General features: G+C 36.1%; 3 protein-coding genes and 2 non-coding genes across 5 annotated transcripts; 3 read left to right on the forward strand and 2 right to left on the reverse strand.

The window, feature by feature from the left end:
• The first annotated feature begins 4621 nt into the window (after positions 1-4621).
• LOC127901837 (probable methyltransferase PMT20) lies at positions 4622-5312 on the forward strand. The gene is made up of 2 exons (XM_052439851.1): positions 4622-5126; positions 5232-5312. Exons 1-2 carry the CDS (start codon positions 4854-4856, stop codon positions 5310-5312), a joined length of 354 nt encoding a protein of 117 aa, XP_052295811.1. The 5' UTR covers positions 4622-4853.
• A 137-nt stretch (positions 5313-5449) lies between these two features.
• LOC102614409 (probable methyltransferase PMT21) lies at positions 5450-6038 on the forward strand (the record flags this gene model as incomplete). The annotated part of the gene is made up of 2 exons (XM_052439852.1): positions 5450-5680; positions 5820-6038. Coding segments are annotated over 2 exons (450 nt in total), but the record flags the coding sequence as incomplete, so codon positions are not given.
• Positions 6039-13798: 7760 nt separating this feature from the next.
• On the reverse strand, positions 13799-13902 carry LOC127902001 (small nucleolar RNA R71). Its single transcript, XR_008054406.1, has one exon. It is a non-coding gene; the product is annotated as a small nucleolar RNA R71 (small nucleolar RNA).
• Positions 13903-20479: 6577 nt separating this feature from the next.
• On the reverse strand, positions 20480-20938 carry LOC107174323 (uncharacterized). The gene has a single exon (XM_015525107.1). The coding sequence runs from the start codon at positions 20936-20938 to the stop codon at positions 20480-20482; it is 459 nt and encodes a 152-aa protein (XP_015380593.1).
• A 1339-nt stretch (positions 20939-22277) lies between these two features.
• Positions 22278-22385, forward strand: LOC112496009 (small nucleolar RNA R71). Its single transcript, XR_003062427.1, has one exon. It is a non-coding gene; the product is annotated as a small nucleolar RNA R71 (small nucleolar RNA).
• Positions 22386-69584: the final 47199 nt, after the last annotated feature.

Below are 69584 nucleotides of genomic sequence, written 5' to 3' on the forward strand. Positions count from 1 at the left end.
CGTGTGCTTTTTGTTCTTGCTTGTTGGAGAGCTTCAAAATGAGTTGGATTTGAGTTCTTATAGCCTGAGCTCGAAAACTAGCCGTTACGCACATTCTGGGCTATCCGATTTTCCGTTTTATGGAATCCGGTAAGCCGGATTTATGTTACCGTTAAGGCAAAATTTTGAATTTTGCCTAACCGGCTTGCCGGATTCAGAATCCGGTAAGCTGTTTTCGTTCTGGGTGCTTGCTGCCCGAATTTGGTTTACTGTTTATCAGTATCCGGTAAGCCGCTTGCTACAGTAACCTGCTACAGTGAAATCTTTTTCATATTTCAGTTTGACCCCAAAACTTTATAAAAACTGTAGTATGGCCCAAAACGTTATGAAACTTTGCAAATAGGTCTAATTTCAGAATTTTTAAGTAATTCTTTGTTAATCCCAAAACTTTATGAAATTATGACTTTGCCAAACTTTGTGAAATTATATAATGACCCCAAAAACATTTAAATAATTTCAAATAAGTCCAAATCCGAAACTTTAAAAACATTATCAAAGCTTTTAAAATACATGTGGTTTGTTATCATCAAAATCAATATTTATAGCCATATAGGCTAACATCTATGTGTTTACAAATGAAAGCCTCAAGTGTGATTTGGTGAAAGAAAAAACAAATTTATACTCAAGCTGGTTAGCATACGCAAAAACAAGCTCAATAACGATTGTCAAATCACTTCAAACTGAATTTTATAGTCTTTTAATAGTTGGAGAAGAAAACTAGTTGTTGTAGACTTTCTAGAGGTTATCAGGTTGCCGTTAACATTAAATCAGATCGCCATTTTGAATTTGTGCAAGTTATTGTTATACAACAATTTAAATAATCGAATCACCTTCAATTGATCAATGTTTGATTATGTCGGTTAGTCGTTTTTGTCCAAAACCTCTGCAAGGAGTTATCGGCTAATTGTTTCCAATAGACAGTTCACCATTTTTAAACAAATTCTTTTTTGAAATTTATCATTTAGTCATTTCCAACAAACGGTTAACTATTTCTATCCAGAATCAAACATGTTAACCATATAAAATTGGTTTGCTATTTCAATGTTAGTAGTTATCCATTTTTATCCAGAATCTCAAACCTATTCCAAGTTATTAATTGGCTTAACAAATTTCTCCAATTTGAAAGATCCAACATTCTTAACCTATAATAATAATTTGTTTAGAAACTTTATTCTATGAAAAACCATTTTGTTAAGAAAAAATTTACCATTTAATCTTTTAACCACATGGTTTGTTATCATCAAAATCAAAATTATAAGAACATTTACGTTAATAGTTATCAGCCTTTAGTGTTATCTAGAGAAGAATTTGTACTGTAATCCTATTATTAATTATAGTGGAAGGTTACATTGGACTACAGTCCCGTCGTTTTTTTTCCGTTTTTGATTTTCCACGTAAACATCTGTGTCTCTTGTGGTTGATTTGTTACTTTAGCTTACGTTGGTTTATTTTCTATCTATTTATTTATGGTACACATCTCATTTCATTCACACAAAGAGCGAATGAGTATGCTACAGAAGAATTGAAACAAATCTAGAACAGTACAATTGTTGTAGCAATCATTACTGTAGCAATCTTAGAACAACGACAGAGAAAATTCCATGCGAGATACCCAGAAAATTACGAACTGTAGTTTCCTAATCTGGATGATGCGCGCCCTACACTTTCGTTTACCCTACGCAAAGGAAAAGGGAGAGTCGTCACCCAAGGAGAAAAACTACAAATAAACAAAAGAAAAACATGATTTAAGAGAGAAATCGAGGGCTGCACAAGAGGAGAATTTACAGAAATCAATCGGGAACTTAGTCCTTCATATTCTTCTCTTGTTTTTTTGTTTACTTTGTATGCACAAGGATGTGTTTAATGGCTGAAACTTTGTTCTTTATTTTTCTTTTGTAAACCATGAACTGAATTTATTTGTGGTTGAGTGATAAACAATCTTGATGGTTTACTAACTGAACTTATATGTTGTTGCATGTTTGCTATAGCATTTTGCTTTGATATAATTTAATGATACTAGCTAAGAAAGAGCCGCAAAAGAGCCTCTCTCAGTAGAACATATCATAACGATACTTGGTTTTAGATTGGGTTTCCTGGATTGAGTTCAACTTAATTCCCAAAAGGGCCATGCTCAATCTAAAATTAGTGATGAACTAGATATAAGGATCCACCTTGTAGGGTAATTAGAACTTAAGCGAGTAATGTTATATCTTATGTTGGCATAACAACTGATCATTGTTAGGTTGCATATAGATATAAGATATCCAATATACGACAGCTGAGGATATGTAAGGATTCTGCCCAGTGTTAGAGCAGATGCTGCAGCAACCGAGCCAAACATTAGAAATATAGTAAAAAAAATAATTAAGTGAGCTTAATCACTCAACTACCCATTTCTTATTGATTGCATCTTCGTGTTTGATTTAAGATTTCCTTTATTACATTTTTAATTTAGTTTATTTAATTATTTTATTTTAATTTAATCTAAATTGCACTGTCAGAATTGCTGTAGCAAATCCGATAACATCAATCCCTGTGGAGACGATCTTGGATACTCATCATTATATTATTTGTTGTGTACACTTGGACATTGACACTAATAGCATTTGAATTTATACCTAATAATGAGCAGGAATAAGAAGATCTGCCAAGAGATTTTGCAACCACTCAGTCTCAGAACAAGTTTTTCTAAAGTAATTAGCTTAGACCCCATGGTAGAACGAGCTATACCTATCTGTTTAGATGATTTCCAAGATACGGTACCTCTTTCAAGGGTGAAAACATAACCACTAGTGGATTTGATCTCATTTGATTCAAAGATCTAATTTGCATCACTATACCTTCAAGTACTGATAGAGATCTACCATATTTAAGCCTATAATCAATGGTGCTTCTCAAATACCTTGCTACTACAGTCCAGTAATCCTAGTTTGGATTCTGGGTATACTACTCAATCTACCTCCAGCATATGCGATATCAAGTCTTGTGCTATTCATCAAATACATTAGGCTACCAGGTAATTGGGCATATCTCACTTAATCACTATAATGTTCATCGTCTTCAGATAAGTAGTACCATCATATGGACTGAAAACTATCTTGTAGTTATAATATCCAAATCACTGCAATATCATTTTAATTTTGTGAGACTATGAGACCATCACTAGTTTTTGTGATTTTGATGCCCAAAATAGCAGTTGCCTCTCTGATGTCTTTAATAACGAAGTTAGAGACAAGCATTATCATACACTACTAGAAAAATAACCTTTACTGACACTTGTCTTGTGATACTTTATTAAAAAGTATTAGTAATTACGTGCATTTCGGACATTTTTCGTGTTTAACAAATAAATATCACAAATTTGTGATACTATAGTGTCTGTAAATTAAATATCAGAGATCTGTGACAATAAGGTGTTAGTAATTAGAAAAATAAAATTTTAATTTTGCGTCCATTAGGAATCGAACTAAAGACCTCTAAACTTTAACTTTTTAATTTTAAACATTAACCACTGGGCCATGAGTTGGATTTTGATTTTTAGCTTAATAAGTAAATAATATTAAAAATTAAATTAAATTACCTAGATACTATGTCGTTTTAATGGAAGGTGTACATGAAAACCTAAAATTTAAAATTTTTAAGAAGTGAAAAAACATTCTCCACGGCCACTTCTTGCTATGAACTGAAGCTCTCTTCCTTTCTTCTCTCTCTCTCTCTCTCTCTCTCTCTCTCTATAACAATGATCTACCTCAGCCGTCGCCGTCAACCTTCAAATCGCCATCCTTGACCTAAAATACCCTTGAACTAGAAAGTGTTGTGAAGAATTTGAGCAAAGCTAGGGTTTTTTCGAAAGTTCGAATCCAAAAATTAGGGCTTTTTTGTAGGGGGTATTTCATTGTTTTTAATGTTGAGTTCGAAGAGAATGATTTTGCCGCCGTTACCGCCTAAGCAGTATGGAGTGACGAAGCCAATATCAATTGCAGGATCGATGGAGGGTGATATGCAAAGAACCCATGAGAAAAGGTTTTGTTTTATCTTTATTTATAATTATTTTTTTATTTCTGTATAGAAAACCCTGAGGGTTGAAGTTTTGTGGTTGGAGCTGGGTTTTATGACAGCAAAGAAGAAGCAGCAAAGGGAGAAGAGGTTCTGTTTCGAATTAGACAGGCAAGAGTTTTTTTTAAAAAAAATTAATTATTGGTGATTTTGAAACCTGGGATGACCTTGTTGTAATATTTTTGTTATCAGTTGGTTCATTCTTCATTTTTTAATTGGGTTACGAATTGAGTTTGTTTGAATTGTATTGGTGATCTTAGAGGTTTTATTTTATTAGAGAATTTAGTGATGAACCAGAAATAACTTCATCGTCTGGCAAATTCGTCTTTTGCTTTATTATTGTGCTCATTCGTCAGGCAAATTCGTGTTCTTTAACTCCCATTTGATTTTTTTTTTTGGTTAGTCAAATTGATATTTACTCATTCATTTAAGTTCACACATTAATTCTCAACCGTCTTAGTTGGTTAATTGGATCCTATTAATAGTCTCAGGATAATTATAAGTGACTGGGTTGTGACATTGAGTTGTGACTCAAATATTGTACTGTCCGCTTCATTCTGCTTTATGATGCTTACTTTAATATCTTAGACAATGGAGGAATCGAAACTGGAGCATGGAATGTATTTATTTCCATAGTTGGGATCTTGGAGATGTTTCTTTACGTGTTTGTTCATTGAGCTAAAAATTTAATCTCACTTAGCTGTGACTAAATTTTTTTTTACTATTATCAATGCAGGTAATTAATTGTTTCTGACAAAATGAAGCATAAAGATGGGAAACCGATTTCTCCAAATGGTGATAAAAGTCCCAGGATTGTTCCTTTGACAGTATTGTTTGTTGCACTACGTGGGTTTTCGTTTTACCTTGGTGGAATCTTTTGTTCTGAGAAAAACAGGGTCGAGATTAGGGATGTCCAGAAAGCAGTCTCGTCTCCCAAGGATCCAGTGGTTGCTCCGCTTCAGATCAAATCTGTTAACTTCCCTGAATGCAGCAGCAACTATCAAGACTACACTCCATGCACAGATCCAAAGGTATACCTTAAATGCTTATTTGATAATAGTAACAGCTTCTAGGCAATGTTACAAAGCTATATGATATCAAGTGGCCATATTGATGGCAAACATTCATTGCTACAGAGGTGGAAAAAGTACGGTGCTCATCGGCTGACTTTCATGGAACGCGACTTTCATGGAACGCCACTGCCCTCCAGTTTTTGAGAGGAAGGAATGCTTAATACCCCCTCCTGATGGGTATAAGCCACCTATCAAGTGGCCAAAAAGTAGGGATGAATGTTAGTACATGTATTATGATCTATTAATGAACTGGTTTTATTGTCCACTGATGTTGGCCGTAAGTCAATTTTGTTCTATTATTTGGATCTGGTTTCAGGAATGTGCCTTATGATTGGATTAACAAGCAGAAGTCAAATCAGAATTGGCTGAGAAAACAAGGAGAGAAGTTCCTCTTTCCTGGTGGAGGTACAATGTTTCCCAAAGGAGTTGGTGCATATGTTGATTTGATGCGAGATCTGATTCCAGAAATAAAAGATGGGACAGTTCGAACTGCTATTGACATTGGATGTGGGGTGAGTTTTTTTTTTCCATTTGCCCACTTTTTCATCTAATCATATACTGGGCTAATCTATGTTGCATTGATGGTTTATTCTTATAGTGCCTCTTGGTCATCTTAGGATAAATTTAACTCACTTACATTTTTTTTTATAGGTTGCTAGCTGGGGAGGTGATTTATTAGATCGTGGAATTTTAACGGTTTCTCTTGCACCAAGAGATAATCATGAAGCTCAAGTTCAATTTGCATTGGAACGTGGAATTCCCGCAATTCTTGGCATCATTTCCACACAGCGCCTACCTTTCCCCTCAAATTCATTTGATATGGCTCATTGCTCAAGATGCCTTATCCTGTGGACAGAATTCGGTAATTAGTCATATACTATGAAGATATTTTCTAGAGAAGTATCATTATCAAATTGATTGGATAATAGCAGTTAAGATTATTCAATTATAAGAATAACTTGTCTTGTAATCAGACGTCTTTGTGTATTGAAGTATTTGGATTGTGTAATATATATTGATAATATTTAAATGTTATGAAAGGTTTTGATATATAAATTGATTTTTGTTCTTATTTTTCACAGCCTTTTAATTCTATCAACAAATCAATGGGCAACATGTCATTTTATATAATTATTTTTTTAAATAATAAATAAAGTAGTGATACTATAGTAACAGTAATCACAAATACTAATATAGTATTGTAATATTTTGATACCATGGTGTTATTATTTTAGTGATACTATAGTAATAGTAATCACTGACACCACTTACAAGTGTCACTATTTTTCTGACTCCCAGATTACTGACACAATTAATAAGTGTCAGTAAAAGTAATTTCTGACACTATTCTAAAGTCAGTAAAGACCATTTTTCTAGTAGTGATAGTCTCATCAATAGTTCCAGTATTAGAACTCGGAATAAGCTTGTCATCAACATAGAAATATATGATAACAAAAGTATTACTGTCAATAAATTTAGAATAGATATATTTATCTATGACAATTTGAGCCCCATGATAATAGTGCATCTCCCCAGCAGAGCATTGGGACTTTAAATCATTAGGTATCTACAAGTTTTCAATCGTTATCAGATGATGTAGGCACGACAGTAGTGGGCAAAACCCACTCTACCGATATTCTTACACAATCTGATGAAGGGATTAGTGGGGATGTGACAAGCATTTTAAATACCTTGTGAACTATAAGTCTCACAGTTATTAGATCGCAATTCATATGAGTACCCAATGGATGATGGTTCTTTCTTGTCTACACTAGAGGACACTGGAGACATGATCTAAGCCCCAACTTTAGTGTTACTAGGCAACAATCTAGGAAGGGGTCAAATTACTCACCAATCCCAATTATCGTAAACAACTTTTTAGCAGACCTCGCTAGTTATCTATTGCTTATTATATTTTAGATGTTAGGTTTCACCTTAGTTGATTTACTTACCTCTTGTATTGTTTCTTTGAAGTGGAGGTTTTGGTATATGCCCCCTTCCATATGTATTTTATCATTTATTGATATATGTGACAAGTAGGGGTCCACGCCTAACCTCCCACGTCACTAGTGGATTTAAATTAAAAAAAACATATATTTATCTAAATCATTAATCGTATATCCATTGGACAACAATACTTGATCAAAATTTTCATGCCACTGTTTCGGTGCTTGTTTTAAGCCATATAAAGACTTAACCAACTTGCTTTATATTTATCAATAGATCTATTAGCTTTTAATTTCCTTTTGTAAATCCACTTGCACCCAATGGGTTTTGTACCTAGAGGTAAATCAACTAACTCTTATACATGATTGCTTAGAGGGGATCTAGTTTATTGTTGACAGCTTCTTTCCACAATGGTGCATATTAAAAAATCATAGCTTCTGTGAAAGTCTGAGGATCATTCTTAGTAAGAAAGACATAGAAATAATTACCAAAATTAATGGCTTTTCTCATCCTTGTGCTTATTTTTTGTTCAATTTTTGAACTTTTAGAAACATCAATTGTTGACTTATTAGGATTGTTCCACTTTTTATTAGGCCGAGTGTTCTCCATTATAGTTGCATTAGAACAAAATTCCTCTTCTTCATCAAATGTATCTCTAATTCTATTATTCTCCTTAATGCTAATATGTGTAATAACATCTTTAAGACTCACTTTCTTCTTTTTATGTTTTGAGGTATTAATACAATCTCTCCATGATTCTGGTAGTTTCCCAATCAAACAACCAGTTACAAATCGTTCAGGAAGAAATATTTCCTCCTTTTTAAAATTATTAACCAATATGTGATATTCATGGATTTGGTATAACATAGATTTATCATCCACCATCCGATAATGCAGAAAATCATCAATATAATATTGTTAAGTCCCAATATTTTCTACCACATATTTTTTCTTAGGTACTGCTCATATCCCAAATGCATTCTTATATGGATAATAAACATCATAAAGGGAACCAGCAATAGTATTGAGTATTATATACCTGCAAACCTTGTTACCAATATTCCAAATCTAAAGTTTCTTGGCTAATCTTCAATGCCCTGTTTTAGTGGTCAGTAAGGTTATGAAAATCCAGTAAATCAAAGACCTTTTCTTGTCAACCCTTAAAAATTTTTGCCATTAAACAATTCAATCTTGGAAGTATCTGGCAAGTTTTCCCTGTGATGACAGCGGAAATAGGAAAATCAGTAACATAAAGATCGGTAAATGCAAAGACTGCGAGGGCAAGAAGTGCAGCGACCGGTGAAAACAGAAGATCAATCATAATTTAATCTTAAGATTGTTGGAGAATGAAGACGGAAAACAATGAAAGTTTAAGTTAAACACTGGACTGAAACGTAAAAATAGTTGAGACGTACGACAACACTATCCTTAATACCAAATTTCGTGCCTCAAGATAGGATATCTCGGTGCAATGAATAACAAAAGAGTTTGATCTCCAGGATACAATGACTACTATCATGATGCTGCACTTCGACACGATAGTTTAAAATAATAAAATTACAATGATAAAGGCAGAGAAAGCAATATAGAACGTATAGCTGTTGGTAAATTTTTATAATCAAATGCTATTGATGCTAGTGTGCAAGTGTACACAACAAGTAATAAAGTGATGAATATTCAAGATCGTGTCCACATGGATTGATGTCACTAGAAATGCTACAACAATCACAATAGTACAATCTAACTTAAGTCCGAAGTTAACAAATGTAAAGTAGGTTCTATCGAAATTGATAATTGTGAAAGAATTAAATAAAACAATCCAGTATGAAATAAACTAAATTAAATGTGTCTAAGATTCAATTAAGAATACGGTAGTTGAATGATCAAACTCTCTTTATGAGCTAACTGGTTTTCATCAAGTTAACACCAGTTGTTACACCAATTGCTACAGCACTGGGCAAAATTAATCTGCATTCTCAGCTATCGTGTATTAGAACTCTCACACTCTTAAGTATATTAGCAATGACCAATTGTTATTCTACCTATGGCATGGCCTTATGACCTTTTAGTCTCTCCGCCCTACAAGGTGAGTACCTATGTCTAGTGTGTCACAAATCTTAACTTCAAGTATAGCCCTTATGGGATTCAAGATAAACTTAATCCAGGAAACTTAAATTAAGATAAAGTATTACTCTACTAATATCCGCTAAGACATGCCCTTTTGCGGCTCTATCTTAACTTGAACTATTAAATGGGTGGTCAACCGAAATAACAGTTAAAATAATAGCTACTAAGTAAAATGCTACAACAATGACATAACAACTCATAAGAATAGTCAAGAACCCATTAGATTGTTTGTCACTTAACTACAAGTAAATTTAGTTCATATTCTGAAAGAGAAAAACAAACATCAACATATTGTTCACGAGATACATTAAATCAGACGAAGAAAGAAGAAATATATAAGTTGAGAACGGCAAAAAGTAAATCCAAATAATTCTGCGGGATTTTTCAATGCTGCTGAAGCCGTCCTCTTGAATTCTGATCTTCTTCTTCTTTTTATCTCCAAAGTCTTTAATGATAATTTCTTGCCGTCTTTTTATGTGGTGCGCGCCTCCTTTTATAACTAAAAACTAAGGTAAACAAAGGCCTCAGGCGTGAATGAGTTAAATTAGGAAACTACAGTCGCAATTCGGCAGCTGACCCGCACTAAGTTTTCTCCCTCAGTGCTCCAGGATTGCTACAACAATGGTTGCTTTGACAACAGTTAGAACACTGCATTGTTCTCGGTTGTGCTTAACTTCTTTTGTGGCAATATTCTTTCCTCCTCTTACTGGTCTAATATCTCAGCATCCCTTCATGAATTATAAACTTATGAAAACCTACAATTGTGCACCTGTTTTGAGCACAAATTACTTTAATTCAAGCAAAACTTATTAAGACTCACTAAAATGAATGTTTATGCAAAATATAATAAAAACAACTCATTTACTCTCTAAGTGATCTTGATTTAACTCTAGAATTGCTGTAATAACTCTCATTTCATGGAGTTATCACACCCCCAAACTTAAACCTTTACTTGTACTCAAGCAATGACAACATACTAACACTTCACGCAAACAAGCATGCAACACGCAACTTTAGCTCTTTTTATCAAATTTGCAAGGATTCTTCCACCTTTAGATCACAATCCCAATCATGCAAAATGACCATAGTAAATTAGTTCTAGACTTAAGCTTCCTTCTGTCCACAGTGTGTGTGTGTTACTTTGATTGAATTCCAGAAATGCTATAACATTACCAAGAGATTGCATGTAATTCAGCAATAACATAATTTTATTCATATATGGGGTAGCATAAATCTCACATACTCAAACTGTGCTGATTTTAGGAATGAAAATTTGAGAGTATTCAACCTCCTCACTACAACATTTATTTTTTATGTGAATGCCAATCAATTGTAATGATGACACCTAATTACTTAAACCATGCACAGATCAGAGTTGTTGTAGCAATATATGTAACATAATCTTATCTAGACATATCTTTTACTCAAGGCTGAACATGGGGCTCATGAACAGACCTGACTACTCAATATCCTAAACAAATGACTTCCTTGTATTATTGTCTCACTTTTCTCTTTTTTTTTTTTTTCATAAGAGTAGTTGATACAGCACTGCTCATAACTCTTGTTGCATTTGAACACAACTCTGCGTATGGGGTACATACTCAGCTCTGGTTACTCAGCAACTTGAGCCATTGGAGTAGAATTTATGTCATAGCTAGCACAGTCAATCAAACTTTTCCCCCTCAAACTTAAGATCTTTTTTATTCTTTTGGCTCTGCTACAACAGTCTCATAAACTCCACCAAAGTTTAAGTGTTAGGATAAAATTTCACTCTCTATCTATTACTATCTCTACTCGGTATTCTTATAATCACCCATTAACACTCAATTTATCTTCATTAGGATTTCAAATCCATACATAAATATTAGATATCAGAGCTTCACACAACATATACATAAACACATATCCAAAGCACCCAGATATACATCCCCCCCCCCAAACTAAAAAGGTGTTGTGTCCTCACAAGCACGCAACAGAAAAGTCACACAATTTGACAAGGACATGAAGGAGGACATTTAGAAAAGACCACACAAATTGAAAACATAATGAAAGAAAAGTTTTAAAAAATTAAATAAATTGACTAGCAAGAAGGGGATACTCCCCTGTGGTTTGGGTATTGCTGCAACATGGTGAGATGGCATCAGCGCTTCTTGGATGCACTGCCCAGCTTATTCTTTGGGGGAGCTTGTGGGGAGGTAGCTAACAATGTCTTTGTCTTTTTCTTCACTGGGCTGGTGGGAGGTGTTGTGGCTGGGGTAGCTTGCTTGGTTGACACCGATTTGGTCCTTTTTGGTTTTGTCGAGGCTGCTGTAGCAATGCCTCCAGAAGTGCTACCCTTTCTTTTACTGGCTCCTCTCAGACTAGTGTTGAGTGTTAGAAAATACATATTTATAAAGGAGAAAATTGTCATTTTACATTTCAAGTCTTACTAACACCTTTACTTTTATAAATTTAACCTTCTTTTGATTTAATTCCGTTTGTTTTATTTTAATTAAGTATTTTATGTATTTTAGGAGCATCATAGTCATTTCACAATAAACGAGAGATCAGATGGCAAAACGGACATCACTTTTGAACTCAGGACGGTCGAAAACCTTAGAAGGAGCATAAAATGAAAAATAGCACTGTTCACATGTACGTACTATTCACGTGTACGGTACTGTATACGTTACTGTTCACGACACTGTTCACATAGACGGACGATGACATGGCATTGATCGATGATGTGGCATTGACTGATGAGGTGTCACGATCCTGTTGGGCTAAAATTCTTATGTACTGTTGATGGTGACGTGGCAGCATATTAGTGGACGAAAAATCTCTCGTACGGTACATGCATCACATAGGATTATTTTCAACCAAACCGCGTTACTGTTCATCCGGGTCAAACCGTGTTACTGTTTATCCGCGTGGTCAAACCGCGTACTGTTGACTGATGACATGGCGCAATCCTGAGCGTCCAAACTGTTTTTAATCTGACGGCCATGATTTACTCCATGTATCTATAAAAAGGGGGCCTCTCCCCCCCTAATTTGATATCTCTGAATCCATTTTTGGGATCCATTTTCTGTAATTCCTTCTCCATCTTGTATTTTCTTCGTATTTTAATAAATTTTCATTTTGCCCCTAATTCAATTATGAGTGGCTAATTTTCTTTCAAGCTTGGGTTGAAGGTGAAGTCTCAACATGTGTCATGGGCTTAATTTGGTAAATTTATTTTCTCTTCCCCTCCAGTTTTTGTGGATGTTTTGACTTCTCGTCGACAAATAATAATATTCTTGTCTAGTACCGCCTTGGTTTCACCGGCCCTCTAGTACAAGGTTATTATTATGCCCTTAGCAACATATTGATTAGAGCGTCGTTCATGAGGTGTGGATTCCCCCCTCATGATGTAATTGGCATTAATACGGATTATTTAGCCCATGATGCATATTGATACGGATCCAGATACCCAAGTACGTCATTTCAATAGATTTTGCTTCAATTTATTCTCGCCATTGCAATTCCAATTTTAGAATTTATTATCGCCATCTCAATTCCAATTTTAGGATAATTTAAATCACTTCCACCACAATTTCAACCACCCATTTACAAAATTAATTCTACATATAATTAAAATCCACCTCCTCGTGGGGTCGACACTCGTCACCATTGATCTATACTATAATAGATTCGTGCGCTTGCGAGTACATTAAAATTTGCACAACAAGTTTTTGGCGCCGTTGCCGGGGAGGTAAGTAATTTTAATTCATAGAATTAATTTTTGTGAATAATTTCTTTTATTTGTTTTCTTGTATTTTTTTATTAAAAAAAGAAAAAAAGAAAAAAAAATGAATCTACATTTAAAGATTAGTATTTCTTTTCTTTTTCTCTTCTTTAAAATTCTGTAATTTAATTTTCAATTGAATTTTTTTGTTTATCTTATTAATTTATTTTTAGTTAATTTAATTTCACGTATTTGTTTTTGTGTATTTTTATAGAAAGGTTTTAATAGCGCAATAAGGTTAGTATCGTAATTTCTCCCTCTTCTTTATTTTTATTTGTTTTGTTCCCATCTTTATTTTTCTTATTTGTTTTGCATGCATGGTCGTAGGTCATTATTACCTAATCTTGAACCTATAGACCTTGAACTAGAAAAAATACTTTGCACGCACAAGAATGTTAAAAATAAAATGGATTTACAAGCACCACAAGAGAGGCCATTTAAGGACTATTTTAGTCCCTTAGCTAATTTGAGCACATCATGCATAAGATACCCAAATGTAGCTGCTAGGAGTTTTGAATTAAAACCCAGTGTGCTAAATTGTCTCCCAACATTTTATGGTCTAGAAAATGAGGACCCATATAATCATCTGAATGATTTTCATGCAATTTGTCAAATTTTTAAATATGAAAATTTTTCAGACGATGATGTTAAACTTAGACTATTCCCATTTTCTTTAAAAGATAGAGCTCGTTCATGGTTAAATACTTTACCTGCTAATAGCATTTCATCATGGGAACAAATGGTAACAAAATTTTTGAATAAATATTTCCCAGTGCATAAAACCAACGCTATTCGCAGGGAAATCTCGGAGTTTACTCAGAGAGACGACGAGCAGTTTTTCGAAACATGGGAGCGATTCAATGGGCTACTCTTGAAGTGTCCACATCATGGGTATGAGAAATGACACCAATGCCAATACTTTTTAGAGGGATTATTGCCGAATGTGCAAGAATGGCTAATGGCAACAAGTGGAGGAGAGCTAATGTCAAAAAGTGCATCAGAGATTTGGGAATTCTTTCAGCGACAAGCGAATAATTCCCAACAACGGAGTCGATCACTCTGGAATACTAGAAGAATTAAGGTAGTAAATGAGGTTCAAATTGGCAAGTCAACTTCGACAATCAAAGAAGTCAAGGAGATGGTTGAAAGTCTTGCTCGATAAATAGCATCGTTATCGACTACTAAATCAACAGAACCACATGACCATGACTCATACTCAGATCAAGCCAATGCCATAGGTGTAATGAGAAAACCATCGAATTACAACCCATACTCCAATACATATAATCCTGGATGGAGAGACCACCCCAATTTTTCATGGTCTCAAGGACTCCAACAGAATGGACTAGCAGCTCCAGCTCCACCAATGCAACAAATTCCTCAAAATCCTCAAGCCTCTCAGCCCCCATTTAGACCATACAATCAGAACCAAAATTACTCTCAACCCAGACCATGGGAGGATTCATTCCAGAATCTTAAGAATCTTACTCACTCCACGATTGAGCAACAGAACCGCACCATTGATGGACTACGAAATGAATTGAGAGCGGGCTTCAACTCACAAGCCCAATCAGTTTCAAGCCTCGAGAAGATGGTGGGATAACTTGCTTCTTCAGTTCAGACCTTGGCAATGACCGTTGAGAAAGGTAAATTTCCAAGTCAACCAATGCCTAACCCTAAAGGAGTGCATGAAGCAAGTACCAGTTCACCACAGCAGAATGGAGAGGTCAAAGCAGTAATGACCTTGCGAAAAGGAAAGGAAGTCGACAACAAAGTGGAGATGCCGGTGACAAAAGAAAATCAAATTGTACCTGTGAATGTTGAGAACTCATCACCGGAGGAGAAAGAAGAAACCAACCCACAAGAATATGTTCCCAAGGCTCCATTTCCCCAAAGGTTAGCTAAAGGAAAAAAGGAAAAATCCACAGGTGAGATTCTCGAAATCTTCAAACAGGTAAGTGTTAACATCCCTTTGCTTGATGCTATTAAACAAGTTCCATCTTATGCCAAGTTTCTTAAAGACCTTTGTACTAAAAAGAGAAATATGCATGTTCAAAAGAAGGCATTTTTAACAGAAAACGTTAGTTCTATACTCCAATATAAAATTCCTTTAAAATGCAAAGACCCAGGCTCCCCCACTATCTCATGTAGTATAGGGAACCACACAATTAAGAATGCTTTGTTGGATTTAGGAGCTAGTGTAAATCTGTTGCCTTACTCAGTATTGTTGAAACTTGGACTGGGAGAATTACACCCAACTCCAGTGGTGTTATAGCTTGCAGATCGGTCCACGAAAATACCTCGTGGTATTGTGGAGGACGTGCTTATCCAGGTAGACAAGTTTTATTTTCCTGTTGATTTCATTGTAATTGACACTCAACCAATACAGGATTCAAGAAAGCACATCCCCATTATCCTAGGCCGACCTTTCTTGGCAACTGTGGATGCTCACATTCAATGCAGGACTGGAAATATGCAGTTGTCCTTCGGCAACATGACTATGGAGCTGAACATCTTCAACATTGCCAAACAACCTTACAATGCAGATGATGGAATTGTTGATGTGGATTTAATTGAAACATTAGTTGATGACACTTTTCTTACAAACCTTAGTGATGATCCTTTACAAACATGTTTAACTCACTTTGGTTTTGATTTTGATATTGACAGATCGGTTGATGAGGTCAACGCCCTGCTTGACTCAGCACCATCTATGGACACTAATAAATGGAAGTCAAGAGTTGAACAACTAGCACCATCAGAGAAGAAACTCATCCCATCATCAGAATCACCACCGAAACTCGAGCTCAAACCATTACCCAACACATTGGAATATGCATTTTTGGGAGAAGAAAGTACTCTACCGGTAATCATCTCAGCATCCCTTAATGACGAACAAAAAGGTAAGTTGTTGGATGTTTTGAAAGAGCACAAAGGAGCATTAGGATGGACCATAGCAGACATTAAAGGTATAAACCCAGTAGACTGCATGCATTACATTCACCTTGATGAAAATGCTAAAACTACTAGGGAGATGCAACGTCGGTTAAATCCTAACATGAAAGAAGTTGTTAGAACTGAAGTCCTTAAGCTATTAGATGCAGGTATCATTTACCCAATTTTTGATAGTTCATGGGTCAGTCATGTGCAAGTTGTCCCCAAAAAGTTAGGAGTCACAGTAGTTACGAATGCTGATAATGAATTGATACCCACTAGAGTAACTACAGGATGGCGTGTATGCATTGATTATAGAAAGTTGAATTCTGTCACACGTAAAGACCATTTTCCTTTACCATTTATTGATCAAATGCTTGATAGATTAGCAGGCCATGAATTTTATTGCTTTCTAGATGGCTACTCAAGATATAATCAGATTCCCATAGCACCAAAAGATCAAGAGAAAACTACTTTCACTTGCCCTTTTGGCACATTTGCATATAGGAGAATGCCATTTGGATTATGTAATACACCTGCTACATTTCAACGATGCATGTTGAGCATTTTTTCTGATATGGTTGAACGATTCCTTGAAGTCTTTATGGATGACTTTTCTATCTTTGGTAATTCGTTTGATCAATGTTTACATCATCTAACACTAGTTCTGCAGAGATGTATCGAGAAGAACTTGGTCTTAAATTGAGAGAAATGCCATTTTATGGTAAAACAAGGTATTGTTCTTGGTCACATCATTTCGAGCAAAGGTATTGAGGTTGACAAAGCCAAGGTGGATCTCATTTCTAATCTTCCTCCACCCAAAAAAGTCAGAGAAGTAAGATCTTTCCTTAGGCATGCTGGTTTCTATAGACGTTTCATTAAAGATTTTAGCAAAGTTTCTAGACCCTTATGCAATTTACTTGCTAAGGATGTACCTTTTATCTTTGATGATTCATGTCTTGTGGCATTTGAAAAACTAAAGCAGTTGTTGACATCATCACCCATCATTCAGCCCCCAAATTGGAGCTTACCATTTGAGCTCATGTGTGATGCATCTGATTATGCAGTAGGAGCAGTATTAGGACAAAGAGTTGATCGAATTCCCCACATTATTTACTATGCTAGTATGACATTGAATGATGCACAGTTGAATTATTCAACTACTGAAAAAGAAATGCTAGCAGTAGTGTTTGCATTAGAGAAATTTCGATCTTATCTCATTGGTTGTAAAATAATTATATTCACAGATCATGCTGCTCTTAAATATCTTCTCACAAAGAAAGATGCAAAAGCTAGACTAATTCGTTGGGTGTTACTTTTGCAGGAATTTGACTTGGAATTCAAAGATAAGAAAGGGACAGAAAATGTTGTGGCGGACCACCTCTCTCGTCTCCATTTTGACACGATTACAGAGCCATTAATATTGAATGAGTCATTTCCAGATTAACGATTAATGAGTGTGGAAGTATTACCTTGGTATGCTGATATAATTAATTATCTTGTTACAGGTAAACTTCCAGAGCATTGGACCAAGCAAGATAAGGCTAAATTCTTTGCAGAGATAAAGAATTTCTTTTGGGATGACCCGTATTTGTTCAAGTATTGTGCTGACCAAATTGTTAGACGATGTGTCCCAGAAAATGAAATTCAGAATATTATTTCATTCTGCCATAAACAAGCTTGTGGAGGCCATTTCAGTGCTAAGAAAACAGCAACTAAAATTTTACAATGTGGTTTTTATTGGCCAACTATTTTCGAGATGCTTACACTTTCTGTTCTTCATGTGATAGGTGTCAATGAATGGGGAGTCTTACACGAAGGAACATGATGTCACTAAATCCAATTTTAGTGGTTGAGATTTTTGATGTATGGGGTATCGACTTCATAGGACCCTTTCCCCCTTCTTTTGGCCATTAATACATATTGGTTGCTGTTGACTACGTATCGAAATGGGTAGAAGAAATTCCATGTAGGACCAATGATCACAAGGTAGTGATAGCATTTTTGAAAAGCAACATTGTCTCAAGATTTGGATTCCCTCGAGCAATAATCAGTGATGGTGGTGCCCACTTTTGTAACAAAGCATTCAAAACTCTTTTGACAAAGTATTCAATCACACACAAAGTGGCAACCCCTTATCATCCGCAAACCAGTGGCCAAGTTGAGATATCCAATCGAGAAATAAAGCACATATTAGAAAAAACGGTGAGGTCAGACAAGAAAGATTGGTCATTAAGACTTGATGATGCATTATGGGTATACAGAACGGCTTTCAAGACCCCGATTGGGATGTCACCCTACAGGCTAGTGTATGGAAAAGCTTGCCACCTACCTGTGGAACTCGAGCATCGTGCATATTGGGCCATCAAGAAATTCAAGTTTGACATGCAGCAAGCCAGCTCAGAAAGAAGATTACAGCTGGGAGAACTTGAAGAAATTCGCAATGACGCATACGAAAATGCCAAGATTTACAAGCAACGAATGAAAGTCTTTCATGACAAGCAAATTATGAGAAAATCTTTCACTCCAGGTCAGAAAGTGCTTTTATTCAATTCTCGCTTGCACCTATTCCCAGGTAAATTGCGCTCTCGTTGGTCTGGCCCATTTATTGTACATACTGTTTTTCCACATGGAGCAATTGAAATTAAGGACCCAAAGAACGGTGTCACGTTTAAAGTTAATGGTCAAAGATTAAAGCCATATCTAGAATACCAACCACATGGAGAAAACACCGAAATAAATTTGAGTGACCCACTAGATTTGAATTGATTTTTTTTTTCGGTGATTTGATTTTTTTTCTTTCTTTATATTATTCTTTTGCTAATTGAAATTATTTTTGCATAAGTGTGTTTGTTTAACTATTAAGTTTTCTCTTATCATTTTTAATCATGAGTACCTTACTTAGACCGTTCCTCCTGAACATTCTTAAACCACTTCAACGTGTCAAAACTCATCTCAAAAGGCAGATTCAATTTTGTAAAACACATCGCATTTGGGCTCTACAACCACCAGAGTTAGTAGCCTATGTTGAGGGTTTAGAAAGCCAACTCTGAGACATTGAGAGAAGTGTTTACGACATCCAGTTGGAGCTTGAGGTAAATTCAATAAGAGGACGATTTTAATTTTCTTTGTGTGTTCTAATTTGTTTTTCTGTTTGTGTGCTTTAGTTTGTTACCCCGGTAAAGTGGCGGATAACGGTACTCCGTGACAATCAAGTCGGTTACTTCAGTTTCCCATAATAACTGATATTCTGAGGCGAAAGTATGGACCGAAACGAGATTCTAGTGAAGCTTCACAAGCGATTCCCTTCACTTCCTCAGAATGCCCTCCTTACGATCTATAAAGCTCAGTCCGAACGCATGCGATTACTCATGAGGAATAACATACCTGCTGACATCCGTTGGTTAATCGAGGCTAAAGTATGATCGGCAGGTGAGTTACCTCCAAAATTTATTGCATACATGCCTGGTTGTGGTAAAGGAAATTATGCAAGAAAACGACGAGCTCGAAGAATTTCTGTTGCTTGTCATAAGTGTGCCAGAATGAGTTGCAATAAACACCCATGTTCTTTAGGAATGGTGTCTGATAACAGGGAAGATAAGATTCAATTCATTAGGGATGGCTTGAATAAGGAGTCATTGGATGATATCCTTTTGTCTCTTGAAACGCATCCTAATGGATATGTGCAAGGAGCGATTCTCCAGTTATGGCCATTATTCCAAAAAGAGCATGCACGATATAGTTTCGGGAATCTGACTATAAACGACCCTGTTTGCCAGTTTATAAGAAAACTGGATGGGAAGCCTATCATCGACCCATAGAGGGCGTTCAAGCCGTTTCTGGACGTAAAACCAGAGGAAGATGTGAGCTACAGTCGCAACTACCTGTAAATATCCTTTTACTTTACTGTTATTTTATTTCACTAATTGTTTTATTGTGTGCATTATTATCTTTAATAATTTTATTACTGTTTGCTTTTTCCTTATTACTGTTCGCTTTTTCCCTTTTACTGTTTCCTTTTTACTAGCGAGCCACGTGCTTTACGCGTTATTTGACACTGACATGTTACCTCATACACAACTGTGATCCACTGTCACCAAGATTCTTAAATGCGATTTCTTTTTTGTCAAGCACTCACAAATTGTTTTTGAGAAGTATCACAATGGCAGCTACTCCCAATAGACAATTCAAGAACATTTGTGTGCTTTCTGAATTTACATATGGCAAACATAAAGAGTTCGTTGAGGCAACCATCGATCTTGGTCGAAGTATAGCAGAGAGAAAATTACACTTGGTGTATGGAGGAGGTAACCGAGGGTTATCAAAAATGGTCTCAGAAGCAGCTTTTATCAGAGGAAGTCAAGTGTTAGGCATCATCCCCAGAGTCTGAAAACCATTGGGCAGTTCGTCTGACTCATCAACTGGAGAAGAGTTAGTCGTCTCAGGTATGCAAGAAAGAATAACTGAAATGCTTAATCATGATGATGCTTTTATTTTCCTTCTAGGAGATCTTGCAACACTAGAGGCACTTATCACACTAGACATCTATCAGAGTTTTCTCAGGTGCTAAGAAATGTCTTCCAAGTATAATAGGTACCTCTTTATCAGCCTCAAAGTCTAGTATAATGAAGTCTACTAGGAAGATGAATTTGTCAACCTTCACCAGTACATCCTCAAGTTTTCCTTCAGGATATACATGAGATCTGTCAGCTAATTGCAGGGTGATTGTGGTTGGCCTGCATTCCCTTACTACCAACTGCTTAAATACAAACAATGGCATCAAATTAATACTGGCTTCCAAGTCATAAAGTGCTCTGCTAGTGTACGTAGTTCCAATGGAACATGGTATTGTAAAACTTCCTGGATCCTTCAATTTTGTAGGTATCTTACTTTGGAGCATATGACTGCTTTTCTGTGTTAAAGCAATAGTTTCAAATTCTCTCAACCTTCTCTTTCGTGTTAAGATGTCTTTTAGAAATTTCACATAATTAGGCATTTGCTCCAAGGCTTCCACAAAAGGTATGTTGATGTGTAATTGTTTCAGCACTTCCAAAAATTTACTAAACTGCTTGTCTTGTCTTTGCTTCTGGAATCTCTGTGGGAAAGGGGGTGGATGCCTAAACTATTGGGTTGCTTCAAGAGGTGCCAAATTATGCTTGTTTGGTTTGTTGTCGGTTGTGGCTACTGGTGTTGCAACTTCTTTTTCAGCATGTATTGGTTGAGTTCCTTCCATAGTTGCTGCAGCTTGGTCTCTGTCACCAGTGTCTTGATGGTTGGGTTGTTGTAACTTGCTTCCATCTTGAGGTGGTTTTTGTGAGGAATTAAGTTCCAGCCCTTTTTTAGTCACATCAACAGGGATATCAACATTCTTTTCAGATCTTAAGTTAATTACTTTGTAGTGTTCTTTGCCCTCTCTTCTGGGATCTTCTATTGTTGCTAGGTAAGCTTCATTGAGTTCTGCTACTCATTGCTGTGGCAAGTTGTCCCATTTGGTTCTCCAGGTTTTTGTGAGGAATTAAGTTCCTGCCCCTTTTTAGTCACATCAACAGGGATATCAACATTCTTTCCAGATCTTAAGTTAATTACTTTGCCATCTCTTTTAGGATCTTCTATTGTTGCTAGGTAAGCTTCATTGAGTTTTGCTACTCATTACTGTGGCAAGTTGTCCCATTTGGTTCTCTAGGTTCCTCAAGAATACAGCTTAACTCTGCACAATTGCTTCATTCTTTGCAATGTATTCCTTAATCAGTGCTTCTAGTGAAGTGATTGGATCCTGACTGATATGTTTTTGCCCTTGACTCTGCTGATAAAAATCAAGTGGTTGAATGTTCCTATTTTGTCCATTCAATGTTGGAGCATTTCGATTCTGATTGCTCCATGAAAAATTTAGGTGTTGCTTCCATCCAGGGTTATAAGTATTTGAATATGGGTTGTTTTGAAGTTGTCGATTGAAATTACCCACATAGTTTACTGATACTGGATTTTCAGGACAATTATCAAAGTGATGTTCTTCACCACAGTATATGCAAGAAAGTTCAGCAACTTGCTTTACTGCTGCTGGAGCAGATGTCATGGCTTTTACCATGTTAGTCAATGAGGTTATTTGTGCTGATAAAACACTAATTGCATCTATGTCATGTACCCTTACTGCTCCTCTTGTTACTAGTTGCCTGGTTGATGGCTACTGATAATTATTGTTGGCAATTCTCTCCAGAATTTCATAAGTTTCAGTGTAAGATTTGAATAACAAAGCTCCATTTGCAGAAGCACCCACCATCAATCTTGTACTAGGATTCAACCCATTATAGAAAGTTTCCAATTGTATGCAGCAAGGAATGCCATGATGAGGACACCTTCTAAGCAGTTCTTTGAATCTTTCCCAAGCCTCATACAAATTCTCATCTTTAAGTTGATGGAAAGAAGTAATCTCATTCCGTAATTTTGCATTTTTTATCAGTGGGAAACATTTCATTAAGAATTTATCAACCAACTCATTCCATGTAGTGATGGAATCAGATGGTAACAAATTTAACATGCTCTTGCTCGATCTCTTAAGGAGTAAGGAAAAAGCCTCAGTCTTAAAGCATCTTGGGTTGCTCCAACAATCTTGAAAGCATTACTCACTTTCAAGAACAACTTAAGATGGAGGTGAGGATCTTCATTTGGCAATCCATTGAATTAACCTACTGTCTGCAACATCTGAAATATCATTGGCTTCAGTTCAAAGTTCGTGGCTTCTACTTCAGGTCTAATTATCCCAGGGTGTACAACTTGAGGAGTTAACACAACATAATCTTTAATAGCTCTGTCCCTGTCATCAGCTGTTGAGTGTTAGAAAATGCATATTTATAAAGGAGAAAACCGTCATTTTACATTTTAAGTCTTACTAACAACCCTTACTTTTATATATTTAACTTTCTTGTGATTTAATTACATGTGTTTTATTTTAATTAAGTATTTTATGTATTTTAGGGGCATTATAGTCATTTCACAATAAAGGAGAGATCAGACGGCAAAACGGACATCACTTTTGAACTCAGGACGGTCGAAAACCTTAGGAGGAGCATAAAAGGAAAAATGGCACTATTCACATGTACGGTACTATTCACGTGTACGGTACTGTATACGTTACTGTTCACGACACTGTTCACATAGACGGATGATGACGTGGCATTGACCGATGATGTGGCATTGACTGATGAGGTGTCACGATCCTGTTGGACTAAAATTCTTATGTACTGTTGATGGTGACGTGGCAGCATATCAGTGGACGAAAAATCTCGCGTACGGTGCATGCATCACACAGGATTATTTTCAACCAAACCGCGTTACTGTTCATCCGGGTCAAACCGCGTTACTGTTCAAAGTCGGGTCAAACCGTGTTACTGTTCATCCGCGTGGTCAAACCGTGGACTGTTGACTGATGACGTGGCGCAATCCTGAGCGTCCAAACTGTTTTTAATCCGATGGCCATGATTTACTCCATGTATCTATAAAAAGGGGGCCTCCCCCCCCTAATTTGATATCTCTGAATCCATTTTTGGGATCCATTTTCTGTAATTCCCTCTCCATCTTGTATTTTCTTCGTATTTTAATAAATTTCCATTTTGCCCCTAGTTCAATTATGAGTAGCTAATTTCCGTTCGAGCTTGGGTTGAAGGTGAAGTCTCAACATGTGTCATGGGCTTAATTTGGTAAATTTATTTTCTCTTCCCCTCTAGTTTTTGTGGATGTTTTGACTTCTCGTCGACAAATAATAATATTCTTGTCTAGTACCGCCTTGGTTTCACCGGCCCCCTAGTACAAGGTTATTATTATTTGGCACGATAAGCCCTTAGCACCATATTGATTAGAGCGTGGTTCATGAGGTGTGGATTCCCCCCTCATGATTTAATTGGCATTAATACGGATTATTTAGCCCATGATGCATGTTGATACGGATCCAGATACCCAAGTACGTCATTTCAATATAATTCTCGTCAATTTATTCTCGCCATTTCAATACCAATTTTAGAATTTATTCTCACCATTTTAATTTAAGTTTTAGCATGTTCCAAATCATTTCCACCATAAATCCAATCACCCATTTACAAAATTAATTCTACACAATTAAAATCCACCTCCTCGTGGGATCGACACTCGTCACCATTAGTCTATACTACAATAGATTCGTGCGCTTGCGAGTACATTAAAATTTGCACTACAAGTTTTTGGCGCCGTTGCCGGGGAGGTAAGTAATTTTAATTCATAGAATTAATTTTTTTTGAATAATTTCTTTTATTTGTTTTCTTGTATTTTTTTTATTAAATTAAAAAAAAAAGAAAAAAAAAGTGAATCTACATTTAAAGGTTAGTATTTCTTTTCTTTTTCTCTTCTTTAAAATTCTGTAATTTAATTTTCCATTTATTTTTCTTTGTAATTTTTTTTTGTTTATCTTATTAATTTAATTTTTAGTTAATTTCTTTCACGTATTTATTTTTGTGTATTTTTATAGAAAGGTTGTAATAGCGCAATAAGGTTAGTATCGTAATTTCTCCCTCTTCTTTATTTTTATTTGTTTTGTTCCCATCTTTATTTTTTGTTTTGTTTGCATCTTTATTTTTATTTTATTTATTTTGCATGCATGGTCGTAGGTCATTATTACCTAATCTTGAACCTATAGACCTTGAATTAGAAAAAACACTTCGCACACAAAAGCACATTAAAAATAAATTTGAAATGGATTTGCAACCACAAGAGAGGCCATTTAAGGACTACTTCAGTCCCTTAGCTAATTTGAGTACATCATGCATAAGATACCCAAATGTAGCTGCTAGGAGTTTCGAATTAAAACCTAGTGTGCTAAATTGTCTCCCCACATTTTATGGCCTAGAAAATGAGGATCCATATAATCATCTGAATGATTTTCATGCCATTTGTCAAACTTTTAAATATGAAAATTTTTCAGACGATGATGTTAAACTTAGACTATTCCCATTTTCTTTAAAGGATAGAGCTCGTTCATGGCTTAATACATTGCCTGCCAATAGCATTTCATCATGGGAACAAATGGTAACGAAATTTTTGAATAAATATTTCCCAGTGCATAAAACCAATGCTATTCGCAGGGAAATCTCAGAGTTTACCCAGAGAGAAGACGAGCAATTTTTCGAAACTTGGGAGCGATTCAATGGGCTACTCTTGAAGTGTCCACATCATGGGTACGAGAAATGGCACCAATGCCAATACTTCTTGGAGGGATTATTGCCGAATGTGCAAGAATGGCTAATGGCAACAAGTGGAGGAGAGCTAATGTCAAAAAGTGCATCAGAGATTTGGGAATTCTTCCAGCGACAAGCGGATAATTCCCAACAACGGAGTCGATCACTCAGGAATACTAGAAGAATTAAAGGAGTGAATGAGGTTCAAATTGGCGAGTCAACTTCGGGAATCAAATAAGTCAAGGAGATGGTTGAAGGTCTTGCTCGACAAATAGCATCGTTATCGACTGCAAAATCAACAGAACCACATGACCATGACTCATACTCAGATCAAGCCAATGCCATAGGTGTAATGAGAAAGCCATCAAATTACAACCCATACTCCAACACATATAACCCTGGATGGAGAGACCACCCCAATTTTTCATGGTCTCAAGGATTCCAACAGAATGGACCAGCAGCTCCAGCTCCACCAATGCAACAAATTCCTCAAGTTCCTCAAGCCTCTCAGCCCCCATTCAGACCATACAATCAGAACCAGAACTACTCTCAACCCAGACCATGGGAGGATGCATTCCAAAATTTCAAGAATGTTACTCACTCCACGATTGAGCAACAGAATCGCACCATTGATGGACTACGAAATGAGTTGAGAGCAGGCTTCAATTCACAAGCCCAATCAGTTTCAAGCCTCGAGAAGATGGTGGGACAACTTGCTTCTTCAGTTCAGACCTTGGCAATGACCGTTGAGAAAGGTAAGTTTCCAAGTCAACCAGTGCCTAATCCTAAAGGAGTACATGAAGCAAGTACCAGTTCACCACAACAGCATGGAGATGTCAAAGCAGTAATGACCTTGCGAAAAGGAAAAGAAGTCGACAACAAGGTGGAGATGCCAGTGACAAAAGAAAATCAAATTGTACCTGTGAATGTTGATGACTCATCACCGGAGGAGAAAGAAGAAACCAACCCACAAGAATATGTTCCCAAAGCTCCATTTCCTCAGAGGTTAGCGAAAGGAAAAAAGGGAAAATCCACAGGTGAGATTCTTGAAATCTTCAAACAGGTAAGTGTTAACATCCCTTTGCTTGATGCTATTAAACAAGTTCCATCTTATGCCAAGTTTCTTAAAGACCTTTGTACTAAAAAGAGAAACATGCATGTTCAAAAGAAGGCATTTTTAACAGAAAACGTTAGTTCTATACTCCAACATAAAATTCCTTTAAAATGCAAAGACCCAGGCTCCCCCACTATCTCATGTAGTATAGGGAACCACACAATTGAGAATGCTTTGTTGGATTTAGGAGCTAGTGTAAATCTGTTACCTTATTCAGTGTTTGTGAAACTTGGACTGGGAGAATTACACCCAACTCCAGTGGTGTTACAACTTGCAGATCGGTCCACAAAAATACCTCGTGGTATTGTGGAGGACGTGCTTATCCAGGTAGACAAATTTTATTTTCCTGTTGACTTCATTGTAATTGACACTCAACCAATACAGGATTCAAGGAAGCACATCCCCATTATTCTAGGCCGACCTTTCTTGGCAACTGCGGATGCTCACATTCAATGTAGAACTGGAAATATGCAGTTGTCCTTCGGCAACATGAATATGGAGCTGAACATCTTCAACATTGCCAAACAACCTCACAGTGCAGATGATGGAATTGTTGATGTGGATTTAATCGAAGCATTAGTTGATAACACTTTTCTTTCAAACCTTAGTGATGATCCTTTACAAACATGTTTAACTCACTTTGGTTTTGATTTTGATATTGACAGATCGGTTGATGAGGTCAATGCCCTGCTTGACTCAGCACCATCTATGGACACTAATAAATGGAAGTCAAGAGTTGAGCAACTAGCACCATCAGAGAAGCAACTCATTCCATCATCAGAATCACCACCGAAACTCGAGCTCAAACCATTGCCCAACACTTTGGAATATGCGTTTTTGGGAGAAGAAAGTACTCTACCGGTAATCATCTCAGCATCCCTCAATGACGAACAAAAAGGTAAGTTGTTGGATGTTTTGAAAGAGCACAAAGGGGCATTAGGATGGACCATAGCAGACATTAAAGGTATAAACCCAGTAGACTGCATGCATTACATTCACCTTGATGAAAATGCTAAAACTACTAGGGAGATGCAACGTCGGTTAAATCCTAACATGAAAGAAGTTGTTAGAACTGAAGTCCTTAAGCTATTAGATGCAGGTATCATTTATCCAATTTCTGATAGTTCATGGGTCAGTCCTGTACAAGTTGTCCCCAAAAAGTCAGGAGTCACAGTAGTTACGAATGCTGATAATGAATTGATACCCACTAGAGTAACTACAGGATGGCGTGTATGCATTGATTATAGAAAGTTGAATTCTGTCACACGTAAAGACCATTTTCCTTTACCATTTATTGATCAAATGCTTGATAGATTAGCAGGCCATGAATTTTATTGCTTTCTAGATGGCTACTCAGGATATAATCAGATTCCCATAGCACCAAAAGATCAAGAGAAAACTACTTTCACTTGCCCTTTTGGCACATTTGCATATAGGAGAATGCCATTTGGATTATGTAATGCACCTGCTACATTTCAACGATGCATGCTAAGCATTTTTTCTGATATGGTTGAACGATTTCTTGAAGTCTTTATGGATGACTTTTCTGTCTTTGGTGATTCATTTGATCAATGTTTACATCATCTAACACTAGTTCTGCAGAGATGTATCGAGAAGAACTTGGTCTTAAATTGGGAGAAATGCCATTTTATGGTAAAACAAGGTATTGTTCTCGGTCACATCATTTCGAGTAAAGGTATTGAGGTTGACAAAGCCAAGGTGGATCTCATTTCTAATCTTCCTCCACCCAAAACAGTCAGAGAAGTAAGATCTTTCCTTGGGCATGCTGGTTTCTATAGACGTTTCATTAAAGATTTTAGCAAAGTTTCTAGACCCTTATGCAATTTACTTGCTAAGGATGTACCTTTTATCTTTAATGATTCATGTCTTATGGCGTTTGAAAAATTAAAACAGTTGTTGACATCATCACCCATCATTCAGGCCCCGAACTGGAAATTACCATTTGAGCTCATGTGTGATGCATCTGATTATGCAGTAGGAGCAGTATTAGGACAAAGAGTTGATCGAATTCCCCATGTTATTTACTATGCTAGTATGACATTAAATGATGCACAGTTGAACTATTCAACTACTGAAAAAGAAATGCTAGCAGTAGTGTTTGCATTAGAAAAATTTCGATCTTATCTCATTGGTTGTAAAATAATTGTGTTCACAGATCATGCTGCTCTTAAATATCTTCTCACAAAGAAAGATGCAAAAGCTAGACTAATTCGTTGGGTGTTACTTTTGCAGGAATTTGACTTGGAATTCAAAGATAAGAAAGGGTCAGAAAATGTTGTGGCGGACCATCTCTCTCGTCTCCATTTTGACACAATAATAGAACAATTACCATTAAATGAGTCATTTCCAGATGAACAATTAATGAGTGTGGAAGTATTACCTTGGTATGCTGATATAGTTAATTATCTTGTTACAGGTAAACTTCCAGAGCATTGGACCAAGCAAGACAAGATCAAATTCTTTGCGGAAATAAAGAATTTCTTTTGGGATGACCCGTATTTGTTCAAGTATTGTGCAGACCAAATTGTTAGACGATGTGTCCCAGAAAATGAAATTCAGAATATCCTTTCATTCTGCCATGAACAAGCTTGTGGAGGCCATTTCAGTGCTAAGAAAACAGCGACTAAAGTTTTACAATGTGGTTTCTATTGGCCAACACTATTTCGAGACGCTTACACTTTTTGTTCTTCATGTGATAGGTGTCAACGAATGGGGAGCATTATGCGAAGGAACATGATGCCACTAAATCCAATTTTAGTGGTTGAGATTTTTGACGTATGGGGTATCGACTTCATGGGACCTTTTCCCCCGTCTTTTGGTCATCAATACATATTGGTTGCTGTTGACTATGTATCAAAATGGGTAGAAGCTATTCCATGTAGGACCAATGATCACAAGGTGGTGATAGCATTTTTGAAAAGCAACATTGTTTCACGCTTTGGATTCCCTCGAGCAATAATCAGTGATGGTGGTGCCCACTTTTGTAACAAAGCATTCAAAACACTTTTGACAAAGTATTCAATCACACACAAAGTGGCGACCCCGTATCATCCGCAAACCAGTGGCCAAGTTGAGATCTCCAATCGAGAAATAAAGCACATATTAGAAAAGACGGTGAGGCCAGACAGGAAAGATTGGTCATTAAGACTTGATGATGCATTATGGGCATATAGAACGGCTTTCAAGACCCCGATTGGGATGTCACCCTACAGGCTAGTGTATGGAAAAGCTTGCCACCTACCTGTGGAACTCGAGCATCGTGCATATTGGGCCATCAAGAAATTCAATTTTGACATGCAGCAAGCCAGCTCAGAAAGAAGATTACAGCTGGCAGAACTTGAAGAAATTCGCAATGACGCGTACGAAAATGCCAAGATTTACAAGCAACGAATGAAAGTCTTCCATGATAAGCAAATTATGAGAAAATCGTTCACTCCAGGTCAGAAAGTGCTTTTATTCAATTCTCGCTTGCACCTATTCCCAGGTAAGTTACGCTCTCGTTGGTCTGGCCCATTTATTGTTCATACTGTTTTTCCACATGGGGCAATTGAAATTAAAGACCCAAAGAATGGTGTCACGTTTAAAGTTAATGGTCAAAGATTAAAGCCATATCTAGAGTACCAACCACATGAAGAAGACACCGAAATAAATTTGAGTGACCCACCAAATTTGAATTGATTTTTTTTTTCTCTTTTCGTTGATTCGATTTTTCTTTCTTTCTTTTTATTATTATTCTTTTGCTAATTGAAATTGTTTTTGCATAAGTGTGTTTATTTTACCATTAAGTTTTCTCTTATCATTGTTAATCATGAGTCTCATACTTAGACCGTTCCTCCTGAACATTCTTAAACCACTTCAACGTGTCAAAACTCATCTCAAAAGACAAATTCAATTTTGTAAAACACATCGCATTTGGACTCTACAACCACCAGAGTTAGTAGCCTATGTTGAGGGTTTAGAACACCAACTCAGAGACATTGAGAGAAGTGTTTACGACATCCAGTTGGAGCTTGAGGTAAATTCAATAAGAGGACGATTTTAATTTTCTTTGTGTGTTTTAATTTGTTTTTCTATTTGTGTGCTTTAGTTTGTTACCCCGGTGAAGTGGCGGATAACGGTACTCCGTGACAATCAAGTCGGTTACTTCAGTTTCCCATAATAACTGATATTCTGAGGCGAAGGTATGGACAGAAACGAGATTCTAGCGAAGCTTCACAAGCGATTCCCTTCACTTCCTCAGAATGCCCTCCTTACGATCTATAAAGCTCGGTCCGAACGCATGCGATTACTCATGAGGAATAACATACCTGCTGACATCCGTTGGTTAATCGAGGCTAAAGTACGATCGGCAGGTGAGTTACCTCCAAAATTTATTGCATACATGCCTGGTTGTGGTAAAGGAAATTATGCAAGAAAACGACGAGCTCGAAGAATTTCTGTTGCTTGTCATAAGTGTGCCAGAATGAGTTGCAATAAAAACCCATGTTCTTTAGGAATGGTGTCTGATAACAGGGAAGATAAGATTCAATTCATTAGGGATGGCTTGAATAAGGAGTCATTGGATGATATCCTTTTGTCTCTTGAAACGCATCCCAGTGGATATGTGCAAGGAGCGATTCTCCAGTTATGGCCATTATTCCAGAAAGAGCATGCACGATATAGTCTCGGGAATCTGACTATAAACGACCCTGTTTGCCAGTTTATAAGAAAACTGGATAGGAAGCCTATCCTCGACCCATAGAGGGCGTTCAAGCCGTTTCTGGACGTAAAACCAGAGGAAGATGTGAGCCACAGTCGCAACTACCTGTAAATATCCTTTTACTTTATTGTTATTTTATTTCACTATTGTCTTATTGTTTGCATTATTGTCTTTAATAATTTTATTACTGTTTGCTTTTTCCTTTTTACTGTTTTCTTTTTGACTTGCGAGCACGTGCTTTACGCGTTATTTGACACTGACATATTACCTCATACACAACCATGACCCACTATCACCAAGACTCTTAAATGTGATATCTTTTGTCAAGCACTCACAAATTATTTTTTAGAAGTATCGCAATGGCAGCTACTCCCAATAGACAATTCAAGAACATTTGTATGCTTTCCGGTTTTACCTATGGCAAACATAAAGAGTTCGTTGAGGCAGCCATAGATCTTGGTCGAAGCATAGCAGCGAGAAAATTACACTTGGTGTATGGAGGAGGTAATCGAGGGTTATCAAAAATGGTCTCAGAAGCAGCTTTTATCAGAGGAAGTCAAGTGTTAGGCATCATCCCAAGAGTCCTAAAACCATTGGGCAGTTCGTCTGACTCATCAACTGGAGAAGAGTTAGTCGTCTCAGGTATGCAAGAAAGAATAACTGAAATGCTTAATTATGCTGATGCTTTTATTTTCCTTCCAGGAGATCTTGCAACACTAGAGGCACTTATCACACTAACATCTTGGGCCCATCTGCACATCCACCAGAAACCTATCGGTTTGTTAAATGTCAATAACTTTTATGATGGCTTTATCGCATTTCTTAACCATGCAATAAAAAACTATTTCATTCCCGCTAATGTGAAAAAACTCTTTATTTGTGCTCACACTGCTAATGAGCTACTTGATATGTTACAAGCTTATCGACCGGAGCCAGACCCCTGGACCTTTGTGTTGGAGCGTCCAAATAATGATGGTAACAGTAGCCGCAGTAAGAAGTACAAATTAGATTTAACTCTCCGCCTGTAAATATTTTCTTCTGTGTTGCACCACCCAGGTGATGTCTTCTAAACTCTACTTCTTTCATTTCAAACATTGAGGACAATGTTTCGTTCTGGTTGGGGGGAGGGAATAGTCGACAATTGTGAAATTTTGGTTAAGTTTTTACTAATTTTTTGTTGTAGAAACTAACTGTTGCTAACTTTTTGTGTTGAAGATGGCTGAATATGGAGTGTAGTTACTCTAGAAACGCATCTTCATTGTTTGAAAAAAAAAATTCAAAAAAAAAAAAATTCAGACATTTTCTTTTTCTTTATTATGTGTTTATGTTTATTTTTCTTCTTTAATTTCTCCTCTATAAATATACATTTTCCAACTTTTGAGTCGAAGATGGCTGAATATGGAGTGTAGTTCCTCTAGAAACGCATCTTCTTTTAAAAAAAAAAATCATTTTCGTTTTCTATCATTTTACGTGTAACTTTTCTAATTAGTTTTTATACATCATTTTCACATTTCTGCATGCATATTTTCCTTTCATGTTTAGAATAGGTTGGGGGGTAGAATGATGTTTAAAAAAAAAAAATGTGTGATTTGTTTTAACATTGGATGACATGATTAATTTCAAATTTTAGTATTTGTATTATCTTTGGTCTTAAGTGATGTTACGCTATGTTTGCTACTTTACATGTTGATGTCGGAGACAAATGTGAGTTGCTTGAAGGAATGAACATGTCATAATAAGTACCAAGTGAGTTTTTGAGCCTATTATTTTTCTTGGAGAATAACCCTTTTGCCCACTCTTTATACAGCTTAGCAGTTTATTATTTTATACACGATCTCTAAATTACTTTTGAGTTAACCCTTAAAAAAAAATTGTAAAATAAAAAAAAAGAGAAAAAAGAAAAAGAAAAAAGAGTGTGTTGCTACATTTGGAGGCCCATCTAACTAGTAGATATGGAAGATTATTTAGAGCCCTAAAAGACGATGGAGAGGCCATCTTTGATCCGTTTGAGCCTTTCAAGCCATCCCTTTTATTTAATATCCATAGTTAACCCTTTTGAGCCTTTAAAAAAAAAAAAAAAAAAAAAAAAAAAAAACTTTTCTTTGTCAACTTATCATCTTGACCCACTCCGATTTGGAGTATTACCCGATATCTTATAAGTTCCATCACCTATTTATGTTTGAGAAAATGTAAATAATTATTTTGTTCAGTGAAGTTATGCCAAATAAAAGCAAAAAAAAAAAACAAAAACAAAAACAAAAGTTGTTGTTTCAAAAGAATAAAAATAGGTGAAATCCACCTTGCAACTTCCAAAAAAAAAAAAAAATTCTCTGCATTTTTCTCAAACATACACTTTGTTTTCTTTATTTTCCTTCTTTGTTAGCCATGTCCCTAGCCTACGTTTCGTCCTAATAAAAGTCCTTCTTGATTTTAGGGAACTATAGTTTGAAGTAGAAGCTAGTTATATGGGCTAAAACGATGTAGTGATGCATAATTAAAAAAAAAAAAGATAAATAAAGTGGGTTGACTAACATTTTATTTGACTTGAGATCGTATTATTTCTAAGCTGAGGGCATATTTATTTCATCTTGGTGAGAGCATGTGATATCACTTCTTTATTATTTTCTCTCTCAATTACCATTCATTGGAGTGACTATTTTTATTGGGATTAATTTATTTGTGAGAGTGTCACTACTTCCAGTGAGATTTTGGGGTTTGACATGTCATTCTTGAGAGTAGCTAAAACAAAGTCTACTGGGCTAATTCATGTGGATGGTTGATGTGGGTGTGATGTTGCTTTAGACTGGAGATAATGCTTATACTTTTATTTGATTGCTATCATTAATCTGATGGAATAAATACGAGTGTTTCTATTAAAACAAAAAAAAATTATTTTGAATTTGAATTTTGTTTTCGCTTTATTTGCTAGGGACTAGCAATAAGCTGGTTGGGGGGTGTGTTGAGTGTTAGAAAATGCATATTTATAAAGGAGAAAACCGTCATTTTACATTTTAAGTCTTACTAACAACCCTTACTTTTATATATTTAACCTTCTTGTGATTTAATTACATGTGTTTTATTTTAATTAAGTATTTTATGTATTTTAGGGGCATTATAGTCATTTCACAATAAAGGAGAGATCAGACGGCAAAACGGACATCACTTTTGAACTCAGGACGGTCGAAAACCTTAGGAGGAGCATAAAAGGAAAAATGGCACTATTCACATGTACGGTACTATTCACGACACTGTTCACATAGACGGATGATGACGTGGCATTGACCGATGATGTGGCATTGACTGATGAGGTGTCACGATCCTGTTGGACTAAAATTCTTATGTACTGTTGATGGTGACGTGGCAGCATATCAGTGGACGAAAAATCTCGCGTACGGTGCATGCATCACACAGGATTATTTTCAACCAAACCGCGTTACTGTTCATCCGGGTCAAACCGCGTTACTGTTCAAAGTCGGGTCAAACCGTGTTACTGTTCATCCGCGTGGTCAAACCGTGGACTGTTGACTGATGACGTGGCGCAATCCTGAGCGTCCAAACTGTTTTTAATCCGATGGCCATGATTTACTCCATGTATCTATAAAAAGGGGGCCTCCCCCCCCTAATTTGATATCTCTGAATCCATTTTTGGGATCCATTTTCTGTAATTCCCTCTCCATCTTGTATTTTCTTCGTATTTTAATAAATTTCCATTTTGCCCCTAGTTCAATTATGAGTAGCTAATTTCCGTTCGAGCTTGGGTTGAAGGTGAAGTCTCAACATGTGTCATGGGCTTAATTTGGTAAATTTATTTTCTCTTCCCCTCTAGTTTTTGTGGATGTTTTGACTTCTCGTCGACAAATAATAATATTCTTGTCTAGTACCGCCTTGGTTTCACCGGCCCCCTAGTACAAGGTTATTATTATTTGGCACGATAAGCCCTTAGCACCATATTGATTAGAGCGTGGTTCATGAGGTGTGGATTCCCCCCTCATGATTTAATTGGCATTAATACGGATTATTTAGCCCATGATGCATGTTGATACGGATCCAGATACCCAAGTACGTCATTTCAATATAATTCTCGTCAATTTATTCTCGCCATTTCAATACCAATTTTAGAATTTATTCTCACCATTTTAATTTAAGTTTTAGCATGTTCCAAATCATTTCCACCATAAATCCAATCACCCATTTACAAAATTAATTCTACACAATTAAAATCCACCTCCTCGTGGGATCGACACTCGTCACCATTAGTCTATACTACAATAGATTCGTGCGCTTGCGAGTACATTAAAATTTGCACAACATCAGCCATGTAAATAATGTTGTTGTTGTCTGGCTGTCTCTGGTTAGCATGTTCATTCTACTCTTCTTGAATGTTGACTGGTTGTAAGGGCCCGTGAGGGTCCAAATTTCCCACATCCTACAAGTTATCCATGCTTGAAACAATTTTTGAATTCCTTTGTTCTCTTCATAGTCTCTTAACAGTCCTTTCAATCTTAGGATCAAATTGGAATACAACAGATCTGTCTTTGTGCATGCAAGTGTTGATTTGCCAATAAATAAAATAAATCAAATCAAATTGACATTATTAAGATTTACTTCACACTTCAAAAATAAACAATCAATCCCCGGCGACGGCGCCAAAAACTTGTTGGTAAATTTTTATAATCAAATGCTATTGATGCCAATGTGCAAGTTTACACAACAAGTAATAAAGTGATGAATATTCAAGATCGTCTCCACAGGGATTGATGTCACTAGCAATGCTACAACAATCACAATCTAACTTAAGTCCGAAGTTAACAAATGTAAAGTAGGTTCTATCGAAATTGATAATTGTGAAAGAATTAAATAAAACAATGCAGTAATGAAATAAACTAAATTAAATGTGTCTAAAATTTAATTGAGAATACGGTAGTTGAATGATCAAACTCTCTTTATGGGCTGACTGCTTTTCATCAAGTTACACCAGTTGTTACAGTAATTGCTACAGTACTGGGTAGAATTAATCTGAATCATCAGCTGTCGCGTATTGGAACTCTCTACCCTTAAGTATATTAGCAATGACCAGTTGCTATTCTACCTATGGCATCACCTTATGACCCTTTAGTCTCTCCACCCTACAAGGTGAGTACCTATGTCTAGTGTGTCACAAATCTTAACTTCAAGTATAGCCCTTATGGGATTCAAAATAAACTTAATCCAGGAAACTTAAATTAAGATAAAGTATTGTTCACGGGATACATTAAATCAGACGAAGAAAGAAGAAAGATATAAGTTAAGAACGGCAAAAAGTAAATCCAAATAATTCTGCGGGATTTTTCAATGCTGCTGAAGCCGTCCTCTTAAATTCTGATCTTCTTCTTCTTTTTCTCTCTAAAGTCTTTAATGATAATTTCTTACTGCCTTTTTATATGGTGCGCGCCTCCTTTTATAACTAAAAACTAGGGTAAACAAAGGTCTCGGGTGTGCATGAGTTAAATTAGGAAACTGCAGATCGCAATTCTGCAGCTGACCCGCGCTAAATTTTCTCCCTCAGTGCTCTAGTATTGCTACAACAATGGTTGCACTGACAACAGCTAGAATACCGCACTGTTCTCAGTTGTGCTTAACTTCTTTTGTGGCAATATTCTTTCCTCCTCTTACTGGTCTAATATCTCAGCATCCCTTCATGAATTATAAACTTCTGAAAACCTATAATTATGCGTTTTGAGCACAAATTACTTTAATTCAAGCAAAACTTATTAAGACTCACTAAAATGAATGTTTATGCAAAATATAACCAAAATATAATAAAAACACCTCATTTACTCTCTAAGTGATCTTGATTTAAGTTTAGAATTGTTGTAATAACTCTCATTTCATAGAGTTATCAATAGCACTTTCTAAAAGAATCACTGCATGCTATGATCAGCTCTTTAAATAATAAATCCCAATTTAATTCGAATTAAAAATAAATAAAATTAAAAAGAAGGGCAAAACGTAAAAGGTGGTCAAGCTCACGCATATACACGACACCCTCCTAGGGGGTCCCCCTACACGTGAGTTATTGGGCGTGAGTGCCCAGTTAAAAGATTACTAGAATGGGCCCTTCTCTTAGGCTTAGTTTCGTGTGCGTGGGCCTCCTCTTTATAGCCTTTTTACCACACTATATTTGGTTTCTATATATAAACCAACTAATGCTCTCTTATCTAAGTAATGTGGGATATTGGTATTTTGAAATACTGACTCAATCTCTAACAAATATTTCTTAACTAAAATAGATGGCTTTGTGAACAACATTTTTTGTTTAGTGTGAATAGGCTCCAAAACAAATAAGAAATGTAGAATATGGCTATTATGTTTGAGGGTACATGAAGGACATAATGGCAGACATTAGTTTGTTAATGAACAATGTAAGTTGATCATGACATATTATAAATTATTTTATTCAATGTATGCATCATTATTTCTTAAGTTTGAGGAAATTAATCTTATGATTAATTGTTTAACGGAAACAAAACTTACACTTCAGTGGAATTAGATAAGGTTACTTTAGAGTGGGCTAACCACTTTTCTAACATTCTTATTACATTAGCAAAATGGTTAATATGAGTATGAATCTGTAGATGCACCTTCTTATTAGTTGTTAGAATTTGTTGAAAGTAATGTTGTAATATCAACCTGTAATGGTTGTTATTCAAGATTCCAGTGTAGACGTTATACATCTAATGACATTGGGTATTTTGATTGATATAGCATAAAGTAGGTTGTTGTTGACTTGCTATTTTCAAGTAACTGGGTTGAAGTGTTGTTGGATATGTGGTTAGAATATTGAGTGTTGCACTTTTCCATAACATCTGTTGGTGGAAGATGGTATTGTTGCTACAAGATTTGTTGGATGTCTTATTATTGGAACATTTGTACTAACCTTTGGAAGTTTTGTTAGGTAACTTAGCTTGGTGGCTGGACTTTAATTGTTTTTTTATTGGAATTTGACTGTTGCTTTAGTAGAATATAGTTCTCATACTTTGGGATGGTTTTGTGAATTTTAGATGATTTAAGTTATGTATTGATGGCAATCACAATGGATATTGAATGTACTTTGAGATTAACTCACAGGAACAAATGGACGTTACTTAATGTTAACTGTTCTTTTTATAAATTAATTAAATTTGTAAAACAGGATTTCATAAATTAATTATAATAATTATTATAATATTATTTTTCTAAAAAAATCAACACTTTGTGACAGAATATACTCATCATAAATTCTGTCACAAAATTATTATATTTATCCGCTAATATAAACCAAATTATTTGAACTTTCGTACAAAAAAATATTATCAATTTCCTACGAAAAATTGAATAAAAAATTTGTAAATTAACAATTCAATTTTCCTACCAAAAATTAAAAAGAAGAAGTGTAAATTCAAATAATTTTGAATTTCTGAATAAACAATTGTGTTCACATATGTATGAGTGTTAAAAATGATCATAAACTCATGATAGGAAAACTTTTGTAAAAAATGAGTGACAATGATGTAGACGGATAAATTATCTATCACTTACCATCTTTTGCGTTAGTTATTTTCTATCATCTACTGCTAATTTGTGGGTTGATATGTATTTTCTAGTACATATAATTTATTTGTTATTATCGTTTAGCCTAACGACAATCTATTTCTTCCCTATCTATGCTAACGAGGTTTGAATAATAAATCTCTTATTTTCACACAAGAGATATTAATATCTTTACTAGATGACATCCATGTGAATGGTTTTCGATGTGCATTTTCTAATAGATACAATTAATCTTCTAATTATTACATGATTTGAAAGTTGTGTGGTTGCCATTAGGATGGCAAAAAAGTTGAAAAGTAGACTTAAATTTTTCAATCCCGTTCCGGGCTAAGCATAGGCTCGGCAATGAAAAAACAATAATTTCTTTTTTTTGAAAATTCACCAATATTTACTATAAAAATCATTTTATTAAAATTATATCATACATAAAAATTACATTTTTACATGATCGCTAGAGATTTCTGCACATAATTATTTTGTTTTCAAACACACCAAAGATGCAAACAGCCAGCTGTCTCGCCACTAACCGCTGCTCTCACAAATGTGAGAGCAAGCAGTCCACCACTCTACCAAAGGCCGAGTGGTGCTGAAACACTTGGTATAAAGTAAACCTTTATAGTAATGTAGCCAATTCCAAAAGGAGTCGGATTCTCTTCTATTCATTTTATCTTATAGCTTCTCCTAAGCTTTCAATAATCCATTTGACATTTGTTATTAAAGAAATTGAATAGTTGAGATTTTGTTTTAATTAATTTTACCTAAATTGACCTTTAAACTCATGTTTGACAAATTGTCAAGTTTTTCCCTGCAAATTCTCTGCCTCTCAAATCTTCTAATTTCTACTTTAACGCTAATTTGTGGAAAATTGTAAAAAAAAAAAAAAATTGGAGAAAAGCAACAATAAGAATTGCATTTTTATTTGGTTTTTCATGCAAATTATGATGTAGATTTTGCTTTATTTTTTTTTTAAGAACTTTTCATTAGATTGCATATTTATTTTAATTCATTAGATTTGTTTTTTTTAACAATTATTATTAATTTCAATTTTTTTTCTCTGTTCATTTGCTCCTATTTTTTGTCTTCTTTACTTGTCTTTTGTATTGTTCCATGCTTATTGTTATAACTTTAGAACGCTTGAGTGATTTAGATGGATGGCGTGGGCTTGGAATGAAATTTGAATCTAAGTAGTTAGTGTATGATTTCTACAATAAGTATGCACTCAAAATCAAAATTAGTATCAGAAAAGAGACATTCTCTAAGAAAAAATAGACCTGGTGAAATGTCCTCAAGGATGTCTATTTGTCGTAAGCAGGAATTTCATAAGAAAGATATGAGAGATTTATTTATGAAAGAATCTAGAAAAGAAACAAGGATGCGGTTGTAATGCTCAGCTTGAAATTGGCAGCTTGCACTTCAAGTCTAACTATTCTAGGATGTATAAATTGAGGGATCAACACGACATAGTCTCTAATAGCCCTGTCTCTATCATCTATCATGTAGATAATGTTGTTGTTCCCTGGTTGTCCCTGAATATTCTGCTCATCTTAACCTTCTTGGCCATTCACTGGTTTTATTTCTCCGTGAGGATTCAAGTTTCCCATATCTTGCAAATCATCCATTGCTACAACAGCTTTTGAATTCTTATTCTCTTTCCTCAATCTCCTTACAGTTCTTTCAATCTCTATATGAAATTAGAATTCAATAGGTTTGTATTTGCGCATGCAAGGGTTGCCAGAGCACTTCTGGAAACACAGTAAACACAAAGAAAATTAAAAATCTTGCACCACCTAAAATTGATTTCACAAATCACAATAAGCACCAATCCTCGGCAACGGTGCCAAAAACCTGTTGTAGATTTTCTAATGCTTTTAGTGTCAATGTGCAACTGTACACAATAAGTAATATAATAATAAGTATTCAAGATCGTCTCCATAGGCATTGTTGTTATGGGAATTGCTACAACAATTCTTGTCAATGCAATTTTTATTCTCAATTAGAATTAAAGCAAATTATTAAACTAATGAACTAATTAAAATAAATATGCAATAAGAAAGATGCAATAAAGTAAATTAACACAACAATTATAAGGATAACCAAGGGGAATGAAGTAGTTGAGTGATTAAACGCACTTAATGGTTTGGACTGTTTTTCTAATGTTTGGCTCGATTTACTACAGCACTAGGTAAAATCCTTATATATCCTCAACTGTCGCATGTTGGATGTCTTATACCTAAACACAACTTAACAGTGACCAATTGTTATGCTAACATTAGATATAACATTACACGTTTTAGATTTTAGTTACCATGCAAGGTGAATCTCTATATCTAGTTCATCACTAATTTTAGATTAAGCATGACTCTTTTCAAATCAAGTTAAACCCAACTCAGGAAACCCAATCTAAAATCAAGTATTGCTCTAATATGCTCTACTAAGACAGACATTTTTTAGGCTATTTCTTAACTAGTATCACTAAATGGGTGGTCATCCAAAATAGTGAATTGAAATAAGTAATATCAAAACAACGTGCTATAGCAAACATGCAGCAACATAGAATATGAGTCAATTAACCATCAAGTTTGTTTCTCACTTAACTACAAATAAATTTAGTTCATAATTTGGAATAAAACTAGAAGCAAAATAGTTTCAGCCATTAAACAATTCATCATAATGAGATAGAAGCAAGAGAACAAGAAATAAGAGTGAGATCCGCTTGATATTCTTCTTGAATCCTTTATTGCAATCGCTAATTCTCTCTCTTGATCTTTGTTGTTCTCTTGTTTGTTTCTGTATTCTTTTTCTCTAATGACGGCTTCTTCCTATCTTTTGCGTGTGTGCTCATTTTATAGCTTAGAATTAGGGCAACCAAAAGCCTAAGGCGCGTATCTTCCAGTTTAGGAAACTCCAGATTGCTATCTCCCAAGTATCTCACACGAAATCTTCTTTGTCGTTGCTCCAGGATTGCTACAGCAACAATGAACATTTGTTTCAACATCTTCACTATTCCAGACTTGTTTCAATTCTTCTCTAATTAAGGGTTTTCTTTATCTTTACAAGCCCATTGTAGTTGCATTCCTTCTTTGAAATTTGAGCTTTCGGTCATCTACAATTATGCATATAATCTAAGCATACAATTTATTCTAAATCAAACAAAACTTATTAAAAGTAAACTAAAATGGATGTTTATGCAAAACATTACTAAAATGCAATAAAAACATGTCATTTACTGTCTAAGTAATCATGATTTAAGTCTAAAAGTGCCATGATAACTCTCATTTCATAGAGTTATCAACCATCCAATAGAAAACCCAATATTTTTATTCACCATTCTTTCCCAAATCTTCTCGATATCCACTTCCATTTTCGATCAGCCATTTAATTGAACATGTTGAGGGCAATCTCCAACATACCATGCTGGTCAAGAATCTCTTCAACCTATTTGCATCATTTAGTGTTGGTGTAGCGCGTAAATGCCGGTTTCAGAGAATGATTAATTAGGAAGAGGAGATTGATCATAATTCTAATTTTGTCAAGGTAGAGAAATATGTTATCTAAATAATCTCAAATAATATTTAGAATAAATATTTTGTATGACAAAACTCATTATGTCTTCCTTTAGTTATTTGGTGAAAAACAAATCAGCCCACCCAAAAAAAAAAATGTTGTTACCTTCAACACTGTCCAGGAGAGGAACCAGTTGAATGAAATCTAATCAATCCTAATATACCTTAACTCTATATCATGTTCAGTTGTAAGAAAATATTAGAGAGGAGAGTAGGGGAAAGGAGAAGAAAAGGGTGGGGAGTTCAGTGTCCCTTATTCGGTTGGACATAAAATTAATTGAGGAAAGTAACTGCATTTTTTCTTTATCTGCCATATCTATTTAGATTTTAATATTTGCTGTTAAATTAGCCACCGTGATAATATTTCATTCTCACTAGATTTTTGATATTTTTAAAATCAAGAGTGCTTTAACAAAAAACTAATTGTTTATAAACTCAAATGCATAACCCAATGAAATCCATAAATCAATAAAAGAGTAATCTTCAAAACTCGGCTAAGTGAACTCAGGGAATAGCATGCAGCATTTCTTAGCTGGAGCTGGAGTTATTGGCAGCAGCAGGTCAGCAAAGTCGAGCTTGGCCATGTTATAGCGGTTACGCTTGGCAGCTTCAGCGTAAGCTCTTGCGACTTCTTCGACTATGTCGAAAGTGCCGAGACAAACGCGAACTCCCTTCTTAGGGTCTACAATTTCAGTTGCCCATTTTCCCATGGCCTCTGCCTTATTCCTGGATACATGTTCTATCGAACTTAATGAGTCTTCTTCTTCTTCCCCTCATCATGAGCAGCTTTATTGCTAGAATGTTCAGCCTTCCTCGGTCAAAGCTGCCGAAAGTTTCGAATGGATCAACAACAATTTTAAGAGATTTTGTGAAGTCGTAAAATGGAAGAAGAAAGTGAAAATTAGGGTTGTTTCATTTATTGAAGGATGAAATTGGAAATCAACATTTTATTAAGGGTAAAATAGAGAAATCAGGTTTCCTTGCTCATTACAGAGAAAGTGAAATCCTCAAATGATGGAAACTGGAGATAGAATGGAATTGGATTTCTGATGAACTTTTGCCGACTGAACAAAGGAAAGCCAAGCGGAAGTGGAAATCCTCTCCTCCTTTACGTCAACATGACTTCATGAGACCAGCTAAGTCTGTAAGAAAAATGAATCATTCTTCCACAATTGAAGTGTACGTCAACACTTAGAAATGGTCCAACAGTCGTTAGTTTTGCCCAACAACTCTCTGGTGCTTCATTAGCTATAAGTCATAAAAAGTACGGTCATTAGTTTTATCATAAAAAGGTGCAAATGGCTACGTACCCTGCATATAGATTTAGTTGATATGCATTTCTTTTGTTCTTGTATTGTTTTTCATGCATGCATGCTTATTTTGCTTGTGTCACTACAAGAAAAAAGGTTATTTCCCAGGGCGAATACCATCGGAAACACACAAATGCTCTGGGAAAAAATTATTTCCATGAAAGTCATGCCATCGACCATCATCGTATTAAATCTCATCGGAAAAAACAATTTCCGATGAGCTATGGGAGGAAAAAAATTCTATCTTCGGCGGCAACACCATTAGAAATGACATCAATTACCCTCGGAAAGAACTTCCACAAAACTAAAAAATTACATATTTCCAACTGCAACTTGTCCTTTGGAAATACTTAAAAAGCTGTCGAAAATAGTCAATTCTTTTTTTTTTCAATATTTCCTTTATTCATTCTTATTTAATATTTCATTTGCAGTAATCTATATAACATAAAATAATATAATAAAAGTTCAATATTTCCAACAAAATACTATACTACAAAATACAATTTTTGCAGTTTCATTGAAAATTTCATAGAAATCATATTTTTGCTATCAATGGAAGTACAACTAAAGCTCTATCTGATGATTGTTTTGCACAAAGCATCCTAGATGTTAGTACACTTGCAATCAAATGTCAATCATCCTCTGAAATTCCATCTTCGTTCTATGAAACATTTTCCTCATCGTCAATTTCTCTATCCTCATCCTCGTCTTCATCCAGTAAAACAATATCCTGTACAAAGCAAGAAAAAGTGAGAGAGAAGTACAAAAAAGAAACTGACTTGAGTTTTTAGGTTTAATAAAGCATCCTAGATGTTAGTACACTTGAGTTTTTAGCCCATTGAATTCATTCCCTTTTGTTAAGGACAAAGCAAAACTGAAAACTTTGTTTCATATCTTTCCTTTTCTTGGCAACCTTACAGAAAACATAAAGCAACTCTACCATCATGGCTGAGAATGGCGGCAAACTGAAGACGAATCGAATAAGTTTAAGTTGAAAATGAAAATCAATAAGAAGATTCGGAATCTTCAAATCAAATAAAAAGAGTTTTGATACACTGATATCAGAATGAGAGATCAGTGCCCCCCATGAGTGCGAGGTTAGTGCCGGTGTGAATGAGAGGCCATCGCTGACGATGGGAACTGAGATAGAATTTCTAGAGTTTTCTTATCAATAATTTTTAGTTAAGATAGAATTGAGACGGTATCTTCATTGATTTGTAATTTTTAATTTTAACCGAGTTTGTTTTCCTAAATATTATATATTTGAGACAGATAATGGTTTCACAAAATAGTCGCATCCGTCTGCTCACTAAAGTAATTTTTTTTTTCAAATTGGGTTTCTTATTGATTATTATTTCAAAAAGAAAAATGAAATTACTTTTTAAAAAATCAGAGTAATTTTAACTTACCCTTACATGCATTTTCGACAAAATATCCATTATCACCGAGGGGCAAATTACCCTTGGAAAAATAAATACTGGTTTTTATATTTATCTGCGGCTATATTATACCTTTGCAAAAAGTACTAATTATTAAGAATTACCATTGGAAATGTTTGGTCAATAATATAGCTATTTTTTGTAGTAAATATATTTCATGTAAATCTAACTTATTATATATGTGAACGTACTATATACATATTGAAGCTTATCAAAGCATTTGAAGTTGCTGAAGAGTATCAAATATCCTACAAACACAATTCTTAAAGTATTATCGATAAACATTGTAACGTTCTTCAACCAGTTATTATAAAAGCTCAACAAAAGCATTTTCGAAAGAGTGCCGCCCCCCCCCCCTCCCCCCGGTCCTTCCCCCCCCCAAAAAAAAGCAATACAAGTAGATCCTATCAAAGAATCTAGTTAAGTAAACAAACAAAACTGCAAAGATAATTGTTTTAGACAGATTTTGAGTGCAAAGGAAAAGAGGAAAACCTATCTAGAACAATAAGTTTATTTTATGGGGAAACCAGGGTACCTCACTAGGTCATTGTGTGCAATATTTTCAAGATTCAAAGGGAGGTAAGGAGAATGGGGTGATGGTGATGACAGTGAGAGGTAGGAATCTAGAGAGGATGTCTCTTAAAGTGAGCTTTTAACCTGGAAAACAATAGAAATGAGGTTAGAGGTGAAGCCGGGGCGCCCCGGCGTTCACACTCTGACGCTCAAGTCAGCAACTCAAGTTTTTTTTTATGGTGATGAGAGCTTGCCAGCCCTTAAAATCGTGTTTTAAGGTTAAAGAAGGCTTTTTGTGGAGTGTGTGTATGATGGTGAATGATGAAAATAGAACCTGGACGCCTTTATATATGGAGTACCCTAGCTGCCACATGGCGTATTTCTTATGGTTATTAGCTGTCCTTTTTCAAGCTTTTTCTATCCCTTTACCTTTTTCACGATTTTTTGGCCGTTTGGAGCTTGCTTGGGGAGTAAGAAGGCGTTCATGGCATATTTTTATCCTTTTGGATACGTGGAGTACGCTGGAAAGTGGTCCAGGATACCTTAGCAGAGGTTGTCTAGTAAGGTGGCTGAGGGCCACTATCCTTCGGACAACGTCCTTTTTTGGTAGAGGTGACAGTCGGTTGTTGCCATATTTTTAGCATGATATTCTCATATTTAATTTTCACAAAATCAAACATCATCTTATAGGCGATGGAGACATTTCTCATGACTGACTTTTTAGGGATTTTTTCTCGATTGTTTCGTATCTGATCTATTGGGTACCCCGGGTACTGAGTTTTATGGGGTAGGTCGGGTACCCCAAATACCGAGTTTTATGGGGTAGGTCGGGTACCCTAGGTACCAAGTTATAAGGGGTAGGTCGGCTACCCTGGCGTACAGTTATCACTTAGAGTCATGGCGCCTCCCTGACACGTGGCGTTCTATTACAATTTTTTTCTATTTCTCCCCAAACAATAATCCTTCAAGGAATAACAATCTCTTAAACTTGCATCCTTTAAGGAACATAAATCTGTTAGGAAATGTATGTTTGAAGTAGGGCCACAGTTAAAATGAAATTAGAGAATAATAAAAAATAAGCACACAAAGAGAACACTAGAAATTATGTGGTTTGACTTTTCACCTACGTCCATGGAGGGATATAGAAAGAAATATTTTTATTAGTGATTTAGAGATACAAGTATTGAGACATTTTGAGTCACAATCTAAGACCCCAATACACCCAATTAGTCTCACTCATTGAACTCTCAAACGCTTTATAATTTTAATCTTTCAAATATCTTAAACTCTTGGCTTTGTCTTATATATAAATGGGATGCGATAAATGTTCTTCCTTTGCACTCCAATTTATAGGCCAAGTAATGCCCAAAAAATCAAGAATGGTGGGTTATAAATTACAGCATTGAATCGGTGTGCCACCAGCACCAAATTCAAGCCCCGAATTCGGTGCTGACTTTAACAAAATCATGTATGACTGATTTTTAGTTGAAGCTTTCTGTCTAATTACCTTCTCAAAAAATGTAACGACAATGAATTCAAAAGCAACCGGACAAAAAAAAAGTGAGATTTTGGCACTCAAAGAATGGAACAACAATGAATTCATTTGAATAAAAAGTGTGATTTTTTTATTGAAGATTGAACTGAAAAGGAGAATTACAAATAAAGACTTAAATTTTGGGGATTTTTTATTTTGAGAATTCAAGGGTTAGAAAGGAAAATGGGTGAGAAAATGTGAATCATTGGACCATTAATAACTTAGAATATAATTAAAGGTGATGCTATTTCAACCCACCAAAATACACAAAACTAAAAACTTAAAATTAATCGAGACGTTGATACCATTAATTATGCAATTCATCAAAGAATCATTACAATAAGCTATATTTATTATAGAATTACCCTTTGAAGAAAAAATCTTGAAAATATCACAGGCTGCTAGTGAGCAAACGCAATACGATCCTTTATGCAATACCTATATTTGAAATTGCATTCAACGAAGTCATCGGCTAAGGCATCAGCGCATATACTTATCTTCGTCAAATGATGGACGGTATGTGGCCTCCATTTATAGTTAATTATTACACTTCTAGAACCTATTTTGTACTCCATAATGGAATGGTAATCATCTGTCCGATAATTAGTTCCGTTGGCTTCTAAAAATTTATTTGAAAGTTGATAATTTACTTGTGACTTCTTCATCAGCGAGACCGCTTTCTTGAAATAGCTTCGTGCGTTTAGTACATCTTCAGCACATCTTCCATGCTTTAGCCACTCATGTGACCAAAATGCTTTAAATCTCCTAGGAGTAATACTGCTCCAGTATTTATCATATCATTCTTAAGAGATTTGTGAAGCCGAGATTAGTTATAATCTGTTATGGACATGCTGAGGTGTCATATGAGCTGGCATAAGTGGGATCCCAGTCAAGAGTTTGATAGTTAGTTAATTAACAGACTGACTCATTGCAAGCGGAAACACACGTGAGAAGCATAATATATAAGCTGTCTCTAAGCTGGTGATAGATATAGAGAAAAACAGAGAGGTTTTACAGAGAGAAAAGATTTAAGAAGGTTTAATCTGTAATTGGTAACTAAGTTGTAACCATCTTCTTCCTGTTGTTCAATAAAGCTTCTGCCCTTGCTGGGTTTTACAGCTGTGGATGTAGGTTCATTTGCGGAGCTGAACCACGTTAGTTCTTCGTGTAGTGAATCTTTGATTGCTTGATTGTTCTTTTGTTCATTTCTTAATCTTGTTTCTGCAAACTCTGGTTTTGTGGGTTGCTTAATTCTTGTTCAAGTGAGTGAAGTAAACACGTTTGCTATAACAAACTGGTATCAGAGCCTGGTATCGGTGGCGATCAGACTCAAAGATGGCAAGCACCAGAGTGGATCTTGAAAAATTCAATGGAGACAATGATTTCTATCTCTGGAGTTTGAAGATGAGAGCAATACTTATTCAACAAGGGCTGGACAGTGCCCTCGATGATGGAGAAGATCAGATGGCCAAGAAAAAGAAGGGAGAAGGCTTTTCAAGCTTTAGTGCAGATCAGAGGATCATAAACAATAAGGCCCATAGCACCATTATCTTACACCTCTCAGATGAAGTCTTGAGAGAAGTATCCAAAGAAAGATCTGCAGCTGGTTTGTGGGCAAAGTTAGAAGAAATGTTTCTGAAGAAATCATTGGCAAAGAGACTGTATATGAAGAGGAGGTTATACACATTCTCGATGAAAGATGGAGTAGCCATGAAAGATCATGTGGATGAGTTCAACAAACTCATTCTTGATCTCGAGAATGTCAACATAATTCTTGAAGATGAAGACAGGGCACTCATCCTCTTAAGTCCTCTTCCAGAATCTTATGAACATTTTGTAGATACCCTCCTCTATGGCAGACAAACCCTCTCTTTGAAAGATGTCAAAGATGCTTTGGAATCCAAGGATTTGAAGAAAAGATCAGACATGAAAGATCAAAACAATGCAAAAGGTTTGGTTGTCAAAGGAAAGCCAGAAAAGAAACACAATAAGCAAACAAAGAACAGCATCAAGAAAGATAAAGCTGAAAAGAAAAAGAAGAAGAGGAAGTGTTACTTCTGTCAGAAAGAGGGACACTACATTAAAGATTGCTTCGAGAAAAAGAAATTAGAAGAACTGCAAAATAAATCAAATGGAAAGGCTGATGTTGCCTCTGAAGATGAATGTGACTATGATGAAGCAGATGTCTTGGTGGCTGCAGAGAGGCACCCAACTGGTGAGTGGATTCTGGACTCTGGTTGCTCATTCCACATGTGTCCAAATAAAAGGTTCTTTAAGACCTTTGAAAGTGTAAATGCTGGAAAGGTGTTGTTGGGAAATAACCTAGCTTGCAAGGTGGCTGGGAAAGGAACCGTTAGCTTAAAACTGCATGATGGTGTCACCAGAGACTTACACCAAGTGAGATTTGTCCCTGAACTAAAAAGAAACTTGATATATCTAGGAATGGTTGACCAATCAGGGTGTATTATTAAGGCTGAAAATGGAGAGATACAGGTCTTGGATCAGGGTAAAATTGTAATGAAAGGGGTTAGAAAGAATGGGCTGTACATACTGGTTGGTTCCTCACCTGTGCAAGGAATCTCAGCTAGTGTGACTAAAGATAAAACCAAGCTCTGGCACATGAGACTAGCTCATATCAGTGAGAAGGGGCTCAAGGAGCTAAGCAATCAAGGTTTGCTTGGTAGTGACAAAGTTACTTCCTTAAAATTTTGTGAGAAATGTGTGTTTAGGAAGGCCACAAGACTGAAATTCAGTTCAGGGAGAAAAGAAACCAAACAGACTCTAGATTACATTCACTCAGACCTTTGGGGGCCATCACAAGTTCCATCTTTAGGTGGAGCTAGGTATTTTGTGTCTTTCATAGATGACTACTCTAGGAAGGTTTGGATCTATGTTTTGAAGCACAAAAGTGAAGCACTAGGGAAGTTCAAAGAATGGGTTACTCTCATTGAAAACCAAACTGGTAAGAAAATAAAGAGGCTCAGAATAGACAATGGGCTGGAGTATTGCAGCAAAGAATTTGAAGATTTCTGCAAACCAAAAGGCATTGCAAGGCATAGAACTGTCACTTACACTCCACAGCAAAATGGGATAGCAGAAAGGATGAACAGAACCATAATAGAAAGGGTAAGGTGTATGCTGCTGAATGCAAACTTATCAAAAGGTTTTTGGGCTGAAGCTGTAACTACAGCTGCTTATCTGATAAACAGAAGCCCATCCTCAGCTTTAGGTTTCAAGACACCTCAGGAGTTTTGGTCTGGAAAGCCACCAAACTTGAGCAATTTGAGGATCTTTGGGTGTCTAGCTTATGCACACTTAAAGCAAGGCAAGCTTGAACCAAGGGCTGTTAAAGGGTATTTCTTGGGCTATCCTGAGGGCATTAAAGGATACAAGATATGGACCCTTAATGGTAAACCATCTAGGATATTGATCAGCAGGGATGTCACCTTTAATGAGGAGCATATGCTTCAGTCAAAGGTAGAAACTGAGATTGAAGCTACTGAAATAGAGGAAGAGGATAGTGTTGGACAGAAGGTAGAGCATTCTGATAGTGGTAAGACTTCTGAGCAGCCATCAGACCATTCCAAGGAAAGAAAGAATCCATCAGAACTAAAAATATATCAGCTTGCTAGAGATAGAGAGAGGAGAGCCATCAAAATGCCAAAGAAGTATGGCATAGCTGACCTTATTTCCTATGCACTGACAGTAGCTGATGAGGTGAATGGTGGAGAGCCTTTGAGCTATAAAGAAGCTATGAGATGTGGGGATAAGCTGAAATGGTATGCTGCAATGCATGATGAAATAGTCTCTTTAAAGAAGAATAATACCTGGATCTTGATGGATAGACCATCTAACAAGAAACTAGTTGGCAGTAAGTGGATTTTCAAGTTGAAGGCTGGAGCTTCAGAGAATGAACCACCAAGACATAAAGCCAAACTTGTGGAAAAGGGATTCACTTAGAGAGAATGAGTGGATTTCAATGAAGTGTTCTCACCTGTAGTCAAATACAGCTCAATTAGGTTGCTGTTGGCACTCTCAGCATATCATGATCTGGAGCTGGAACAAATGGATGTTAAAACTGCATTCTTACATGGCAGCCTTGATGAAGAGATTTTCATGGCACAGCCAGAAGGGTTCATTGAGAAAGGATCAGAAGACAAGGTGTGCTTATTGAAGAAGAGCCTGTATGGTCTCAAGCAATCCCCAAGGCAATGGTATTTGAAGTTTGATGAGTTTATGATAAGCCATGGGTACTGCAGAAGTAGATTTGATAACTGTGTGTATTATAAACTCTCATCAAGTGGTGGAGGCATCTATTTGCTTTTATATGTGGATGACATGCGTATTGCATGTAAACACAAGGAAGAAATAAAGAAGCTTAAGGTGGAGCTCAGCACTGATTTTGAAATGAAGGATTTGGGTGCAGCCACAAAGATTCTAGGCATGCATATAATAAGAGATAGGAACTCCAGGACTCTGTATCTATCCCAAGCAGACTATGTGAAGAAAGTATTAGCCAGGTTTAAGATGGAAGACTCTAAACCTGTTACAACACCCCTGTCAGCTCACATCCAGCTATCAAAAGCTCTAGAACCTACAACTAATGAGGATCTCAATTATATGATAAAAATACCATACTCTAGTGCAGTTGGCAGCATCATGTATGCCATGGTATGCACCAGACCTGACTTGGCACATGGAGTTGGAGTCGTTAGTAAGTTTATGGGGAATCCTGGTAAAGATCACTGGAATGCAGTGAAATGGGTTCTGAGGTACCTTAAAGGAACTGCTGTCACTGCAATCATGTTTGGTAGATCAAATGGAGCATCACCTGAAGTGGCTGGGTTTGTGGACTCAGACTATGCAGCAGACAATGATAGAAGGAGGTCTATAACAGGCTTTGTGTTTACTATGTGTGGAGGTGCCATAAGTTGGAAGTCATCTCTGCAATCAGTGGTTGCTGTTGTGCAAATTTTAATATACTCGCAAGCGCACGAATCTATTGTAGTATAGACTAATGGTGACGAGTGTCGATCCCACGAGGAGGCGGATTTTAAATGTGTAGAATTAATTTTGTAAATGGGTGATTGGATTTGTGGTGGAAATGATTTGGAATATGCTAAAACTTAAATTAAAATGGCGAGAATAAATTCTAAAATTGGAATTGAAATTGCGAGAATAAATTGAAGAGAATTCTATTAAAATGACGTACTTGGGTATCTGGATCCGTATCAACATGCATCATGGGCTAAATAATCCTTATTAATGCCAATTAAATCATGAGGGGGGAATCCACACCTCATGAACCACGCTCTAATCAATATGGTGCTGAGGGCTTATCGTGCCAAATAATAATAACCTTATACTAGAGAGCCGGTGTAACCAAGGCAGTATCTAGACAAGATTATTATTATTTGTCGACGAGAAGTCAAAACATCCACAAAAACTAGAGGGGAAGAGAAAATAAATTTACCAAATTAAGCCTATGACACATGTTGAGACTTCACCTTCAACCCAAGGTTGAAAGAAAATTAGCCACTCATAGTTGAACTAGGGGCAAAATGGGAATTTATTAAAATACGAAGAAAATACAAGATGGAGAAGGAATTACAGAAAATGGATCCCAAAAATGGATTCAGAGATATCAAATTAGGGGGGGAGGCCCCCTTTTTATAGATACATGGAGTAAATCATGGCCATCGGATTAAAAACAGTTTGGACGCTCAGGATTGCGCCACGTCATCAGTCAACAGTCCACGGTTTGACCACGCGGATGAACAGTAACACGGTTTGACCCGACTTTGAACAGTAACGCGGTTTGGTTAAAAATAATCCTATGTGATGCATGGTACGCGAGATTTTTCGTCCACTGATATGCTGCCACGTCACCATCAACAGTACATAAGAATTTTAGTCCAACAGGATCGTGACACCTCATCAGTCAATGCCACATCATCGGTCAATGCCACGTCATCATCCATCTATGTGAACAGTGTCGTGAACAGTAACGTATACAGTACCGTACACGTGAATAGTACCGTACATGTGAATAGTGCCATTTTTCCTTTTATGCTCCTCCTAAGATTTTCGACCGTCCTGAGTTCAAAAGTGATGTCCGTTTTGCCGTCTGATCTCTCCTTTATTGTGAAATGACTATAATGCCCCTAAAATACATAAAATACTTAATTAAAATAAAACACATGTAATTAAATCACAAGAAGGTTAAATATATAAAAGTAAGGGTTGTTAGTAAGACTTAAAATGTAAAATGATGGTTTTCTCCTTTATAAATATGCATTTTCTAACACTCAACACACCCCCCAACCAGCTTATTGCTAGTCCCTAGCAAATAAAGCGAAAACAAAATTCAAATTCAAAATGATTTTTTTTTTTTTTAGAAACACTCGTGTTTATTCAATCAGATTAATGATAGCAATCAAATAAAAGTATAAGCATTATCTCCAGTCTAAAGCAACATCACACCCACATCAACCATCCACATGAATTAGCCCAGTAGACTTTGTTATAGCTACTTTCAAGAATGACATGTCAACCCCAAAATCTCACTGGAAGTAGTGACATTCTCACAAATAAATTAAACCCAATAAAAATAGTCACTCCAATGAATGGTAATTGAGAGAGAAAATAATAAAGAAGTGATATCACATGCTCTCACCAAGATGAAATAAATATGCCCTCAGCTTAGAAATAATACGATCTCAAGTCAAATAAAATGTTAGTCAACCCACTTTATTTATTTATTTTTTTTTTAATTATGCATCACTACATCTTTTTAGCCCATATAATTACCTTCTACTTCGGACTATAGTTCCCTAAAATCAAGAAGGACTTTTATTAGGACATAATGTAGGCTAGGGACATGGTTAACAAAGAAGGGAAATAAGGAAAACAAAGTGTATGTTTGAGAAAAATGCAGAGAATTTTGTTTTTTTTTTGGAAGTTGCAAGGTGGATTTCACCTATTATTGTTATTTTTATTCTTTTGAAACAACAACTTTTGTTTTGTTTTTTTTTCTCTTTTTTTTTTTGCTTTTATTTGGCACAACTTCACTGAACAAAATAATTATTTACATTTTTCTCAAACATAAATAGGTGATGGACCTTATAAGACATCGGGTAATACTCCAAATCGGAGTGGGTCAAGATGATAAGTTGACAAAGAAAAGGTTTTCATTTATTTATTTATTTATTTTTTAAAGGCTCAAAAGGGTTAACTATGGATATTTAATAAAAGGGATGGCCTGAAAGGCTCAAACGGATCAAAGATGGCCTCTCCATCGTCTTTTAGAGCTCTAAATAATCTTCCATATCTACTAGTTAGATGGGCCTCCAAATGTAGCAACACACTCTTTTTTCTTTTTCTTTTTTTCTTTTTTTTTTATTTTACAATTTTTTTAAGGGTTAACTCAAAAGCAATTTAGAGATCGTGTGTAAAATAATAAACTGCTAAGCTCTATAAAGAGTGGGCAAAAGGGTTATTCTCCAAGAAAAATAATAGGCTCAAAAACTCACTTGGTACTTATTATGACATGTTCATTCCTTCAAGCAACTTATATTTGTCTCTGACATCAACATGTAGAGTAGCAAACATAATGTAACATCACTTAAGACCAAAGATAATACAAATACTAAAATTTGAAATTAATCATGTCATCCAATGTTAAAACAAATCACACAATTTTTTTTTTAAACAACATTCTACCCCCCAACCTATTCTAAGCATGAAAGGAAAATATGCATGCAGAAATGTGAAAATGATGCATAAAAACTAATTAGAAAAGTTACACGTAAAATGATAGAAAACAAAAATGTTTTTTTTTTTTTAAAGAATATGCGTTTATAGAGGAACTACACTCCATATTCAGCCATCTTCGACTCACAAGTTGGAAAATGTATATTTATAGAGGAGAAATTAAAAAGAAGAAAAATAAACATAAAAACATAATAAAGAAAAAGAAAATGTCTGAAATTTTTTTTTTAGTTTTTTAATTTTTTTTTTTTACGATAAAGATGCGTTTCTAGAGTCACTACACTCCATATTCAGCCATCTTCGACACAAAAAGTTAGCAACAGTTAGTTTCTACAACAAAAATTAGTAAAAACTTAACCAAAATTCCACAATTGTCGACTATTCCCTCCCCCCAACCAGAACGAAACATTGTCCTCAATGTTTGAAAGGAAAGAAGTAGAGGTAATATGTTAGTGTCAAATAACGCGTAAAGCACGTGGCTCGCGAGTCAAAAAGGAAACAGTAAAAAGGAAAAAGTAAACAGTAATAAGGAAAAAAAAGCAAACAGTAATAAAATTATTAAAGACAATAATGCACACAATAAAACAAAAATAACAGTAAAGTAAAAGGATATTTACAGGTAGTTGCGACTGTGGCTCACATCTTCCTCTGGTTTTACGTCCAGAAACGGCTTGAACGCCCTCTATGGGTCGAGGATAGGCTTCCTATCCAGTTTTCTTATAAACTGGCAAACAGGGTCGTTTATAGTCAGATTCCCGAGACTATATCGTGCATGCTCTTTCTGGAATAATGGCCATAACTAGAGAATCGCTCCTTGCACATATCCACTGGGATGCGTTTCAAGAGACAAAAGGATATCATCCAATGACTCCTTATTCAAGCCATCCCTAATGAATTGAATCTTATCTTCCCTGTTATCAGACATCATTCCTAAAGAACATGGGTTTTTATTGCAACTCATTCTGGCACACTTTTGACAAGCAACAGAAATTCTTCGAGCTCGTCGTTTTCTTGCATAATTTCCTTTACCACAACCAGGCATGTATGCAATACATTTTGGAGATAACTCACCTGCCGATCGTACTTTAGCCTCGATTAACCAACGGATGTCAGCAGGTATGTTATTCCTCATGAGTAATCGCATGCGTTCGGACCGAGCTTTATAGATCGTAAGGAGGGCATTCTGAGGAAGTGAAGGGAATCGCTTGTGAAGCTTTGCTAGAATCTCATTTCTGTCCATACTTTCGCCTCAGAATATCAGTTATTATGGGAAACTGAAGTAACCGACTTGATTGTCACAGAGTACCGTTATCCGCCACTTCACCGGGGTAACAAACTAAAGCACACAAATAGAAAAACAAATTAAAACACACAAAGAAAATTAAAATCATCCTCTTATTGAATTTACCTCAAGCTCCAACTGGATGTCGTAAACACTTCTCTCAATGTCTCTGAGTTGGCGTTCTAAACCCTCAACATAGGCTACTAACTCTGGTGGCTGTAGAGCCCAAATGCGTTGTGTTTTACAAAATTGAATCTGCCTTTTGAGATGAGTTTTGACACGTTGAAGTGGTTTAAGAATGTTCAGGAGGAACGGTCTAAGTATGAGACTCATGATTAAAAATGATAAGAGAAAACTTAATGGTAAAATAAACACACTTATGCAAAAACAATTTCAATTAGCAAAAGAATAATATAAAGAAAGAAAACAAAATCAAATCAACGAAAAGAAAGAAAAAAAATCAATTCAAATCTGGTGGGTCACTCAAATTTATTTCGGTATCTTCTCCACGTGGTTGGTATTCTAGATATGGCTTTAATCTTTGACCATTAACTTTAAACGTGACACCGTTCTTTGGGTCCTTAATTTCAATTGCCCCATGTGGAAAAACAGTATGAACAATAAAGGGACCAGACCAACGAGAGCGTAACTTACCTGGGAATAGGTGCAAGCGAGAATTGAACAAAAGCACTTTCTGACCTGGAGTGAACGATTTTCTCATAATTTGCTTATCATGGAAGACTTTCATTCGTTGCTTGTAAATCTTGGCATTTTCGTATGCATCATTGCGAATTTATTCAAGTTCTGCCAGCTGTAATCTTCTTTTTGAGCTGGCTTGCTGCATGTCAAAATTGAATTTCTTGATGGCCCAATATGCACGATGCTCGAGTTCCACAGGTAGGTGGCAAGCTTTTCCATACACTAGCCTGTAGGGTGACATCCCAATCGGGGTCTTGAAAGCTGTTCTATATGCCAATAATGCATCATCAAGTCTTAATGACCAATCTTTCCTGTCAGGCCTCACCGTTTTTTCTAATATGTGCTTTATTTCTCGATTGGATATCTCAACTTGGCCACTGGTTTGCGGATGATACGGAGTTGCCACTTTGTGTGTGATTGAATACTTTGTCAAAAGAGCTTTGAATGCTTTGTTACAAAAGTGGGCACCACCATCACTGATTATCGCTCGTGGGAATCCAATGCGTGAAACAATGTTGCTTTTCAAAAATGCTATCACCACCTTGTGATCATTGGTCCTACATGGAATTGCTTCTACCCATTTTGATACATAGTCAACAGCAACCAATATGTATTGATGACCAAAAGACGGGGGAAAGGGTCCCATGAAGTCGATACCCCATACGTCAAAAATCTCAACCACTAAAATTGGATTTAGTGGCATCATGTTCCTTCGCGTAATGCTCCCCATTCGTTGACACCTATCACATGAAGAACAGAAAGTGTAAGCATCTCGAAATATAGTTGGCCAATAGAAACCACATTGTAAAACTTTAGTCGCTGTTTTCTTAGCGCTGAAATGGCCTCCACAAGCTTGTTCATGGCAGAATGAAAGGATATTTGAAATTTCACTTTCTGGGACGCATCGTCTAACAATTTGGTCTGCACAATACTTGAACAAATACGGGTCATCCCAAAAGAAATTCTTTATCTCTGCAAAGAATTTAGCTTTATCTTGCTTGGTCCAATGCTCTGGAAGTTGACCTGTAACAAGATAATTCACGATGTCAGCATACCACGGTAATACTTCCACATTCATCAATTGTTCATCAGGGAATGACTCATTTAATGGTAAGGGCTCTGTAGTTGTGTCAAAATGGAGACGAGAAAGGTGGTCCGCCACAATATTTTCTGTCCCTTTCTTATCTTTGAATTCCAAGTCAAATTCCTGCAAAAGTAACACCCAACGAATTAGTCTAGTTTTTGCATCTTTCTTTGTGAGAAGATATTTAAGAGCAGCATGATCCGTGAATATAATTATTTTACAACCAATGAGATATGATCGAAATTTTTCCAATGCAAACACTACTGCTAGCATTTCTTTTTCAGTAGTTGAATAGTTCAACTGTGCATCATTTAATGTCATACTAGCATAGTAAATAACGTGGGGAATTAGATCAACTCTTTGTCCTAATACTGCTCCTACTGCATAGTCAGATGCATCACACATGAGCTCAAATGGTAAGCTCCAGTTTGGGGGCTGAATGATGGGTGATGATGTCAACAAATGCTTTAATTTTTCAAATGCCACAAGACATGAATCATTAAAGACAAAAGGTGCATCCTTAGCAAGTAAATTGCATAAGGGTCTAGAAACTTTGCTAAAATCTTTAATGAAACGTCTATAGAAACCAGCATGCCCAAGGAAAGATCTTACTTCTCTGACTGTTTTGGGTGGAGGAAGATTAGAAATGAGATCTACCTTGGCTTTGTCAACCTCAATACCTTTGCTCGAAATGATGTGACCGAGAACAATACCTTGTTTTACCATAAAATGGCATTTCTCCCAATTTAAGACCAAGTTCTTCTCGACACATCTCTGCAGAACTAGTGTTAGATGATGTAAACATTGATCAAACGAGTCACCAAAGACAGAAAAATCATCCATAAAGACTTCAAGGAATCGTTCAACCATATCAGAAAAAATGCTCAACATGCATCGTTGAAATGTAGCAGGTGCATTACATAATCCAAATGGCATTCTCCTATATGCAAATGTGCCAAAAGGGCAAGTGAAAGTAGTTTTCTCCTGATCTTTTGGTGCTATGGGAATCTGATTATATCCTGAGTAGCCATCTAGAAAGCAATAAAATTCATGGCATGCTAATCTATCAAGCATTTGATCAATAAATGGTAAAGGAAAATGGTCTTTACGTGTGACAGAATTCAACTTTCTATAATCAATGCAAACACGCCATCCTGTAGTTACTCTAGTGGGTATCAATTCATTATCAGCATTCGTAACTACTGTGATTCCTGACTTTTTGGGGACAACTTGTACAGGACTGACCCATGAACTATCAGAAATTGGGTAAATGATACCTGCATCTAATAGCTTAAGCACTTCGGTTCTAACAACTTCTTTCATATTAGGATTTAACCGACGTTACATTTCCCTAGTAGATTTATCATTTTCATCAAGGTGAATGTAATGCATGCAGTCTACTGGGTTTATACCTTTAATGTCTGCTATGGTCCATCCTAATGCTCCTTTGTGCTCTTTTAAAACATCCAACAACTTACCTTTTTGTTCGTCATTGAGGGATGCTGAGATGATTACCGGCAGAGTGCTTTCTTCTCCCAAAAATGCATATTCCAGAGTGTTGGGTAATGGTTTGAGCTCGAGTTTCGGTGGTGATTCTGATGATGGGATGAGTTTCTTCTCTGATGGTGCTAGTTGTTCAACTCTTGATTTCCATTTATTAGTGTCCAAGGATGGTGCGGAGTCAAGCAGGGCGTTGACCTCATCGACCGATCTGTCAATATCAAAATTCAAACCAAAGTGAGTTAAACATGTTTGTAAAGGATCATCACTAAGGTTTGAAACAAAAATATCATCAACTAATGCTTCAATTAAATCTACATCAACAATTCCATCATCTGCACTGTGAGGTTGTTTGGCAATGTTGAAGATGTTCAGCTCCATAGTCATGTTGCCGAAGGACAATTGCATATTTCCAGTCCTGCATTGAATGTGAGCATCCGCAGTTGCCAAGAAAGGTCGGCCTAGAATAATGGGGATGTGCTTCCTTGAATCCTATATTGGTTGAGTGTCAATTACAATAAAATCAACAGGAAAATAAAACTTGTCTACCTGGATAAGCACGTCCTCCACAATACCACGAGGTATTTTCGTGGACCGATCTGCAAGCTGTAACACCACTGGAGTTGGGTGTAATTCTCCAAGTCCAAGTTTCACAAACACTGAATAAGGTAACAGATTTACACTAGCTCCTAAATCCAACAAAACATTCTCAATTGTGTGGTTCCCTATGCTACATGAGATAATGGGGGAGCCTGGGTCTTTGTATTTTAAAGGAATTTTATGTTGGAGTATCGAACTAACGTTTTCTGTTAAAAATGCCTTCTTTTGAACATGCATATTTCTCTTTTTAGTACAAAGGTCTTTAAGAAACTTGGCATAAGATGGAACTTGTTTAATAGCATCTAGCAAAGGGATGTTAACACTTACCTGTTTGAAGATTTCAAGAATCTCACCTGTGGATTTTCCCTTCTTTCCTTTCACTAACCTCTGAGGAAATGGAGCTTTAGGAACATACTCTCGTGGGTTGGTTTCTTCTTTTTCCTCCGGTGGTGAGTCCTCAACATTCACAGGTACGATTTGATTTTCTTTTGTCACCGGCATCTCCACTTTGTTGTCGACTTCTTTTCCTTTTCGTAAGGTCATGACTGCTTTGACCTCTCCATGCTGCTGTGGTGAACTGGTACTTGCTTCATGCACTCCTTTAGGATTAGGCACTGGTTGACTTGGAAACTTACCTTTCTCAACAGTCATTGCCAAGGTCTGAACTGAAGAAGCAAGCTGTCCCACCATTTTCTCAAGGCTTGAAACTGATTGAGCTTGTAAATTGAAGCCTGCTCTCAACTCATTTCGTAGTCCATCAATGGTGCGATTTTGTTGCTCAATCGTGGAGTGAGTAAGATTTTTGAAATTCTGGAATGCATCCTCCCATGGTCTGGGTTGAGAGAAATTCTGGTTCTGATTGTATGGTCTAAATGGTGGCTGAGAGGCTTGAGGAACTTGAGGAATTTGTTGCATTGGTGGAGCTGGAGCTGCTGGTCCATTCTGTTGGAATCCTTGAGACCATGAAAAATTGGGGTGGTCTCTCCATCCAGGGTTATATGTGTTGGAGTATGGGTTGTAATTTGATGGCTTTCTCATTACACCTATGGCATTGGCTTGATCTGAGTATGAGTCATGGTCATGTGGCTCTGTTGATTTAGCAGTCGATAATGATGCTATTTGTCGAGAGAGACCTTCAATTATCGCTTTGACTTCTTTAATTTCTGAACTTGATTCGCCAATGTGAACCTCATTTACTCCCTTAATTCTTCTAGTATTCCTGAGTGATCGACTCCGTTGTTGGGAATTATCCGCTTGTCGCTGGAAGAATTCCCAAATCTCTGATGCACTTTTTGACATTAGCTCTCCTCCACTTGTTGCCATTAGCCATTCTTGCACATTTGGCAATAATCCCTCCAAAAAGTATTGGCATTGGTGCCATTTCTCGTACCCATGATGTGGACACTTCAAGAGTAGCCCATTGAATCGCTCCCATGTCTCGAAAAATTGCTCGTCCTCTCTCTGGGTAAACTCCGAGATTTCCCTGCGAATAGCATTGGTTTTATGCACTGGGAAATATTTATTCAAAAATTTCGTTACCATTTGTTCCCATGATGAAATGCTATTAGCAGGTAAAGTATTTAACCATGAACGAGCTCTATCTTTTAAAGAAAATGGGAATAATCTAAGTTTAACATCATCATCTGAAAAATTCTCATATTTAAATGTTTGACAAATGGCATGAAAATCATTCAAATGATTATATGGGTCCTCATTTTCTAGGCCATAAAATGTGGGGAGACAATTTAGCACACTAGGTTTTAATTCAAAACTCCTAGCAGCTACATTTGGGTATCTTATGCATGATGTGCTCAAATTAGCTAAGGGACTGAAGTAGTCCTTAAATGGCCTCTCCTGTGGTGCTTGTAAATCCATTTTATTTTTAATTTGTTTGTGTGTGCGAAGTGTTTTTTCTAATTCAAGGTCTATAGGTTCAAGATTAGGTAATAATGACCTACGACCATGCATGCAAAACAAATAAAATGAAAATAAAGATGGGAACAAAACAAATAAAAATAAATAAGAGGGAGAAATTACGATACTAACCTTATTGCGCTATTAAAACCTTTCTATAAAAATACACAAAAACAAATACGTGAAATAAATTAAATAAACATAAATTAATAAGATAAAGAAAAATTACAAAGAAAAATAAATTGAAAATTAAATTACAGAATTTTAAAGAAGAGAAAAAGAAAAGAAATACTAACCTTTAAATGTAGGTTCACTTTTTTTTTCTTTTTCTTTTTTTTAATAATAAAAAAAATACAAGAAAACAAATAAAAGAAATTATTCACAAAAAATTAATTTTACGAATTAAAATTACTTACCTCCCCGGCAACGGCGCCAAAAACTTGTTGTGCAAATTTTAATGTACTCGCAAGCGCACGAATCTATTGTAGTATAGACTAATGGTGACGAGTGTCGATCCCACGAGGAGGTGGATTTTAAATGTGTAGAATTAATTTTGTAAATGGGTGATTGGATTTGTGGTGGAAATGATTTGGAATATGCTAAAACTTAAATTAAAATGGCGAGAATAAATTCTAAAATTGGAATTGAAATTGCGAGAATAAATTGAAGAGAATTCTATTAAAATGACGTACTTGGGTATCTGGATCCGTATCAACATGCATCATGGGCTAAATAATCCTTATTAATGCCAATTAAATCATGAGGGGGGAATCCACACCTCATGAACCACGCTCTAATCAATATGGTGCTGAGGGCTTATCGTGCCAAATAATAATAACCTTATACTAGAGAGCCGGTGTAACTAAGGCGGTATCTAGACAAGATTATTATTATTTGTCGACGAGAAGTCAAAACATCCACAAAAACTAGAGGGGAAGAGAAAATAAATTTACCAAATTAAGCCCATGACACATGTTGAGACTTCACCTTCAACCCAAGGTTGAAAGAAAATTAGCCACTCATAGTTGAACTAGGGGCAAAATGGGAATTTATTAAAATACGAAGAAAATACAAGATGGAGAAGGAATTACAGAAAATGGATCCCAAAAATGGATTCAGAGATATCAAATTAGGGGGGGGAGGCCCTCTTTTTATAGATACATGGAGTAAATCATGGCCATCGGATTAAAAACAGTTTGGACGCTCAGGATTGCGCCACGTCATCAGTCAACAGTCCACGGTTTGACCACGCGGATGAACAGTAACACGGTTTGACCCGACTTTGAACAGTAACGCGGTTTGACCCGGATGAACAGTAACGCGGTTTGGTTGAAAATAATCCTGTGTGATGCATGCACCGTACGCGAGATTTTTCGTCCACTGATATGCTGCCACGTCACCATCAACAGTACATAAGAATTTTAGTCCAACAAGATCGTGACACCTCATCAGTCAATGCCACATCATCGGTCAATGCCACGTCATCATCCGTATATGTGAACAGTGTCGTGAACAGTAACGTATACAGTACCGTACACGTGAATAGTACCGTACATGTGAATAGTGCCATTTTTCCTTTTATGCTCCTCCTAAGGTTTTTGACCGTCCTGAGTTCAAAAGTGATGTCCGTTTTGCCGTCTGATTTCTCCTTTATTGTGAAATGACTATAATGCCCCTAAAATACATAAAATACTTAATTAAAATAAAACACATGTAATTAAATCACAAGAAGGTTAAATATATAAAAGTAAGGGTTGTTAGTAAGACTTAAAATGTAAAATGACGGTTTTCTCCTTTATAAATATGCATTTTCTAACACTCAACAGTTGCTCTCTCTACAACAGAAGCTGAATATATTGCCCTTACAGAAGCTGTTAAAAAGGCAATATGGCTGAGAGGGTTGGTATCTGAATTGGGGTTTAAGCAAGAAATTGTTGAAGTTAGCTGTGATAGCTCAAGTGCTATTCAGCTAAGTAAGAATCCTAAATATCATGAGAGAACTAAACATATTGATGTTAGGATGCATTTCATAAGGGATGAAATCAGCAAAGGAGTGGTAAATGTGGTTAAGGTGCCATCTGAAGTCAATCCAGCTGACATGTTAACCAAGCCTTTGCCATCAGTCAGGTTCAGGGACTTACTGAATCTGATTGGAAGTGTTAGCTTATGAATCAAGCTTACTGGTGCTGTGTTGCAGTGAAGGGAGAAGCATAATCAGATTAGAACTAAGGTGGAGATTTGTGAAGCCGAGATTAGTTATAATCTGTTATGGACATGCTGAGGTGTCATATGAGCTGGCATAAGTGGGATCCCAGTCAAGAGTTTCATAGTGAGTTAATTAACAGACTGACTCATTGCAAGCGGAAACACACGTGAGAAGCATAATATATAAGCTGTCTCTAAGCTGGTGATAGATATAGAGAAAAACAGAGAGGTTTTACAGAGAGAAAAGATTCAAGAAGGTTTAATCTGTAATTGGTAACTAAGTTGTAACCATCTTCTTCTTGTTGTTCAATAAAACTTCTGCCCTTGCTGGGTTTTACAGCCGTGGATGTAGGTTCCTTTGTGGAGTTGAACCACGTTAGTTCTTGGTGTAGTGAATCTTTGATTGCTTGATTCTTCTTTTGTTCATTTCTTAATTTTGTTTCTGCAAACTCTGATTTTGTGGGTTGCTTAATTCTTGTTCAAGTGAGTGAAGTAAACACGTTTGCTATAATAGATTTACTACCCGTTCGTAACTGCAGAAGCAATTAAATTAGAAAAGATCAGAAAGTAACCAAAGTACCAATGTACAAGGACAACAAAGAAAACACTAAGACCTTGGTTTGTACCATTTTGTTAATGTCAAATTTTTTTCCACTGCAATAGTTTAGAGGTATTCCGCTTTCATTTACTGACCAGAGGCCATGAATAACAAATGATCTAGGGATATTGGCTCTGCAGGTTTGGAATTTGCAGTAGCCTGGTGGCCACATGAGCACGAGCAGGAATTGATGATGATTGGTCGACGAGTTTTGAAGTGAATCTGAGATCATATTGCAAGCAACAAACAAAACAAAAGAGAGAAAGTATGTCGCTTTCATATCTTCGGGCTTGAAACTGATGTAGTACGTGAGAGCAATATAAATAGAAAATATTTGCTATAAAACGATAGTTCATATTCCTTTATCGATAATCGGATTAAACTGGATTAGTTTAAAATTAATTTAGCTTACTGAAGCACTATTAACAACTAATTAATAATTAAAAACAAGGAGGAGTAGCGGTGCTTGCCCTCCTTCATTACGTTAATCAATATCTTGCCTCACGCACGTCCTTTTGTTTTTGTTTTTGTTTTTTTTTTTCTGTTGCTCAACCTTCTTTATTTTGTTCTTTTATTTTTTATGTTTAGAGTTTGGATGAGATGATCATAAACCTTGAGGGCGGATCTAAAAACTTAATTCACTGGAGTAAAATTATAATAAAAATTAATAATTTATAAAATTGAACCTAATATCAAAAATTTCTTTATAAATTTACCCCATTCAAACAAACTTTTTAAAAAATTAATATGCAAAATAAGAAAAATAAGAATTACGCACATCGGGCTCCATGTAAATAAGACCCTAAAACTGGATCTTGCTCTCAATTACCACTAGAATTCTTATGACAGCTGGCACGGAACGTATTCACCGCCAGACTCCAACCTTTGTTGTTCCCTCAATAGCTTCTCATTAAAATGCCATAAAATCACAATTTCGTGATCTAGTTTGTTGAATGTCGATGAGCTAAATTCATTTTGTTGACAAGTTTGAATGGGAATTTGATGTCACGCAAGTGTAAGTGAGTGAGAATTGAATTCTCACTTGCTGGATTATGAAAATGGTGCAATACTTGTTACCTTTGTCAAGATTATCAAGCTTAGAAATGCGGCCAGTTTCAATAATCACTAGCTACATAGAAGAAATTTCGAAGTAAAAGGCCATTTGGTTGAGTCTTCGATAGAATGTTGAGGGTGTAACTTAACCAAAAAAAAAATTACCTAAGTCAATTCTTACAATAATGACTTAGGTACTTAGAAGAAATTTCTATGTAATATGTCCTTGGGTGAGTCTTGAAAAAAACACCAAGGGTGTAGCCTTACAAAAAACGACATAGATTTATTCTTTACAAAAATGATCTAGGTACCTAGAAAATGTTCTAAGTAAAATACTAAAAGGCAAATGATTGTCTAAAATGCCTAGAGGTATATCTTAAATAAAATGCCTTAGAGTTTGTGTTGACTAAAGTGCCCTTAGGCAAATGTCAAAAAGCTTAATGGCAACTATTGACTAAAGCTCTTAAGGGCAGCTATGACTAAAACACCCAAGGGTGAGTGTTAATTAAAGCTCCGCCCGTTCTCGACCAAAATGCCCAAGAGCAAGTATCTATGAGAATTGCTCAGGGCTAGTATCTATAAAATTTCTTACTTCGAAATAATTCAACTTCAAAGGATGACCTTTGTTAAGTGAATAAGAGTACCAGCTCGGCCATGTGTTAAGTGAATAAGCGTACCAGCTCGGCCATGCCATCATCCCCACCCCGGGGTGGATGATCTTGACCGAATGGTATGAGCAGAACACTGATAATAAGCCCTCTACAGATATGGGCAGAGCAGAGACGAATACCAGCCAGGGGAATATACCGACCAAAGACATATACCGAGCTGGTACCCATCCCCCAAAAAAGAGGGAACACGATCCCATAGAATCACGATCGTTGCGCTTTTCCCAGAACCGTTGAGGGAGACACGAGATTCCACGATTACCCACAATATGGCAGTTAGAGTCCCGTGAGGGGCTGCCACCACCCGAAAAAGGAGGGATGAAGGGTAAACGGAAACGTGGGACAACGGTTATAAAAGAGGGAGAAATCGATGAAAAAAGGGAGAAAAAAACTGAGAGAAGGGAAAACTCTGCCAAATTGTATCCAGACCATTTTCAATACAAACAGTGAGCCAATTCTAAGCAATTATTCGAACCTTAATTGTATCATTTTCCTGTAAACACCTTGTGCTAACTTAGGCATCGAAGGGTTTACGCCGGTAAAACCACCGGCGTCTCTGATCCACTTTTGTGAACGTAAGCTTAACGAGAGAAAGGAGGAAAATTCTAACTTCAGGGGCTAGGGCGATCTTTGAAGCAAGAAGGAATTGACATCTTCATTGTTGATAACATAACGTTGGTGTAAAAATCTAGTCGGGCAAAGGGCGAGCAGATTTTAGCATCAACATTTGGCGCCGTCTGTGGGGATCAATACAAAAAGTCATATTGTCTCTACCAATTTGGATTTGGCCGAAGCAGAAGTAATCTGCAAATTAAATTGTTGGGAATGATTCTTGATTAAGCACTGCCCAGAGCCCAATGACCAAATTTGGGTATTAAAGGAATTTGCTCATTTAATCGGTAAGTCATCAGCTTTTCACTTTAATTCACGTATTAGCTTGACGAGAACTTGATTCTCGTCTTCATCAAAAAAAAAAATTTGCGGTTTAAAATATGAAATTATGAAAATCAGTTTATTTGATTGCACAATTTTGGTAATTGTGAGCATAAATCCAATTTAAAAATAGGAAATTTTCTTTTATGGCCTTGCATGATTAGATCACAAAGACCAACTAGTTGAAATTACCATTCACGTGGATTAAGATTTGGAATCAAATATTCATTTACTGCATGCCTCGTTTATTGCTAAATAAGTTCTACATTCTCGAAATAGAATAAAGAATAAGCTCCAGTAATTAGAACTGAAGTGAATTTTAACAGAGTTAGGATTTGAAGTCCAATGCATGGCATGAGAACTCACAGGAATCATGTGCTTGCCATTTGTCTTTAGTTAATCATGTGCTTGCCATCCAATTGTCAGAACAACATGCTTACTTTAATCACTTGAAAGCATGTGCTGCACACTTATCGTTTTCAGAATTACCTGTTTGGCTTTTATGTTTAAGAACATATCCATGCCTTTGTTGCTTAAGCTACCTTAGATTAACTATTTTTTATTGTGAAATTTTTGGGTAAAATCATAAGGAAGATAATCACATAATCAGGACATGATGTTAAGCCCACCAGTTATCTGATAGAAAGTCTAAACGAGTTATGTTATTTTTCTACTCACAATTTTCATAAGTTATAGATCATTTAAATGTTTTATTAAGCTTATAAAATGATATGCTGAGTAAGCTAGATCAGAATCAAGGAAGGCAAAGCAGTAATAATAAAAAATAAGTTGGGAAAAAGGCAAATGATTGTCCATTCAGGAACAAAGAAATTCTTTCTTAGCTTTTTTCAGTTACCATGAGCATTTATCAAGCAAGTATGAAGGTTTTCGCAGTGACAATGAAAGGAAGCTCAGAAGCTGTAGGGGAAGTATAGTCACAACAATAGAGCAGAACGAAGTTCATAAAAAAAAAAAAATTGACCAAAGGTCAGAAGCCATATTTCAAATGGTCAATTACAGGTGCACTCGAACCACTTCCTTGATTATTTTATATCATTCAATTTTTGCAAATTGTGATACTGCTATTGTTGCAACTTGCCTATCTTATGCACATTAAAACTAATCAGATTAGTTTGCAAATGCATCCCATTTTTTAACTAAGAAATTATTTTTAGCTGAATATTTTTTTTTTATCATCAAACGTATATTTAGCATCAATAATGCATTCATGAGCATAAATCTCTTGTGGAGACATGTAACTGTAGATTGATAGTGCATTTATAAAATTGATGATTTCAAAATATTAAGAGTTGATTCCACAACGATCCTGGAATGTCAGAAGTACAACCTGCAGTCATATGGGAATGCGAGGAATTAGTACTTGATTTCACAACGTGATAACATAACCAATCATGTATAAAATAGATATATAGATATTTTATTAATTTAAGAATTGGACATGCTCTTTTAAGTATTCAATCCCAAATTTTACATGGGAATAATATTATAAAGTCATATTTATGAGTGCAGTGATTTTTTAATGATCATGGAGCAGTTAGTTTGTAGTATTATGGCCAATTCAGATTTGGCTCAGATCGCTAGACAAGTTTTTCAAATTCTTTTACAGAACAGATTCATATTCAAGGATTTGAATAAAAAACCTCAAATGAGAGCATATTGGCTGCACACGTTTGCAGGAATCAGACGGCTCATTTTCGTCTGAAGAATATGCAGGGAATTCTGTTATGCAATTTCACTACAAAATGTCAATTTTGATACATTTGCGAATGAGGCAAGCTATGCACCTGGAAGGAGACATTGATGCAAAAAGTTGCATCTTAATCAGGTTAGAAATTTTAACAAATTTATATCTTGATGTCTACATGAAAACATGCATTTGCGGCCTTTATTTACAGCTATAGTATTTACCTACTAGTAATTTATCAAATGAGGATAGTTTGTACATGTCAAACTGATAAAGGTCATATTAAAGCTAGTGATATAACTCAATCAACTTGATATCTAGAAAGTTGCTCAATATGAGAATGATTTATGAAAAGGCAAGCAAGTGCATATTCCTACTCGGTCGCCTAAAGGACCAACAGGCTATTTCACAAATTCTACTAAGGCAAGCAAGTGCCTATTCATGCTCGGTCCCCTAAAGGACCAGCAGGCTATTTCACAAATTCTACTAAGGCAAGCAAGTGTCTATTCCTGCTCGGTCGCCTAAAGGACCAGCAGGTTATTTTACAAATTCTACTAGGGCAAGCAAGTGCCTATTCCTACTCGGTCGTCTAAAGGACTAGCAGCCAAAGTCTACTAAAATTTTCTAAGGCACATGGTGCCCAAACCTGCTCAGTCGTGTGAGGACAAT

Source organism: Citrus sinensis, chromosome 4, assembly GCF_022201045.2.
Source record: "Citrus sinensis cultivar Valencia sweet orange chromosome 4, DVS_A1.0, whole genome shotgun sequence".
Taxonomy (NCBI): Eukaryota; Viridiplantae; Streptophyta; class Magnoliopsida; order Sapindales; family Rutaceae; genus Citrus; species Citrus sinensis.

What these genes read in the sequence shown, in the direction of transcription:
- LOC127901837 (XM_052439851.1), top strand. Translation starts at nt 4,854, where the DNA reads ATGAAGCATAAAGATGGGAAACCGATTTCTCCAAATGGTGATAAAAGT. An exon ending in CTCCATGCACAGATCCAAAG is followed by an intron (nt 5,127 to 5,231) that starts GTATACCTTAAA and finishes TCATTGCTACAG; the next exon opens with AGGTGGAAAAAGTACGGTGC.
- LOC107174323 (XM_015525107.1), bottom strand. Translation starts at nt 20,938, where the DNA reads ATGCCTAATTATGTGAAATTTCTAAAAGACATCTTAACACGAAAGAGA.